Here is a 59,729-nt window from a genome sequence, read left to right on the forward strand (position 1 = left end):
AAAGGCAGTTAGCCTACCAACAGTCCGACTGCTTTATTAGCTATTCGAGTTCGCATTCATGCCGACGCACAGAACTTTCATTAACTAACTGGGCTGCAGCTATAGCAATGGCAACGGCAATGGCAACGGCAACGGCAACGTCAATAGAAACAGAAATGGCAGAGGCGACTGCAGGTAAGAGTGCTAATTGTTGAGATGAAAATGGAAAATTTAATAAGTTTCCACTAGTCGCTTGAGTTGCTGTTTCCCAACAAGGCACATTCAAGCAGACGGCTTAGTTTGAAGTATTTAATGAAAGTGGCAGGCAAATGCTTTATAGTAAAGTAGCATATTACTTTTGCATTTGCATTTCAATGTGTGTATGTGTATGTATTTGTGCGAATTAAATTCAGAATAATACATAGAAGCAAAACTGTGGTTTAATATATGTATATTTTCAGTTTAAATGAGCATCGAGTGCCTAATGAGATTTATTGTTGCTATTGCAAATTAGTATTTGTATGGAAATGTATTCAAAGCAATTGCGTTTGCTCCAACAAAAAATAAATACAACCAATTAATAATTTTTACAAATAATACTCATAGACTTAAATAAATTAACAGTGCGCACAAATTGAAACCGTGCATAATTTATACGGATAATTAATTATGTAGCAACACGTTTGAAATTTCATTAAATGAGCGTTTATTAATGTCAACAACAACAAATACCCAGCAACCAGCAACGGGTGGAGCAGCAGCGGCCCCAAAGCGCGTATAATTAATGCCATGAAATGAACATAATTTCCAAAAACATATAGAAAAAGTTATGCAAACAGGCGACGTGTTCGGAGGCCAGGTGAAGTGATAAATACTGACTGCCATGTGTGCGAAAGGATTAAAGTTTTAAGCCTGCCGCTTTATTAATTTTCACGTTGCATACTTCGGGGCGCGCACATAAATTATGCATATTAATAATCTTAATGTTGCAACGAGAAGCGAAATAATGGAATTTAATATAAACATTGCCAATTACAATAAAAGCTACAGCTTACTTAACATTAAACAGTTCAACTTACTGATTACCGCGAACGTATGTATGTACTTCTGATATGCACTGTAAAGACATGTCAAATAAATATTTAATCATTGCCAAGTCCTGATGTAACGCCGCAAATCAAGGGAATAAACAAAACGTTTTACTGCCAACATTCGAAAGAAAAAAAATTTCGTTTTCCATCTCATGCTGCTCAATTCGCTGTTTAAAGTAGCAGGCTTTAATGAAGAACACATACAGAAATGCTTTTGTACATCCTTTCCAAAAAATAAAACATACCTTTTAAGGCCCCACATTAAAAATGAAATCGAAATCAGTTTATTTCTTAATTCTTCATTAAGCCAAATGTCATTTGTTAGGTGTTTCATTAAAAGCTTTAAGCCAAATTGTTTCAATAATCTTAAGTTATGTATTTAACACATCGGCTTAGTCACAATATAAGAATTTTTTTATATAGACTGCAAAATTGCAAACAACCTTTTAAGCTGTCGTTTCTACTTTAAAAATCAATGTTTTCCAAATGATAGTTATTGATTAATTCCGTGCTTATATCTATTTATTTAATGCATAATGCAAAGTCTATGTTTGTGTTCCACAATTCATTATTGAGGCGCCATCAAATACCTTGAATATTATTTTAATTAATAATTTTATATAAGCTTTATTAATTGGCTTAAATATGTACATAGTTGGAGGAACAATTTTGTGGCTTATTTTAGTCAATAATTATTAAAGGAAGAAGCTTATTTTGGCAACCACAAATTTAAGACGAATTTGTTAACAACACATTTCGGCAGACTATCGCCACGCCTGCATTTTACGATATTTGTGTGCGCAGACACCAATTTGCTTTCATTAGCTGGACGGCACAAAAGACAACACAAACGGGCCGTGTTGTGGTTTTTTCGTTCAAGGCATTAAATTAGTATACCCAGAAGTACACCTCAGAAGTAATAGAGATTTACAGCGAACAATAAAGCGCAGACAATGTGCTCATGACATCAAAAGAAATTGTTCCCAAGATACATATTCGAAAGAAGTCCACTGGTTTTGTGTGCTTTCAGATTTTAGGCTTTAAGTAAGATTTTAGTACTTAACACTGCTTCAGCCTAATATCTGCTTGCCTGCGAATCATTGTATTTGGTTCATCAAAATTGGAGGTCGTTATTTTGATATGGTGGTTATATCTTTCTCGTGCCCAGGCTAATTAATTTCGTGCTTTGTAAAAATGTGAGACTGGAAACTCTTTGCGAATTCAGGCGTGTCTCATTTGCTTTTGCATGCGTGCTGAAAGTTTTTAATTAAATATAGTCTCAGCCATGCCGCCTTTGTTTCTGCAACTAAAAATGTTGAGCAACTAACTTTAAGTCAAGGAACTTGGAAGTAGCTCACTTTGTTTCTTGCACTCGTATTGTTGTTCTTTTAAAGTCCGCATACGGTTTCAGAAATTTAAATTCTTTACAGAAATGAGACTTGAAAGAAATTTGAATATTTGAGCTGTTTTGCGCTTAAAGCCACCACGAGTAGATTAACTTCATTTTGCATTTACACAACAAGCACAATAAGAGAAAATGAAAAATGCAAAAAGCTTAATAAACACAAAACTAATAACAAAATACAAACAATTTGTGGTATATGCTGAGTCTGGGTAGAGGAGCTCTTCTCTTGTTTGAGCATGCTGTTGGGCTTGAAAAGATAGGTAAACAAAATCACGTTGGGTAAATATTATTCCATGAGCCGTGCACCAAAAGCGGACAACCGGCGCCCGGTGCGTTGGCCGACTGGGAATTCTGATTGCGGGTGCTACTCGTACACATCGTTCCGGTTGTTATTGTTGGTCTTTGCGTTTTTCATATACAAATTTAAATTTTAATAAATATTCCGTTGTTGGTGCCCGCTTCGCCAAAAAGTCGACAGTTGATGGGGGCAACGGGAAAATAACATATTTTGCATATCACTATATATTGATGAAAATTATTGACATGTTAACTGAAAAAAACAATCAAACAAGAAATCGTCGACTCTCTTTTAACATTCAAAAACAAAAAACATATTCATAAAAATATACCAAATACTAAAATTAAGTAGATTCTCTCAAAAAATTAAGCTGAATTTTTAAACAGCGCCATGTGATTTTAACTGATGAAATGGAAAGTTTTTTTCGACTGATCATGCTTGTTTGAAATTTATAACTATTTAATTAGGATTTTGAGCCATTTGAAATGTAGTGTGTCTTATTGTCGGCAAGATCTTGCAAATGTCCTCATATATTGAATTAATTTAAAAAATATTTATTTTTCATTCCGACATAAATATTATATTTTTCCAAAAGATATGTGTACACCAAAATGATGGCTTTAGTTTTATATTTAGTATGCCATAAGATTGCTATCCGTTTATATAATAATTTGCTAGTAACCTTGATTGTTTTACTTCAGTCCTTTTTTTATTACAAAATTATACCGCACGTATAAATATGAATTATTATTATTAGTATTAGTTTAATATATTCAAAAGGGAGAGAGAGAGAGAGAGAGAGAGAGGGAGAGAGAGATGTGTCTCAATTGATAAAAACTAAATAAAGAAATTGACATAAAAGCTGGCAAATTGATCTTATTATTGAATTATCTTAAATCGCATCGAGCTCACATAAATCAAAGCAAAATATGTACCCAAAATTGTGTACATACGAACAAATATAAATTTTTCATGTCAATAACTTGGTCGAGCACGTCTCCTTACAAAACGTACAATGTGTTGTGTCGTATTGTCAATTTTGCACAACTTCGTGCTACTTCTGCTGCTCACTCTGCTGCCAAATCTAAATCCAAATCCGAATCCAACTTCAAATTGCACGTGAATGTGTGCACTCTGACGACATCGTGCTGTCCGTTCATAAGTAAAAATTTTAGTATGCCAACTTGAAAAGCTGTCAAGCAAGCTGCCTTTTGCATTCAATTGTCAGTGGGATTTTCCTCTCACGTGTGTGCATTGTGTGTGTGTGTGTGTGTGTGTGTGTGTGTGTGTGTGTGTGCAGTGTGCGTTATCTGCATTTTTACGAGGCAGCAGACTGTGCACACAAATATGTCCTGTCAAAATGTATAAAGCGGGCACTTGCTGCTTTTGACTTTAAAGGCCAAGTCAAGGCAATTCAAGTTGGCCTCTCGCATTATTTTTGAGCCAATTGCGCAGATTATTGTCAATATATTATATCATGGCGATTTGTGTCGCTTTGCCAATGAATCCAAAAAGAATATTGCGTATACGCACTCTAAGCCGCAATGTCGTGTCAGTAACACGCATTTCTTGGCATGACATTCACTTAAATGGCTTAGTCGTAAAGTAGACTCATACAAAACTAATGCCATGTAAAATGCTTTCAAATAGCAACTACAACAGCAGCAACAACAACATTAAAAGGAGCAACATAAGCTGCGTTCTTTCCGCTACTCTTCACACTGCCACTGCAGCAGTGAAAGAAAGGGACGAAAAGGAGCAATGAGTAAGCAAAATGCTTAACGGTTTACTTTTATTTTGATTGCCCTGGCATGTGCTGCACTCAGTGCCAGCGAATGAAGTGCCAAAGTGTGAAATTGTAACTGAAAATACTCGTAGCTGTGGCCTCGAAAGTCGCTTCAAGTCGCTACAATTAAGCTCAACAGCTTTGGCTTTCAAGATACAAGTATACATAGAGGGTGGGGCTTTATCATTCGTATTTGCTGTCTGGCTGAATAGCTGGCTGACTGGCTGCCTGGCTTGTTAAGGAATTTAAAACCAAATGCTGTTTGACTGTTTGCTGTCAGTTTGAGTTTCTTGCTAAAATTAGTAGCAAAAATTTTACCCCAAATTGCCGTCACCTCTAATGGGTATGAGATATGCAAGCGAGAGCATCTTTCTACTCGTACAGCTGCCGCAATAAATCAACGTGTCTGGCAACAAACAAGCAACAAATTGTCGGTCTGCGGGTATTTGATAAATATCTTGGCCAAGAACCAAGCTGGTTTGCTTATTTTCATGCCAAAAGCCGACTTAATTATAAGCGACATCAATTTCGGTTAGACATTACTCGTAAACACAAAATTTGTCAAGCAGCATAGTTGCTGCCTTGCAGGCAATATTCCATTCTATCAGCAACGATGCAGTTGTGGTCGCACAAACAAATACTTCCGACTCCCTGTGCGCTGGCAATGTTTCCTGTAATTTAATGTCCGCATATTGTAGAGCCATAATAAGTAACTTGCAGGACAAACTACGCAACACTAACGAACTGAGTAGGTGGGACTGCGTTGGACTATAAGCACACAGGTCCAGTTTTGAATTGCAAGTCACTGTATTGGTTTGCTCTGCACTCAGAGAAGCTAAACAGCTCTGAAATATAAATATAGCCTTAACTAGCTCAAAGATTATGTGTCTCAATTCAGATATTGCTATTATTTTCCAATATGAGGATTAATTTTAAATTTTAAAGCAAGTGTTCAAATAATTTCGAATCACTTTTAAACAAAATATATTTATGTTGTTAGCCGAATAAACAAAATTGACACATATAACAAGCCCCCAAAGCTTTAAAAGTATAGCTTGTTAAGAAGGGCTAAAAGGGCTTAAAAGGGTTGTCTTCGGGAAAACGTATCTTTGCAGTTTTTGTGCTTCTTATCGACGAATAGAATTTCCTCTCAGTGCAATTGGTACGCGAGGTGATGCTTAAAACAAAAATGTACCCAGCTTCGTTTGCAGACAACAGACGTGACGACTGTGTGTCACAAAGCTCTGAATGCCACCGGAAATGTTGGCTCAAAACTTTAAATTAGTATGAAATTCTATCGTTTTGCTAACGAGTCAAGTGGTTGCCTGGCGGGTTGGCTAATAAATAATAAAAAAGCAGAGAACTTGCATTATACTTTTAAATCAGCGTCCCATACAATGCCAACTAAATGGATTTCGGGTCGAGTACACTTCACTTAACGCGTTAAGAGTCCGTTTGCACTCTCGATTCAAGTGCTAATTGCCGGAAATAAAAATGAAAATCACATCCTGTGCTTCAGCTAACGGAAATGACTGCAGCGGCAGCGGCTGTTGCCGGCAACCGGAGTCCCACATCGTTGCAATGAATGCGCTCTTTTATTTCCATATTTTTGTTCGTGCATTTTATTGTGCATCTCCTTGCTATATTCTCTTTGGTCTACTTATAAATAATAATTGCGAATGTGTTTGTATATTATTATAGGTCTGTATACAAGGTTTCCAGCTTATTATATTGCCTAAGGCTTTTATTGTAAATACTGTTGACAATTTGATATTAATTATGTCAATATTATATTTTATGAAATTTTTATTCTTTTCTTACCCCGTATCAGTGTGAATAAAGGGTACACCGCTAAAAAGTCTAAATGTCTACTGCATGTTTGTTGACGCATATATAGTATTCATGATCATAAAGCATGGTGTGACATATCGATATAGACACCAAGAACTTTTAAACCATAACAGGTATGGGCAGCAATTTTGTCTTATTGCAAATATAATTTCACTTTAAAATTACTTGTAATTTAATTATGAACTATAGCATTCGTCAAGGGATTTTAAAATAAATTCGTTTCAGGGTCGTACAAGTCGAATTCTTTGAGGTCGTTGGATGGTTAATTCTTATAATTTATCAAATGAATTAAATTAAGTGTTTTAAGGAATTAATCAAGCGTTGTGTTGCTCTGCTCCTTCCTCGACTGCAAAAACTAATTTAATTTGATTTATTGCAGTAAACTCTCTCTTATAATAATATTTAAGTTAGGAGGATAGATTTGTTTGCTTTGTTTGCACTATTCAAAGTCTAATTGTGCACGCTGAGTTTTTGAATAAAGTTGTTGTTGTTGTTTATACCGTGATACCCAAAGTCCGCATTTCATTGTGCTATATGAAGCGCATACTTTCATTGTCAGTCCAGTTAAAACAATAGAGGTAGCGTGACAATTATTTGACTGTGCGTGAAATGTTCAATTAAATTACAGCGCATGCATAAATGAATGCAAAACAATGGGTGGGAGCTCTTTATGTTTACATTACGTATACGCCTTGCTGTCACTGCTGACAGCGCTTTCATTCGTCCTTGCTGTCAATGTGTTGTTTATGGGCGTGTTGTTGTTTGTTTACTTATTGTTTAATTGCATGAATATTTTTGCATGAGCGCGATTTATTTATTGTTTCTGTTTTTGGTGCTGTTGATTTCGGTCTTTCTTCGGTTTAAAAACAAATTTAGTGAAATGTTTACACTTCATTACGTGCCATCAACTGAACAACTCCAAGCTTGGGTTAATTGCATGCCCGAACTTAACTGATTTTGGTAGTGGAAAAAGAGTTGCGCGTCTTAAATTTATAAATGTAAGTAAAAATGATAAAGTAAGGCACTTTTTTTTGTCAAGTGAAACATTTAAAGGGGTTTAGGAAATCAGCAGTGAATTAATGAATATAATTATGAAAGTCCACTTTATTTATTTATAGACGGACGATGAATGTAATATTTTGGACAGTTGGATTTTCATTGATCTTGACTTCTTTGTAATCTACTCAAAAGGCTTGCGGAATGATGTTTTGTTTCTGATGGCAATGGGTTAAGGTAAATTCATCTTTTTCTTCATAATTTACGGAAATTTTCGACTAAATGAAAACACAAAAATGCCCAAAAGGCTGATAGGCATCCTAATTTTTGTGCATGTATTGTAAGTATTCAAGTGTAGGCGTCTATTTATCCTATTTATACTGAACGTTATTCATTTAAATTAGCATCATTAAAATATTAAACCCATTTAGGAGTTCTAGCACGTACGAAAAAATGTGCTGCCGCACATGAAAATGAAATTCCCGAGCTGTGCTCTAGAAAATAATTAGGCGCGCGTCAGTGTTCAGTTGCTAGCATTCCGGTCGGCCCCCTACTCTTGTGTTTTCGTTTTTGGCAAACATTGTAAAGTGTTGGCCATGCGTAAATTGGTATTTCAAAATGTTCTCACGTAGTTCAGGAATTTTATAGCCATGTAACATCATTAGCGTATTGCATGCCAAATGCTAAATTGCCTGGAATCTATTTATGTTAATTTTTATTTAATTATTTTTATTTTTGGTGAGCGCATTTAAAAATGAAATGAATTACAAGAGTGTTTAAACAATTTTAACGCAATATCATCACATTTTTCATACATTTCCCAGCTGCACATTTTCTGTTTCAACGTTTTTGTAACGTTTATGTATTAAGACAGCTTACATACTTAGGTATATATACAAGTAGGAAAGTATATAGGAAGCTTCAGAATTTTGTGCACCACTTCTTTATGTTTGTGTTTGGTGCAGCTGTCGCTCGAAACGTGTCAGTTATTTTTCTATTTCATTGCATACACGCCCACTTCCGAGTGTTATGTACTACCAACACAGTACACACACACACACATACACACACGCAAGTAGGTAGTCGTAAAGCAGAGTCAAATATACATAAACCTACACAGTATAGTCGTGCTTATTTACATGCAATGGCTGAACGTGCGGAAAAATGCGGTCGAATGTATATATTTCATTACCAACGTATTTTGTCTGCAATTTAGCTGACATGGTGACTGCTTATATCCCTCTATACGTATGCTCGTGTTGGCTTATCTGTGTTAGACAGCGTAGGGGGATCATAGCTTCGATCCACCCATCGAACTAACTTAATGACCGTTTGGTGTAAGGAACAAAATCGTATTCCATTTGATATTCTTCCTGATTAAGAAGGAAGAGTTCATTAGGGTCGGGTTTTGAACATTTTTTGTATGAAATCTTTTTGCAGAAAGAAATGGTCTCAAAATACTATAAACTGGAAATAATTTAAAGACAAGAGCGGAGGATTTTTTTTTCCAAATCAGCTGTACATGAAACTCTAATTCGCACTTAAAATGGCTCCTTTTTTAAAGCCTCTTCTATTTGATTAATCATGCTCCGAGTACGTAGTAGGTCTGCCCATTACAAAATAAATCAAAATTTCAACAATCGCCAGTTGAAATAAAATAAAACAATTTGTTGGCGAAACCTAATTAGAGGGCTTTCTCGTAGTCATGGCGTCCGCTAAATTAGTGGGAAATAGATTTTGGCAGCTGACAACATTTAATTGCCCAGATTTGCTTTTCTGCTTGTCGGCTTAATTATATTTTGTGTGCTAATTATTTTGTTATTTTCACTGCCAAAGACTTGTGCGGCCCACGCTTATTTAGGATCGATTAACTTCAACCGGCCAACAAAGCAACGCCAAGGCTTAAGAGTCAATCGAGAAACAATTGAATTCAATCCACCTTAGGCCGCAATCACTGTGAATAGGAAGCAAGTTAACTCATTTCGATTTATTTGAGGCAGGCCCACGCCAATTGCCCTTCAAGCACCCTTTACCGAAAACATGGCCTAGAGCTGGTGAAATTTGAATCGTTTTGTACATAATCGAAATATGAGAAACATTTAGAGTGCTTTGGTGAAAAGTTTTCCCGCACATTTTCTATAACAATTTATGGGGTATCATTTGTGAAACTATACTCGTAGTTGTCGACTTGCAAAGCCTAAAGTGCGCTTCGTGAGAGATTGCAAAATTTTCAACAATGGAATAAACTTTTATTTACTGTAATGGCAGCGTGCCCGCATATACAGTATGTGCATACATACATGTATATATAGTTATATAGTCGGCGAATGCGCCGTGCAAGTTGCGCAATATTTGATTGTATTATTTCTTCAATTTATTTGCATACTTGTTGAAACATAAGTAGCTCATGATAAGTACTCCTCAAACGTTTTCAGGTGTAGTTTCTGCAAAGGACTGCCTTCAAAGTAAAGCCAAATATTGTTTTTTTTTTAATATAAATAATCCGCTTACATTCTGAAAAGATTCGTTTTTTAAATTCCAGAAAACTATTATGTTTGTTAAATATGACTACAAATATTTAAGCCAAAGGATTTCATTTTAAAACTTGTTGACTAGAACAGGACAGGCGGCGGGACCTTTATTATTTGTTCATGCTTCTGATTCAAGATAAAGAAAAGTAAATTTAACATGCAATAAATTGATGAAATCATGAACGAATCAAAGAAATATTTACATTTGAAATGAGTGAATGATTTAAAATGTATTCATCAGAACGAATCAAAATCAATAAAAATCGCTTGTCATTACACTCAGTATGAGTTCGATTTTCAGGTTCGTCCGATTACTGTTAGGGGTTAAGGTTTAATGGGATCAAAACTGACTTTCATTTAAATATATTATTTGAATATTAATTTTTAAACATATTTCTCTTCGCTCTGCAATTTTTTCGATTTTATGTCCGTTTTCAATCAATCAATCAATTAATACATCAGCTTAAGTAAAATAGAAATAAAAATGTTCTAAACGCGAACTGCACAATTTCTGGGCAATAACATTTTTGCTCGGAAATCCCATCAACCACAAAACCACAAAACAATGTGCCTGGGTGTGAGAAGTGGTAGCTGTGTGTGTCTGTCTCTGTGCTTGTGTGTGAGTGATTGTGGTTTTCTGTTGAATTTTTCGTAGAAGTGAACAATTCGAATATACTATATTTACGGGTCGCTTGAAGAATGTGAATTCATTGTGTGCCATTTTTCCCGAAGAGAAAAAAGAGGAAAAGTTAATCTACTCGTACTTCATTTTATATTCATGCACTTTACATTTCTTGTTTCCGGTGCAGACATATGCATTGAACATTGCATGCTGACCGTTGAGCAATTCGAGCTTGAGTGCCTTTTAATTTTGTTGCCACGGCGTTAAGGGCCTATGTGCGGGCTATGAGCGTAGAATAAGATATGTATAAGCCGAAATATTTCCCACATGCACCATTCATGAAGGGAAGCAATATGCAAAAATCAAATTTGTGCCGCACGTACGTCTGCTAAATTGCGCTTAATCCATTAACATGTAAAAAGGACACAATGTACATAAGTACAACAGAAATACAGAAATATCGAAAACGGAAGCACGTGCACAGGCGACAATCATTACGAGTTACGAGTACGCTCAACATAAACAACAACCAACAGCTTGACACACGGAAATGCAAACAGACGCAAATGAATGCACACATACACACACACTCACACACTTGTAAACAGTGTTCGCAGTTACATTATACATTCGAGTTTGTGCATGTATATGCATGCATATGTATTAAAATGCGACAGCACGTGTTGCTGTATTTTCATCACCATTAAATGAAAAGGGAAGAAGAGAGAAGCAACAGCAAAATCTGACTGAATATTGCACATGTCAAATGTTTTGTTTGTCTTTTGACGCATGTCAACGCCTCTCCCATGTGTGGGGTCTATTTATTTCAGAATGTTCCACTTTTGAAGTTACACATTTTTGTGGCAATTTAAGCCAAATGAAAAAAAAAACCTTACTCAAAAGCTGAAATAAACACTTGGCAGTATTTTGCTGAATCCTATTTCCTTGCTAGCTAAGTATGTGTTGAAAAAGGGTTTAGCGTTACACTACACATGGATGGCTTCCTTTTATTCCCCTACGCAGACGCATACAAAACATGCACAAAGGAATGCGAAAAACCCTTTTCGTCAGCACTTCGCAACTGCGGAAATTCCAATGTTAAAGCTTAAGTTTCTTGACCAAAGTTTGCTAAGTTTTGCAAAAGTTTTGGCTCTAAGTACGTGTTTGTGCCTGTACGCAAAAGCAGAAGCATCCGTAAGCCCTATTTGCTGAACCAGTGTGGAAAATTGGTGAAGGTCACTACAGACATTTATAACTATTTATAACTCTTCAATACACCTAACCAGTTAAGCTCTAGCAGTTATAAGCCCATTAGCTGAAGTATTTAATTCCGGATAAATGTGAGATCCGATTTTGCAATCTGAATTAATTGTTGTTTTTGTGTAATCGCGACAGATTGCTTGCTTTAAAGTTGTGAGAACAATGGGCGGAAGAACCTTGAAATATTGGCATGCAAATTTGTTTTTCTTGAATTACTTTATAGTCAAAATTCTTCATGGTATTTTTTGAGTAAAACAAGTAAAGCTGGCTTAGTTTTTTAATGTAATATATACTACTTATTGGTTTACTCATTTAATTGTGTTACATTCCTGTTTATTTGGGTGCCAGGCAGTACATTGAAAGTTAATTTCATTGTTGGTGCACTTTGTAATTAGATACCTCATTATTTTATTTAATTGGCAGTTGCAATTGGATAAATCACAAGTGCACGAACGAAAGAATTTCAATCAATTAAATAGATTTGCTTGTACTTAAACCCACTTCAGCATGCCATATATCATGCATTATCGACATACTTGTATATGAACATGTCTATACATATATACGAATATATCCTATTATCTGCATTGCTCAATTATACCACAGCTGTTAACTCGCAACTACTTATAGTATATGCTGCATATGCAAATGTGCCACTAAAGCCCATAAAGTGCCATGCTCAATCTCAATTATCATAATACCCGCCAACAAGCAAATGACTGTCTGCTACTATAATTTGCAGATATACTTGTACGTAGGTTGTATGTAACGTATGGCTGGGGAATACGAATTCGAGTGTCTGTTCGTGCGAGATTTGGCATAAAAACGCACTGAGCTGCCATCGAAGTGCCAAAGAGTTTATCACTCAAACATTATTATGCACGCGTGATTCAATTTGGTTTAATTTTCACGTAATACGTCCAATAATAAACAGACTAAAAGAATAATTATGCTAAAATTGGCGTTGTTGTCATTATGAGTTGTTGTGATATAACAAAGTGTGAATATAATTGGGTATTGACCGAAAAAGTATGCTATAATTACTCAGTCAATTAAAAAACTTACATTGTCTCGCAATTGGATGTGGTATGCAATATTTGTTGGTCCTTTCCAATACACCTTAAAGCCACCCATAAAGTCAAATAAAAACCGCTGTCACCTGCCAGCCACTTTTGCCATGACAATAAATCCCAACAAAATTTAGAAGTTAATTTATTTTTCACCTGCTGTGCCCATACATTTATCAACGTGCCAGCCCAGCTCCTGAAAACCATATACTCTTCACTTCCACCGTCATGCAAGTTAAACAAACTTTGTTGTGCCAAAAATTCCTATGACATCTATATAACAGCTGTTGAGTTCACCAATTTGGATAAAACTTTAAAATATCATGAGACATTATACACAAGTACCATAAAACTCATAAATATAAAATTTTTAAATAAATCTATACATCATACGAACAGACTGTCATGCTTATTTATATACTCATATATGTACCTATACCATTTTCTTCTTCTGCACATTCATATGATGTGTAAGGTATGAACAGCATCAAGCTCAATATAAAAACTCGGTCTTCTATTGATTAAAATAAAGCTAGGCAAAAAAAAAAAAAATATACATGAGAACTAATTAAAATGAGAACTAAATTAAATGTAACATTTAATAAGGCCTTGAAGTCTGATAAATATCATTAAAACAGGCCATGCATATTGTTGTTAAGTTCGAATACATTTGAATAAAATGTATTATGATAAAATAAAATATTGTGTGTAGTAGGATGATAATCATATCAGCTGTTTCCTTGATCTCGCCCGAGCTCGTGACTTGAGCAATGCGGTCGCCAGCGGTCTGTATCTAAAAATGTTTTGTTTTATTTATCATTACATTTGGCTGCCACAATATTGAGTAGTGTGTATATATTTAGAAACAACAAAGTGCTCACATGGTTCATTTTTCGTCCAGCCCTCGAACTTGCTTGTATTTTCTTTAGAATTTATCGATCGTCTGTCAACTTGAAGCATTTATTATTTGCAATTGTTGCCCACATACGCCAACGGCATAAGCGTATGACCTTGCTGTTTATACGCTCTGGCTCATTATATGAACTAGCGGGCAGCCATTTAGTACGTCAAATATGCAAGGCAAGGATAACTACATAGATAAATAGTGTGGATTGTGGAACTTTTGCCAGTCTGCGGACATGAAATCACACAGAGCAACAATTATGCGGCGACCGCCATGAAAATACCATACACATATATTTTTTATATACGAGAAACTAGTACATATGTGTCTATGCAGTTGGTGTTTGCATCCAAACTTTTGCCCACATCTGACCTTTTGTGTGTTTTTTCAAAGAATATTGTGTGTTGTTTTACTGCACATGTTCTATGTTGTTCTCTGCCATAATAAACAGACAGAAAATAAGTTATGCATATGACATTCTCGGTCGATAGATAAGGGTAACAAATTGTTATACAGTTGGGTAGAAATTTTTGATTATATCAAACAGGACTTCCTTCCACATTCCAAGTCAATTAAAAATTCAAATTTATTCATATACCCATACCTCCTATGTGAGCTGTTGAGAAGGTCAATATACTAGTAAAACAGAGCGTTTTGCAATAAATTTCAAAAACAGCAATTTCATCAATGTCCATAGAGTGTGAACCAATAAAGTTGACTGCATTATAATATACGTGAAACGACACCTGCTAGATCACAAAAATCACATTGAAATTATTATTGCATTTTATTGATGCAGCTGAAAATATAAATTATAAACACATCTAACTGTGTCCGAGTGTTTCAGTTATTTCATCATTCACAGAAATGATGGTAATATATATCGACATCCAAAACTACACAAAATGGCACTAACATAATGGATAAGCTAAGGAAACGATATTGTTCGGGAAACTTACGAATCTGCCTATTTTTTTTATTTGAAACCCTTTCGAAAACAAATTTTTGTTGTTTCTTATAATTTTTGGCTCCCACAAACGGTATACAAATTGTTAAAAATATATATTATTTAGTTAAAAAAAGTGCTTGTAGACAAGGAGCTGTTAAATTTTAGCTTTGATTGTCGACTCATGATAAATCAAAGGAAGGTAAAACTTTAAACAGAATCTTATATTTTAGAACTAAGCTGATTTTTCAAATTGTTTGGCCTATAGATTTATAAATGTCGTCAAACCTAAGAGAAACAACTATCAAGCTAATACAATATGTTAACAATGAGCATTTCATATTACTCATACGCCAGGTTGTCTGAAATGTGGGCGCGTATTTCAAGTTAATCCCGATTGAGCAAATAAATGCTTTCGTCTTTGTTTGCATGTGTGTGTTTGCCTTGCCAGTTAATTATGTGCGCGCACACACACACGCGCACACAACGAAGGAAATGAGCAATTATGGGTACACATGAATGTATTTGCTGTGCTGGGGCTTTGCAAAAGTCCTCCTAATTGTAAGTAAACAAATGCTCGGAAGAGTGTTTTATTTTCTGCAAGGCTTCTAACTTAAAGGAATTCAACATTTATTGTGATAAGATGGATAATCAGCTAAGAGCTCTCAGGGTGGGGGCTTTTGTGCAGTATTAATCGGCATTATCCAAACTAGAACCATTGCAGCTGTGAAGACATAAGTAAATAAAAACAAATGTACTGGTGAATTTGTAGCCTTACCGTATATTGTTGATCGTCTTTGTCTTTAAACAGATAGAGTATATACTTGATCATTATGCAGAAATAGACAAACAGTATGATTGTTAAAACTATAATAAATATGGCCAGGTGTCGCTGATCCTCTTTGTGCCGCTCCAAACTGATTTGTCGCTTCGGATACATTAAACATACCTTTTGCCTGCTTGCACGCTGTCGTCTTTAGTGGCAGGTAACTTCGTATTTGACACACTCGTTTGGTTCTCTTCCCGCAATCAGAAACAGCAAATATATAATTAGTAATAGTATCCAGAATACAGCAAACCAGTACAAGTATCGCTTTTGGTTTAATTTTGATTTATATTCTGCTTCGTCCATTGTTATTAAAAATAAATGAGTATTGTATATAAATGTATATTTTTCTGATCGCGTGTATATGTCGATGTTGATTTTTTGACTTGAAATAAAGTGAATTTTCAACGTTTACTGAGTTCAGTTTTTTTCTTGACACTTCAGTCACAGCGCATATCAAAATCCGAGCACTGACCAAAGTCCGCCTTCAGAGCATGCACCAGTCCGAACATAATGAGACCCACAACTAGAAGTACAACAAACCAGTAGACAAAACGCCAAAACTGGCTACTGCCTACTGAGCGTTGTCTGGAAAGTGAGTTTCCCATTTTTTTTAGTTTTGTATGGTAACCGATAGATCAGCTGAACTAAAACTGAAGAAACAAAATTAGTCTGTATTGATTTTTTGGCTAGCAGGGAGGATAAGTGTTCATAGATGTTTTTGATTGTTGTTAAATGAAAATTATACTTTACCTTAAAGACTTAACGTAATAAAAAGAAGTGTATAAGGAATAGAAAAATTCGCTCTTCACGCAGAGGTAAAATAGAAGCTTCCTTTGGTTTTAACAAATTTGATAATTGATGTCGATTTGTTGATATGTTTACAGATTTTCTATGAAGATAAAAGCAGCAGCTACTTGTCCTCAAAACTCAAACCAAATCTCGCACAAGAAGCCGAACAATATTTAAATTTGATTGAATATCTAACATAGTTATATATAGGAAAAGCCACGTTACCCTTAAAATTTCGAACAACTTTATTATATGAAAGACAATTTAGCTAATTATTTAAGTTAATTGGCCTTTGCCTGCCTGGGGTCAAAAGCCAGGCAAGTTGACGGGCCAGTTCGACTGAAATATTTGCACAAAAGCCACAAATGTCTCGCAAATTTGTTAAATTACTTACAAACTAAAGTTACACAATTTCGACATCTTTCTTTCAAGACCACAAACACAAACAACATGCCCAGGACCCTTCAAAACATAAATAAAGTTTTACTGGCCCCAAATAAAGGCGTCTACGCTACCGTGCGATGAAATTCGTTTCTACACAAAGGTTTTTGTACTGCTGCTGTTATTATTATTGTTGCTGCCAAGCTTTCATTCTGTCTGTCTATCCGTCTGCCTGTTTGTCTGCCCCTCTGCCTATTTATATGGCTTTGTCTGCGGCTGCCATTGTGCGTGTTAGATAAAACAGAGTTCTGGCCATTATTTGCCAACTAATTGGTTGGGCTTGTGCATATCTTTGAAAATTGTTGAAATGTTTGCATTTAAATAGTAGCAAGCTCGAATGCTTTCAAATGTTTACTCATCAATTTTTGACACCATTGTGATTGCGCAATCTAGTCGGATTTGCATTTGAATGCCAATCGAGGGCTTGATATTCAATGCAATTCGAACAACAAGCCGCAAACCTAGGAATTCTAATTGCAGATAATTAATCAATTTCACGTAATTATTGGACTAAAGCCAAAGAGTGGCGCACAAAGAATTAATAACTGAATTTAAATGTCATTCGTTAAGAATTGAAGCTCACTCCGAGCCATTTGTTGGCTTAATATGAATGTAATATGCAAAACTAGTCGAACTATTCCATAGAAGAGAATAAGGCACCATTTTTCAATTGCGTTACCATTAATATTTTTTTATATAATCGTTAATTACCTGTAATTAAATAATACAAGTATATTTCATGGAAAATACGCAGAAAGGGCCTAATTTTATGAAATCTTTTGTAAAAACGTGTGCCATTAGTGTATTACATACATTACAAGGGAAAAAATGCGACGTACAAAATCATTACATTCATTGGAAAACTTTAAGGGTTTAAGTCTTGTAGTAAAGGCCATCATAGATTAAGGAAAGTGTAACTCTACAGATTGCTAGTAGAACCCATATTCAACAAAAATAGATGATCAGAATGCGGAGATGAATCGTCATATACCCAAGTTTGAAATGCATCATATATGTAGCTCTCATATATAGTATAGTCTACCTGATCTATAAGATCCAATTGGATAGTAAAAATGTATTGTACTTGAAATAATCTGCCTATTTTTTATTAAAATGCGAATACAAGTACATACATTTAGAAGATACGGGACTCGAAGCTAAGAAACGTATTTCTTAATATTATACTGCACATTATGTATGCATGTGACATTCTTTTATGTCCACACCCGTAGAGTGTGACATCGATACCCTACTGGTTTATGTGCTCCTTTTGTATCCTTGTGACTCAACTGACTTTGGTTTTGTGTGTCTGTCTGTTTGTCGGTGGGTCGTTCTGTCTGACTGCCTCGCCTTTTGATGTTAATGAAAGTTTCCGCCGTGCGAATAAGGCCAAAAGCAGGGAGTTCTGGAAAACAAATTGCAAGCAGCTTTTTATCTGCGGTTGCATGACAACCACAAGGCATGACTGGTTGAGAAAAACGCATCGATTGCCTGTTGACTGCTGCCTTCTGCCACGCCGTGAGCACAGCATGTGGGTGCGGGTGCTGGTGTGGTTGTTGCTCTTGCTTTTGCTGTTGACTTGCTCATTATGATGTTGTTGGCTGCTCATTGCCTCACTGCCTCACAACTGCCAACATTCTACTGTTTGGCACTGTAAATTGAATGCTCGAGCAAAGCGTTGCTGCTGGTGCTGGTGTTGGTCTTGGTGTCGTTTTTGTCTCGTCTCGTTTCATTGCGATTCGTTTTCAATTTGGAGTGTGGCACAAAGCGCAGTACTTTCATTTCGTATCGTGGCTTGCAATCAGTGTTCATTTCACCATAAATTGATAATTTTCCAACGGATATTCAATTTCCTGAAACTAATAACAGCAGCTCTGTGAAGTTGGCCAATGCAGCAAAGCTGTTGTCTTATGGCAAAACGCATTAAATTCTCCAAAACTTAAGCAGCTTTTGCTAAGCCAGCTAGTCAGCAAGTCAGCCAGTTATCCAGCTGCTTAAAATGCAGGCCAAGATAGAACATTTTTCAACTTAAACAGTGTAATATTAAAAATTCAAAGTCATCATAGAAGAGCTAAGTTTTGCGCAACTTTCGCGAAGGCCACAGGCCAGCCAGGCCAGTTGCCGAGACTCTTTGCAACTGTTTATTTTCACTGCAGCTCTCTGCCTCCTCGACAACTCATTGTCTGACTGAGCGATGGCAAACTTCTTTGGCCGGCACAAGTCAACTAACTGTCATAGTCAGAGAAATAAAATATCAGCTGGCAGATAAGGAAACCCGAAAACAATCAGACATTTCGCTGCATTTTCTATTTAGTCTTTCTCTTTTTGGTTTTCTTGCTTTTATCAAGCAAGAAGAGGGCATTCCATGCTCAGTGTTTGCACAGAGGTCAGAGAGTCGGGCAAAATGAAGTAAATGAAAGCAGAAGGGCACAGAAAAAATGGAGTTGCATAAATGCATTGAGTAGCTGATGGGTAGCTAAGCAAGGAAGCAGAGCCACGGAGTAGGTGCCTTAAGTAATAATCCTATTCAAAATAGAGCAGAGAATGAAATACTGCATTTGTCAGTCCGCTTCAGCCTGATTTGTGCCAATTAAATATCTTACTATAAATTACGCAGCCGGGCTTTTGTCATTTCAAAACAAAGCTCTAAGTATAATTGGCTTAATTACTAAGACAACGCCCGGGGGGCACCATTTAAATGGCAGCACACGCCCAATTTTCTCATATCATTGCCTATACACCCACTCTGGTTATGTCAAAAGCAGACTAAGGTATGCGAAGTGGTTCCCATGTCTGTGGAATCAACTTGTATGTGTATGTGTGTGCTTGGGTTTGTGCGCTAGCATATGTAAATTCCATGCTAATTAAAATTTGCATATTCCCTTTCCTAGCAGCAGTAACAAGGTTGCCAACCACATTAGCAAGAAGACAACTCTCGCTGAGCTGATTAAAAGAGAAAGCTTACAAGCATTTTCTCTTTGTTCAACAGAGTGATTCCTTTTTTGTCCCCAATACCACATTAGTGCCGTAAAAATTTATTTTAACATTTGTTTTCATTCTTTTCTGTACCTCTTTTTAACCTACATACATACAAATAGCACATTTGTGAGCTTAAGGCATTATGCTTTTTAATTAAAGTGCCAGAGGCTTTATGTGGCATCTGTGAATTGTTTACCAGAATTTACAATTTAGGCTATTTTTAAATATAATTTCAGACTATGTATATATAACCAGTTTAATAAACGTTCTTTAAAAATGTTGATATATTTCTCATAAAATGTGGAAAAGATCGTAAAAATAAAACCTGGAAAGACTTGAGCATAAATTTGTAGTGAAACACAACACGAAGGACAGTCCTGCGATTAACTTGCGACGGAAGATTAATAAACAGGAGCCAGGTTCAAGCCACAAAGATCAAAAAGGAGGAATTGTTTCTGAACCGACTCAATCTAATCCTGATGCATTTTACACTGCGGTCAGCAAAGGTATGGCAGTATTAAGCGAATTCATAAATCTCAGAATATGAATAATGAAAAAGTTCTTAGGGGAAATTTTTTCACACAAAAGAAATTAAAATTGATTACAAAAAGTTGTTGTAAGTTCTAATTTATAGCGAAGCAATTATAATACATTAATCCTAAATATATATTTGGAAACTTTATTAAAGATTTTAAATTTTAAATTTTCAAATTTTAATTAACAACTTCCAAAAAAGTATGCAACAATTCATTAACTTTGGCCTGTTTTTATCCTCACTCCATCCGCGGTTTTAAAGCCGCCGATCTCAGCCACCAATGCATCAAGTAAGAGTATATGCTTTTGTAGGAACTTATATGTATATATATAAAAGTAGATGCGATGCAGCCAATATTGAGTTCTTAGCTGGTATATACTGGTTAATTTTTAATTTGTGTTGAAATATTTGCATCAAAAAAGAAGAAGTGCAGACAAACGTTAATCCATAGGTTACATTAAGCCAATTACTTAACTTATTAAATGCCATAGACTAGGAGAAACTGTGAAATAAAAGCTTTCAATTTTTATTTACATACCACAGCAATTTTTTGCTTCCGCATTGGCGTTTCACTTCAATAATTTGTTTACATTGCAGGCACTTAACATTATTGCAAATGCCATAATCATTTAATACGCAATGGAATTTCGGGCAGCAACAATTATCACCTCAATGCACTTGACTGCCCCGACTTTGATGGTCGGTCATCGACTGTTTTGGGTAATCGTCGACGCGTGCACACATCCGCATCAGTGTCCGCATCCGCATCAGCATCTGCATACCATGCCGCCCGTTGTTAATTGCCGGAAGTAAGAACCCAAATGGCCGCCGTCGACTTGTACCAAAGAATAAAAAAAGACAAAAAAAAAACCACGCAACCATGAATGATTTCCATTTTAAATGTGCAGCTTTTCTCTTGTATTTCATTTTCGGTTTTGTTCTTTGTGTTTTTCTATTCAAGTGCTGCACAGACGTTCTATATGGTTGTGTATTTTATGCGTATTTTTCATCTGTACGTAAACTTGGTGTTGGGGCTTTTTTTTTTGACACACCAAAACCTTTTATATACGAGTATTTTATTTTTAGGGCTTTCGCCTTGGGTGCTTTACACTAAATTTGACTTTTTCGCAAGATGTTCTTAAGTTAAATGGTGCAGAAACATTGTTGACTGACCTAAGTAAAGCCGAAATGAATTTAAATGCGATTCCTTGAGTAGACTGCACTCACACCGTCTTTAGCTTTGCAAATGGAAATGCGGCGGCCTCAAGTGGCGACCTTTTATTCAGTGCTACATTGAGTGGGCAGCCTTTCAAATTACATTATACTTGGCATGATAACTCCAAGGTAGCAAGGAAATTAGGGTTAGAAATTGGCACATTTCAATAAATTGGTAGTGCCATGCATTTTTCAAAAGCCTATTTTTTAGTTTGCTTGCGATCAACGACAGCTTGCGTTATTACCTTGATGTTTTGGTTGCACAAAATGTCAGCAGAAAAATGTATAAATAAAGATAAGCTCAGCACAAAGTCGGCAGCTATTCAATATAGCCGCGTAGTGAAAGAAAAATATGCACTAGTGCATTATTAAATTTTCTATGCTTGCGATATTGAGAAAATGTGGTGGTACTTTGTGTGGCTGCCTGATATATTGCAGCTTGAGTATCTGAATGCTATTGTATATATATACTATATACACGTACTCGTATGCTTTATATTCTATAGAAATGTGCATGCATATTTACTCGTTTTGTATTCTTACGATTTTCCTCTTATTGAACCAATTAGCAACGTAAATATCTTCTATATAGCTAACATTCAGATACCATTTAGATATAGGAGTCATTATTGAAATAAATACTCATCTGCAGCCCCAACCAAATACTTCAGCATTTTTCAGAAAGCCAGATGCCAGAACAAGTCAATCGTACTTCACAGCATGCTCTGATGTTTTTGTCTGTTGCTACTAAAGGCAAATTTTTTACATATTCGTCTTAGCGTCTGTTGGTAGGGTTGTGTGGTCTGTATGTCGGGATAAATGTTTTCGCTGCAAGAAAAAAACCACTGGCAGCTGCATTTGAGTTTGTTTTTTGCTATGTTTGCCCGGCAACGGATTTCAGATTTAGGTTTCTGTGTGCAACCATAAATCAGTGCATTTGTTCTTGTTATTGTTGTTGTTACTGCTGGCACTGATGCTGCTGGCTAGCAAATTGGCTCGTTCATATAGATGCATGCAGTGAAAATATTAGTGAGCATTTCTCCCCTCCGTTGAGCGCGCACTTTTCACAACTCGTCTTCGAACTTTTTGCACCCGATATTGAAATCTTTTGGCTTCATCTGACATTGATCAATTTCCCACGCTAGCTATTGGCAAAGAAGCGTAGATGTCGAATAAGCTAAGACATGTACACACAGAGTTTTCACATCAATTTATTTATTGTAAAATATGCCGGCTATTATGACCAGTTGTTTTTCATTTTCATTTTTATTTAAGTATTCATTTTCTGTTACTTAATATGTAACGTACATAAAATTAAAGTATACATGTATGTACTTGTATAATTTATTTGTATGCCACTTATATGTTTAGCTGCTTCTTAGCTCATACTTTTGCAATACTAACGCTAGCTTTTATGTATAACTACATATATATTTGGTATATGCAAAACGGCAGAAAATAGTTGTTTTTTTATTCATGTATTTATTTCTGTATAAATTTGCATACTGTACTCGCATACTGTACTAGAATTTTTGTTTTTATTTTCAATCCGCTGCATGGAATTCTGTATTTATCTTTGGCATTGGAATCGGTTGGTATTTGAAGAAATGAGCGTTTAACTTACAGTTTGAACAAAAGGTAGGGCAACAACAAATATTATTCGGCCTTCTTTGTTTTGTTTTATTACTAATATTTTTTTGATATGAAAATGAACTTATAGCGCACATTTATGCCACAACAGTTACAAATACAAACTTGCTAATCAACATTAAATTACCCCTACACTAAATATCGTATTTTATGACTGGTTTTTAATCAAGCTTATGCAACTACATACTTGATATGGACGCCTAATTTTATTTCCGCACACACCGCGCGGATCTCTTTAATGTTTAATCTGATATAGTTCAATGAATTATTCAATGTGTGCACTGACATATAATTATTATTTGTCTGAGATGCCTAAACTAGACTGGATTGACTTAATAGCTATGCTTTTTAGAAATATTTGCAGAACTAGTAGACGGCTAGTGTACTTTATCGGTCGTGATATGCCCAATTATGTGTTGATATTGATTCGTTTGGAATTTGCAGTTGCGAACGGAAAGAGAGAAGGTTGTCAATTTAATGAACTTAAGCCTCTATGAGATCTGCTGAAAGACAAAACACATGTATACGTATTGGGCGCATTTGATAAATGTACTGCATTCTAAATAATTAAACTATTTGCTTATCACTACGCACATACTATTGGCAAAAACCGTGAGCTGCAGTAATTGAAATATATAAACCAGCATCCATTATAATGCATTTCATTGATAATTGTACATACATAATGAAAATAAATACAAGAAACGCTCACGATTTCTGTACTCTCATTAAACGTAGCTTAGATTACGCATACGCCTGGTGTGTCATGCCAGTATTGTAGCTATCGCTAGACTTGCTACTTGGCATGCTGACGAGGCCAATAAGCTCCCTTGGAATGTGTATTAACTAAAGTATAAGCAAGTTGCTCGTCTAACTATGTACAAAACCTAATACAGTAATAATTAAAAAATAAATGCTCTATTTCTTAGAGCTCATATTTTTACAATAAACATATAGTAGTTTTAGAACGCACCGATTGCGTTCCACACACACACACGCACACATACAATTGTACTCATACGCACATACAGACATACCTACGATCTCTCACACACAATCACCGCACTCCAAACTATAGTAGGCATGGCTCTGGTGGTTCTAGCTCTGGCCCGCGTCTGTGCTCAACGGAGTGCCTGTAACTGCTTACGCCTGAGCAGCAGCAACAAATTGTACCACAGTGGTGCTAGTGGTTGCCAGACCGGGTGATGTCACACTTGTCGCTGTCTCTGTCGTGGTGGACGTGTCTTGGCCAGACAGTATTGTCAACGACGCCGCGCATTCGGCACTCGGCCGTCGCTTGACCAGCATTTGACTTGACTTGACCGCAATCCATTCGTTGCGTCCCGCATCAAACCAAGTCAGGCCAAGGTTGTAGCGCCCATTTAGATTGGCGTGTTGACAATGCGAGAACCACCAGCCACCCTCATAGTTAGCAGCACAATGCGTCTGTGAGATGTCGCGATCGTCGTCAATGGCCGAGAACTGCATGCCCTGCTGATAGTTGAGCGCGTCAGACGCATTACCACTATAGTCGCCAATGTGCAGGCGATACCCATCAGCACGTGACGATATATAGAAGTTGGCATAGTCCGCCACCCAGATGTTGTCGTAAATGTCCTGCATGTGTACGCGCAGTTGCGTGCAGTTGTTCAGTGTGAGATGATGAAGCTGTTCGTTGCCAATCCAGAACTCGCCACCGGGCATGCCAAAGCCGTGCGCATAGTCCGCCCAGGAGCGATTGAAGTCGGCGCTGCCATCAAAGCGCTGCTGCACAGTCGTCCAGCCGTCGGCTGTGCAGTGAGTCATCAGTGGATGATGCTGGCCGGCGGGTGCAATCAGATGCAGGCCATCGGCCGGCGTACTCACGTCGCTGCAATCATGTGGCAATTTGTTAATTATGGCCTCATACTGTGCCTCCACATTCTCCAGTTCTGCGACCAGCGTCTCCGCCAACGCACTATCAACATTATCATCCAGGCTGAGATCTGACGTATGCGGTTCATGCTGCTGTTGCTGCATCTGATGATGGGCACGCTTGTGTGGCTTATTGGCATGGGAAAGCTGTGGATAGAATAATGCAAAATTAATTAATTATATTAATTATTATTGGGTTAGATATGCATAACTAATAAATATATCGTGGAATTTATTTAAATAAATAAATATTACTGGTAAAGCGGATGTTAATATAGTGTAGATTAACATATTACTGACTGGCAATCACTTTGAATCGAGTTTCAAGTACATTCAATATTAGAAAATCATTCCGCCAATATTTATTTTGAGAATGGTTGGCCTTAAATGCGATGCATATTCTTTTATTATTGTGTTCGGAATGCTTCATTTTTTGTTTATTTCGACTTATCAATAGTATTATAGTTTTTATCGATTATGGCACTTACCTTATTGCTCAGCTCGGCGTTTACTAGCGACTGGACGCGATCGACACTGGTTTGTAGTTGCTCGACTGTACCCATCAGCTTTTTCACGCCCTCGCGCTCATCCTGCAATGCGCTCACACTTACAGCCATGGCCTGAAGGGAGCGAGCCGCATTCTTGACCTCTTCGCGCACCATGTTCTGCTCAGAGCTGATTTGTGCGTTGGCGAACTCCAGTTTTGAAATTTCATGACGCAGCTCGGGAATATTTTTGTCCATTTTGGTTTGCAGCCCCTCTACATCCTCTAGAAGTTCCAGCATCGATGTGTGCAGTTTGTCGAGCGAGGCGATTTGCCGGCTCAAATTGAAATTGGCATTGGCAATGCGATGCTGCTCGAGCTCGAGGCTCCGCACACGCTCATCAATGCGATGATACTTTAGTTCGTTCACCTGTCGCCTCAGGCTACGTTGGGAAAGTTGCAGCTCGTGGATTTGTTGATGCTGGAATCGGCAATGGCGGCGCTTGTGATCTGCCATCATATCGCTGCTTGACTGTAAGCAAAGAGTGAGCCAAAATAAAGGGGGGATTTAGTATGAAGTGCGCTGGAAATTATGTTAGAGTTTTGCCACATTTTGCAAGATTTGTTGCCACACGCCACCTTACTTAAGCATCTTTCCCAGAGTGCCGTGGTTTACTTTGTTCTAACAAAAGCAACAACATACGCATACATGGGCTTGGATTATGAGCTGGGAATTGAATACAAAATCCATTTATAATAAATGCATTTCATAACCCACGACAACGATGACGCTAACAACACTAACAGCTTTGTCAGATGACATGCTACGCCAACAATAATGTCAGTACCAGAGACTGCGACAACAAGAACAACAGCAATGTCGCCTGCAAATCCTTGGCGTCTATGCCACACTGGAGACGGGAACTTGCAAGAAGGCAGCTGCACGCTGTGACCCATCATTTACATACACACACACACACTTGGATGTACACGCACTCACATTCACATGCAAATGCAAATATGGGTACTAGGGACACATTGAGCTATGCAAGTGACGCTAAAGTCTGCAGAGGTGTGAGTCGAGAACGGAAGGGAGTGTGTCTCCGAGGGCTAAAAACTGCATAAATTTATATTTATAATTTCACTGAGTAACAACGCAAACCAAGGTAATGCCATTTGGGTCACAGTTATGTGAATGTAATGAATGTAATGCTGGCAGATATTTGTTTGCCACTCATTAAAAATGCGATAGTTTCAATGCTTTTGTCGCATTGCTGAATGGAAATGAATTTACGTGTTTTCATAATTAACCAAAGGAAAATAGAAGAAGGTAGAACAAAAAGTGTCATTACAAGTGTCTACAGAAGTGGCTTAATTAAATACATTTCATTGCATGTGGGTTCAAGTACATGAAAACATATATCTGGTTGACATTGGCTACATTTTATGTGTACGATTTAAAAAACTACGTGTATATTAAAGATACATTAAATTTATTTATATTTCAGTTTGTTTTAGCTATCATTTTTCGGTTGATCTACTGGGAATTAAAGCACTTTTAGAATATATAACTTTGCAAAAAAGTAACAAAATACAATGTTCTTTAGGTTCGCAGAAAATATTTTGTTTATTAAATCATTCTCATATTTTCTTGCAAGGTGGAAGAACAAAGCAGCATAAATTAAATTGAATTAATTTCTGTGCCAATAATTTTAATTAATGCCACCCACACCAGAAACGCCATAAATATACCAACCATCCAATCGATAAGGTTCCTAACGTGCACCAAAAGATATCTGGCGATATGCTCGTATGCGTTGCTACCATGACAAAGACGCTCGTGCCTGGGCGAGTGCTGACAGAGCTTCGTTTGCAGCAACAACTAAAGGCATTGAATAAACACAAACACATACACACACAGAAACACATATATGAGCGCGTTGTTTTATGTGAAAGGTCACGAACAACGCTAATGCCGCACGTGCATGCTGGCGGTGTCTACAAAAACAGAGAAACACAAGGCACCAGAGCTCTAGCTTAAAGATTGCCTTTGACTGGAATTTGATGTTTTTGAACAATATGCCAACAAGCATAAAAATATTTAAAATACATACATGAATCAAGGTAATAGATGTAATTAAATAGCTATTTAAACAACACTCAGAAAGCCAAATTGCGTCATGGATATGTGACAAGCAGCACGTGAAATTATGTTTGGCAAGCTGGTAATTCAAAATTCTAAAGTCCCTCAACATAAGCGTAAATTATGCAGCTTTTAAATATTTGATAGCGCATAATGGGAAAGCGTAGTCATAATTAAGCAGCACTAATCAGACACCCATTGTCACGTTAGAGAGCAGACGCGCTAATTAATTTTCGGCCACGTACAGGCACAGACACACACGTACTCATCCAGATATTACCACAACGGCGTCAATGACTCGTGCAAGGATTAAAGCAAATTTTTACATGTTGTACTTAAGTGAAAGCTAACAAGGATTTGCTATTAGCACGTTAGCTGAACGCACACCATGTGAACAGGGAGTCCGAATAGATGTGTACACGTGTGGGTGTGCGTCCGTATGTACGCATGTGTTTGTGTAAAGAAAAAAGTGCGCTCCGGTTGCTGCTGCCATTTTTAGAAGCGCTCTAAAGCGAACTGTCGTTAAAATTTAATACGACTTGTGTGCGCTTCTGAAAGTGGCAAGCTCCGCCGAATATGGTATGCCAACCCATATATATTTTATGAAATAGTGGTGGGTATGCGTCGTTCTTTTAATCCTTAAAATAAGTAGCATTATCAAACACGAAAATAGCACGCACTAAAAATCAGGCTCAATTCTTTGAACTAAGCTTCAATTAAAATATTTCGATAGACAACAAACTATTGCTATTAAACGGATTGTTATGGATTGATAGCAAATTGTAGGCAGTCCACTATCAACAATCTAACAAGGTTCTACACTTTTAAGCATATATACACTTTTTACCTGCTTCTTTAATTTTTTGCTTCTCTTGAAACACTTTTCTTTTCGGGCCGCAGTATCGATTAATAAATATACAAAATTCCCTCAAAATAAAAGGCATTAGTCACCATACATTTATTGAAAGGCGCATATGGTAGCGCATACGATGGAAATAAATAATATAGCACGAAATAATGTAAGGAAAAGAATAGATTCTTTCTTTAGTCTCGTGACCGTGTTTGTCCAATTTTGGACGCTTTGAAAGTCATGCGCACCTCTAGTATATATATATATATATTTAATATGTATGTGTGTGAGAGAGTGTAGCACAAAGTGGCACAAAATGCTATTAACTTAATGCTCATTTGGGGGCCACAGCAACAGTAGCTGGCAAAATTGCAGACGTATGCATAATGGGAAACTAAAAATACGTATACGCCGTCGCACCACCGCGCATTGAAAAACTTAATATGAGCACTTCAAATATAAATTATCACAAATAATGCACAACAATTTCAATTTAAACACTTTTCATATGAAAAACGGGCTCATACAAAAGACGAGACTGAACATTTTCTCGACTGAGCAAATAATGGCAACTCGTGCCGAAACACAGACACACAAAAATATATATACTCGAGTATGTATGTATGTATATAGGTATACCAGTGTATTGTATGGCAACCATCAAGACTATTCCTAGAGTATATTATAATTCAGAAGCGGTGCAGGCAAACGGCTTTATTTTCGCCATTTGGGAATTTGCATGGAAACCATGGAAATTTCGCGGAAAATAAAAACACTTTTGACTAAAGTTGAAAAAGGGGAGAGTATATATAAAAACATGTATACAGTTTATACATGGTATATATAATACATAAACATGAATCTCAAGTGTATGCCGAGTTTCAATAAAGATAATTTGAGTCATAAAATAAATATCAAGTATACGCATGTACGTGTGTAGACGAAAGGCACGGCGACAGGCAAACAAACGGCTTACATAGCATACAAAACTCTCAAACAATCAAACAAATTGTGCTGCCGTTATTCCATAACAACAGCAATAACAACAACGAGAACCAGCAAAAATAAAAAAAGAAGCGGCGAAAATAATGCTATGTACAAGACAAAGTATCACTGAGAATGAACACAGACTCGTATCAGCATGGAAATATGGAAAGTGCATGGCAGAATGAGAGCTCATAACAAAATGTAGGCGGATAGCAACCTGCCGAGTCAAGGAATAAAACGAAATGGAACGAAATAAGACAAAAGCTATCGAAAATATCCAGCAATATTCCAAACTGCCTACCTCTGCTTAGTTATTTGCTTCCCTAATTTAACAACAACTTCTTCTGTATATGCTAACGTCTGTGTAGGTGTAGAAATTTATATACAAGTCTATATATGTATGTGTGTATGTATGTATGTGTATCTGGCATGTGTGCTTCTGTCCGAGCCCAAAGCATCAATAACCAATGATAAACATTTGCGTATTACTTGATGTTTATACAACAACTGTTGCAAGTGACAGGCTCCATCGGGCGATATTTGTTATGCAGGCACATGTGTGCGTGCTTGTATCTCCATCAGGCATTCATATCTTTCGTTTTCATTAATATCTTTGTATATTCAGTATTTTTCTTGCTGTTTATCAACATATTTATCAATTAGACGCTTCGTAGCTTGTCAGAAGCAGCTGTCGTTGTATGACAGCAAACACAATTAAAACTTCATTAGTGGGTGCACAAAAATTAGTTGTCTAGGGGAAAATTGGTTGAGCTCTACTAATGCTGGACATAAATTATTCACAACAGCATTCTTTTCTTAAAGTCAAATCAGACAAACGCCATTACAACCACTAGATCAGTCGTTAATGGTGTTTTTATATTAAAAGCGTATACTAGTTTAGTGCGAATGTATGTAACACACAAAAGGAGGCATGACAGACCTCACAAAGTATATATATTGTTGATCAGTATGACGAGACGAGCCGATATTGTCAAGTATGAGGAGAGGGGAGTATCGTTTGAGTCGTCGAAGAGAGCAGACGTGTGCATAGACAAGAGCACAGCATTGCGGAAGTTATTCTTATTTAATTTTATTTATTTGTATGTAAATAAACTGAAGAAATGCATACAATTAAAGAACCTGACAATATAGACATGTATCTCTGTTTGAACAAAAGGATATCTGAAGGTAGAAGAGCTAGAATTACCAAACTTGGTGTCCAGGTTCCCCGCATTCACTTGGTTATTCTCAGAATTTTCAACTATTTGTAAAATATCTCCAGTTACCAGTGGTTACCAGTCTGTATGCCAACTTTTATCAAGAGAATTAAGTAAATTAGGAAGGAATTTATAGCCATAATTGTAATATCTGCCCAAAAATGTCTTGATTGAAATTAAGAAAACTGTTTTAAAATGGACAAATTCACTTAATAAAAGATTTAAGGGCAACAACATTTATTACAAAACCTCAAAGGAATTGTTGGAAAATAAAGCAATTCAAAGAAATGTTGGAACATGAAGTCAATTAACAATTGTATAAAATGAAAATGTTAGACGAAAGTTTGTAAATAATTTTAATACAATACGGAATGCTTGAAGTAGATGCAAGAATATTTTGAAGCACGTGGTAGACAATTCAGTTGGGTAGACAATAAAATATTGAGCAAAATGAAAAGGTTAGAGCGAAATTTGTAAATAATTTTGATCAGTTAGTAACTTCATGTATCCGTTCATATCCTTAAATATTACAAGTCAATACTGGTTGGTTATTATGTCTACAACTCACATAACAACCATTTTGATATCCAACTTAGTACAAGCAATAATCAATTATGGACTTTTCTGTCTATTGATGAAAAGCGCAGTAACAAGGGAAAAAGTTAATTAAATTTGTTTAAAAAATAAATGTGTGAGTAAGGTCTGCAACACAAGGAATGTGCTTTATTCCAAAAGAGCCACCTGTGCAATTTTATTTTGTTATGTCGGGTTTCGTTTCACTCTGGTTGGCTTGCTGTTTTTGCTTTTTGGCTTTGTTCTAATTCAACCTAATTTCTTTGCAGCAAAGTTCTTGTAATAAAAGTTGAAAATATAAAATCGCAATTTTTTGTTCGCCATTTCGTAGAAGGAATACCTACAGGTACTGTGGTTGTTGTTTTCACTCTCCAACTCGAGTGCACATTGGGCTGTCAGTGAGTTTGGTGGCCCTTTTCAACTTTTACATGGCGTTCGCCTGTTGGTTGGCGTGTGGGAAGCAAAAATAATGAAAAGGCTCAAATTGTGTTGAAGAAGCGCGCGCATCATAAAAGGAGACCCAGACACACGCACTCTACAGATTATCAAGGCACTCTGAAGCATCTGCTCCTTCTTTTGCTGCTGCTGCTTTTGGTTGGCTCGTTGGCTGGCTGGCTGGCTGGCTGGCTGGCTGGCTGGCTGGCTGGCTGGCTGCTTTTTGGGAAGACAAAAGACAGGCTGCCATTATCAACATTCGCCCTCCAAGTCGACGACTCGACGACTCGCCGACTTGGCCAACGCAGCTGGCACTGCACCGAAAGCGATTAAAAGGTGATTTCCTGCTCTTTGTTTGCAATTTTCAGCAATTTCATGTTATATTGTATTATCGGGCTATGGTCGAGCTTAATGCCATTGTTGGTTGTTGCTGTTGCTGTTATTGTTGTTGGTTAGCAAAGGCGTGGCTGTAAACGTTACATAAACACACAAAACCCATGTGTGTGTGTGTGGAAGTATTTGTGTGTGTTAGCCGCACTTATGCACGCATTCAAGCGAAAGCCGCTTAAACGCCGCTTTGTACATTTTATTGGTTTTCGTTTTCATTTTCATTTTTTTATGTTTTTTTAAAGCAATTTGCGGCAATTTTTTAGTGGGCCCCTAGCCAAGTAATCGCTTTGAACCCAATAAAATTTTGGTTTTCAATCAGCAAAATAAGACGCACGCATCTTCCTCATCTGAAAACCAACCTAGTTAAGCAGTTTAGTGGTGAAAAAAATATTTCAAAGAAATTTCCAGCAGCTTAGCATGTATTGAATGCCAAACAAATACAAATACTTGTAGAACGCTCTTTGAAGACTATTTTATGAAACGCAATAAGTTTTTAATTCTCGTACCCGCACAACAATAAAAGAAATACTCGTAATAATAAACAGGTGGCTGTCCCAAAAAATCTACATATGAAATAATACACTCATCCATAAACATGTACATGGGATAAAAAACCAGTTTGAAGTCTCACTGACATATTTTGCCAACGATTACAGCAGCCACAGCAACAACAACAAAGTGGACTCCATATGCCAGCATATCGAGAGCATACCGCATAATCCTTTTAATGAAGCACACTGTTCCACTTTTTTGCTTTATTTATTCATGTTCGCTTGCAGCAGGACCATGGGGAGAAAAAACCACAACCCATTTGAACTCTTTTTTCTTACCTGTTGTTATCTGCCAGCAACAATAATAACAACAACAACAACAGCGTCATCACCAGCAGCTGCATGAAGCTGCTTTGCTTGCTTTTAATTTTAGTAAGGTGCTTTGTTTCCTTTTAAGCTAAAATTATAATTAAAAATCGTTAGAGCTGATTTCTTTTGTTACCTTTTCCTTTATTAGGAAAGTTGAAGGAAAGAAATTGGCGCTACTGCCTCTATTATAATTAATTAAATTTTCAATTTAAATCCCTTTTAAAGTGCAATTAAATTGCTGCCATATTATCATATTTTATTATTTATGGCCCTGCGGAAAAACTACTTGTATTTGAATTTCTTGCAAGTATATTCCACCCACTTCCACTTTGAAGCTACTTTTCAAGTAAAAGTTAAATGTTTTCCAATAGAGATGGATATTGCTATTCAAAATGTTTTTCTGCTTACAAAAATCTGCATTTGAAAAAGCAGCTCAACTTGCTCAGAAAGGAATTAATTGGATCACCAATTTGTGAGAACTAGTCAGTATAGAGAGCCTTCGGTTTATATTTAACTGTCCCTCTGAAATATATAAATATTTTCCAAGGTGAACTTGAGGAATTCCATTCCATTCCAATTATTTCAAATATTCGATCATACAACAACTATTAAGGAGAAATTGATGACCAAATGCTTAATTTTGATGATTACTTTTGCTCTTTGTAGCTGTAGCTATAAAATTGCGGCTTTATTTTAATCATTTAAAGGTTAAATGGTAATAAAATTGTTGAAGTACCATTTCAAGTCTTGCCACATTTAATTCGTTGAGGACTTGGGCATGGTGCCAGTTGATGTCTACGGATTAGTCTCATTGGTTAATTTACGTTCAAGCTCCTTTCAGTTTACCAAATCACATGTGCAAAGAACCAAGAGGTCCTGCTGGACTGGATCTGAGTGGCTAAGAGCAACGCGCAATGAAGGAAACATTAAATATTAAATGCGACAACGTCATGCGGTGTGTATGAGTAATTTAAGCATTCATATGAATATATATGTACATATGTATGTGCGAAGCCGCATGTGAAGCACATTAAAAGTCAGTCAGACACTCGTATTTATACAAACATATATGGATTTCCATATATTCATGTGTACATCCATACGTGCTCCGGAGTACGTCAGTTGCCCGCTCGTTAGCACATCGTGCCGCAGATGGCCCCCAACAATGGGTACCCTGTGGGGGCAGACTAGGGTATGGGATAGGGGGTGTGGGGGAAATACTGCCAAAAAGTGAGGCATAAAATGCGCAGATAATGTGCAGGGTTGCCAAGGTGAGGCAATAGCCGGGCAGGGCAATACTGCGCGTGCTGTGGCTGCCGTGTTGGCCTCTTTATGCGAGCACTTAAACAAAAATTTTTTAAACCATAAAAGACCGAACATAAAACATGTCCTTATGTATTCTACACACAAAGAAAACAATGGGACATAGGGAGCTGAAGATAATCGAATTGCTAACCGTTCCGGTATTAGTAACGCAAAAAATTAGTAAGACTTTTCTTTACGTATATTACAAGTATGTGGTTTCTTCTCTCTGTTAAGTTTCCTTTTTTTATATCAGTAGAACTATTGACGCCTCTGACTACACTTGGCTGTAAAACGGTGCACAGCTAGCCGAAGGGCAATTAATACTCCCCCACCGGGTCGGGGGCGTTAATTATTGTAATTTGATTAGATTTCTTTTTCTTAGGCTTTTCTTTTATATACAAGTATATTTTCCTCCTATGTCGACAGTCAATGTTTTTGACATAAATAAATAAATAAATAACCGTACTACACACAAGTGCTTTAAGAGTAAGATCTAGACATAACTTAATGAAATAGTAGCCTGTTAACTAACCTGAAACATTACGCTGAAATTGCATAACAGTCCAGCAACAACAACTATAAAGCGAGCATCAGTTTAAATGTTCATTCAATTGTTTTCTCTTTGTCTCGCTTGCCAACGTCTCTCACAATAAATCATAGTTTCTACTCTAGTGTAGTGTCCTAAGTCTGGATACAAGCCGAATGAGAGAATGATGCTTAGAATTATGTATACAATGTGGAAAGTATTTCTAAAACTGAGCTGAACTAGTCTCCTGTCAGCTACTGCAAAACATAAACGATATGGAGAGAAGCAGTGGATTTCTTGCCGGTTAAATGAAGTAAAAGTTGAAAATGAATAACCACAACAATAAATTAAGCATTCAATCTATTAATCCAATCGATGTCAAACTATTGTTGATTGCGTTCGTTATATGACTCTAAAAATAGCTTTTTGAACCTTTTTCTGAGTGTAATTTTGGGTGTGTGTAGTGGAGTGTATGTGTGGCAGGCTTATTTGCGTGCTTATCTGATCATTAGCATAAAGCTGCCGCACTCAAACATATTGACTACGCACCTCAACTTCCTGACTCGCGCTGTCCTCCTCAACACTGGCCGAATGATTATGCTTTTCCTGTTTCTGTTGCTCCTGCTTGTTCAGCAATCGTCTGTAATCCTCCTCCTGCTGCAGCAACTCCTCGCGCAGTTCCTGAACGAGTACCTCATTCTGTTGTTGTCGCTCACGTTGCGCTGCCAACTCCAATTTGATTTGCTGGAAGTCATTGCGTATAGTGGCCAAGTCCTCGTAGCCTGTGCTCCGCACTTGCATGTCCTTGGCCACAGTGCCCGCAGTGCGCTGCAGTTCCACCAGCTGCTTTCGTATCTCCGAAATCGACTGTTGCAGCCACTCGACCGTGAGGCGTTCCTTGTTGGCCGAGCTCTGCGCATCCCGCAGAGCTTGCACCTCGCGCCTGTAATTTAAACATTTTGGCGTGACTGTAATTAGTGGACTGGTGGCATGCATATTAAAGCTGCACAATTTTAGTTTACTTTGGAAAGCGATCTTAATTTAATGGAAAGTCTAACATTTTAAGACTCTTTGACAAGCTGAACTTATTAGTACTTGTGTTTTAAGAGTCTAATCAGTGTGCTTGTGCGTTAATAAAGAGAATGATTGTGAATAATAAAATAAATAAATTGCAGAAAATATCCATTGAGGATATGCTAACACAGTATTATTAATATTATTATTAGTTTAGTAGCCATTTGTGCTACATATCAACAACGTTATTCATAAAAGCGATAAAACCAAAACTATTAAAACTACCCAATTGCCCCCAGGTTGTTTCAAAATACCATTTTGAACATTTCTTTTTTAAAATACTTGTATGCTGAGCAGTGGGTCGGCAGTGTTAATTACAGGCTTTTAATCGAATGTCTGTAGTTGACCGCATTGCTGGCAAAGGCTCAGTAATAATTTTGCACACAACTTTTCAGTTTACTGAATATTTACTCACCGTGCATTGAAATTTTGTGGCAGTTGTAAATACAGAGCAAACATTTGCGTATGGATGGACAGCTGTCTAACTTTTTTTGTTCCCAAAACAATAACAGCAAATGCAAAAGTGCCGCAAGCGGTACCAGCAAGACAGACACACTCAAAACACACAGGCAGACACACACTCGAGCTAACATACAATCGCATTTGTTTTTGTACGTCAGAAATTACAGTGAACTTTACTTTGCCCTAAAATGAAAAATAATGTAGAGTTGGGAAATAAAATAAAAAAGTTTTGCTCAAACAGAGAAGAGGGGAAAGTAGGAGTACGCGTGTTGTGTGTTTGGAGTGTAGGAAAATATATTTTTTGGTCTCGAAAAGCGGAAGCGGAAATGAAAATGTTGTGTAGCAACACTTGTGGCAGTTGGCAGGAGCTGCCGCCAACTTCTCGAATTGTGGTTTCAACGCATTTTTGTGGCATTTTGGACAATTAAAGTTGTCAGTGGGAAAATTTTACTCTGTTGCTGCTTGTGTAGGTGGAAACTTTTTTGACAAGGTTGCGGCGGCTGCTACTGTACTACCTCTACTGCTACAGTTGTTTTATTTTTCACTGTCAAAAGAGCAAAACTACATGAAATTTTCATAAAACTTTTCTTGTATATTTTTGGTACTAGTGGGGCGCATGCTTTTGTTTTCCAACGCCGCTTATGCGCAATATTTCAATTTGTTATATTTTGTGCAAGGGAGTTGCGTCACTTCGTTAAAGAGTGTATGAGCTTTTAAGTGTATGAGTGTGTGTGTGTTTTTTGTGAGTTTTACGACTTGAAAAAGTTGCCCACGACCGCTGGTTACCATGGATATGTAAAAAGTTCCTTCAGTACTCGTTTAATTCCTTTTCAAATATTAAATTAAAAAGCCCATACCATACCTCCGAATATATATGCTTATGTATATAAGTAAGCAGAGAAATATTTTTAAGTGAGTGTTTGTGCATCTGACCTTTAACTTGGGACAAACGATACGAGCTCATAAAGTTTACTGCATTCTTGCAAAAAGGTATTGCATTTACTCTGATGTCTAGACCGCCCAGAAAGAGATTCATAAAATTTATTATGTACCCACGACTACCAATGTAAGCATTTCTATGCAACCTTGTTGCTTTATTTCAAGCTATTAAGGTTAAATTTTCAAAGAGACAAATACCTACATCATTTTTAACAGCTATCCGACCTAAGCATTCACATCACAAGTAAAGTAAATTTTGTTTTTCAAAATATATGTGAACATAAATGATGAAAAGCATGATCTCTCAATTTATTCGTAAAAAGTCATGCATGATCTTTTTTTTAATTTATTGAATTACAAATAAGAAAATTCAATACAATAATTTATCATACTTCAACTCAACAATTTACACACGAGACTGTACAAGATTGGTTTTAATCAAATAATAAAGTAAAACGTTTCTAAAGATCATTAACGGGCATACCTGTCGAGCATCACATTTTACATGACTCGTTTAAAAATTATAATTGCAAAGAGTATAAAATTGAATAATATTAATTAGATTCGGATCAAAGTCCAGTATTAGAAAGTCAGCTGGTATAGCCATGGTTTGAATTAGTTTGAGATATAATAAAGATAAGAAAAACATTCTAATGTTGTTCTTATAATCTTTCGTTTTTGCACAAGAAGAACATTTTTTAGATTAATTAAGAACGGAAAAGTACATTTGAAAGGCTTTATAAGCTTTAGCGTTTCGAAACTTAAGTACTTGCTTGTTTTCTTTTATAAAACTTTTCTCATGCCGCGCAACTGCACTTTGATATAATCAGGTTATATTGCAAGGATTCAGCATTAAACAAACTTTTTTTTAATATAATTTGGCTCAGCATCTGACTTATAAGCTAAATAGGAATAGTTTTCGGAAGCGGATTGCACGAAACTAGTCCTTTACTAATCACCGCAATGCATAAAAATATCCCGTCTCTGTTAATAGAACTATTGTTCGGGGCCATTAAAGAAGCGACTAAACTATTAGCAAGGTGCAATACCTGGCAGCAACAGCGTTCCGCATTTTTAGCGAGATTTTTGGTGTTTGGTTTATTTGTGTTTTTTGTGAGTTCAATTTTGTCATTGCCTTTACAGCGACACAACAACAGCCACGTATAGAAAAATAGAGCGGGACATGTCAGGCAAGAGCATGAGAAATTGAAAATTGAATATGCTGCCAATGACATCGAACGAATTGAAAACGCAACATTGGCATGCGATTTGATTTGCCCTTCTGCCATACACGAGTATATATGTCAACGAGCATATGTATTGTATATACATACACACTCTATATACCTAGATTTAATTTATAAATGGAAGCTGCACTGCCAGAGCAAAGTTCGCGAGGGAGCTGTCAAGAGCAAAGTGAAAAGCACCTCCCCGCGCAATGTTATCGCTCGTTTCTCCAAATCCGAAGCAGTGGCGCATAATAAGAGCCCGTTTAATGTTAGCCTTAGTATGTGAATGAGCTCGAGTTCCACTGTGCAATCAGATAATGTCACCCGACATAAACCACACACACACACACATACACACTTGATATCGCTGCACACTGTCCTCGGCCATATTTATGGGCGCTCATATATTTTGTGGTGTCAGGACGCGTGTTGAATTATTTACTGTGTCACGCTGACAAAGTTTACGACGACGGCAAAACAAAATACATAAGAGCAATGCAAACAAAGGACTGCCCCAAATGCCCGCAATCTAACGGAATCTAAAGCCAACCTATGTGTATATGTACAGTAAATTAAGAGTGCGCGCCACGTTAGACAAACAACGCGGCCGCTTTGTCATTCATTCGTCGCTCATTCATTTCTTGCTGGTCGCTCGTTCGCTTTCTCACTCGCCCTTCGTGTTTTTTTTTGCCTGCTTGTGTATTTGGCTATGTGTGTGTGTGTCGTGCTCGATGAGACAATCATTATTAGTCAGCAAGCAAAACAACAAACAAATCACTAACAGGAGCCTACATGGACACGACTATACACATGAGTGTGCTTAGGCTTGGCCTTTGCACAAATCTACGTGTTTCCGCTCGCACAAACACATAAACACACACATACACACACACACAAACACAGACAGGCTCGCGCGCGTATATAAACACATAATGCCAACGATTTCTTATCTGTTGACTTGCTCTCTTGCCTTATGCCCTGAGTCTTCTGAATTGCGCCTTGATGTCATGTATTCGCATTCGCATTCACATTCGCCTTTGCTGTTTTATTTGTTTAAATTAACTTTGGCAAACAAGCGGAGAGCACAAAAAGAAGAAAAGACGAAAAAAATAAAAGGCACTCAAGCAAATGTTGCCTACTTTCCTGCGCGTTTAATTGGATTAGTTAGGACCGCCTTTCAATTTCGTGCAAGTTTATAGCGCTTTTACTTGTGGTCCCAAAAACTTGAGCACATGTGCGCGCCAATAAAAAATTAGTGGCAACTAATTTGCTGTTGTGTGCTTGACAGCATTACGAGTGCGAGTCCAGAAGTTCCAATTCGCAACTTGCCTCAAAAGCGCAGCTTAACTTTACCCATGCCTTACCACAAATTTACGTGCACAAACTTTTGTAGAAGTGACACGCTAAATGGTGCACAAAGTTGCACTTTCGAATTGTTCGATGGCAAGTACACCAGCTAGCATGTCTAATAGGAATTGGCCGATTGGGGCAACCAAAACAGGCCACATATCGAATGTGCCGCACCGTTGCCAACAGCAACATTAATTAACAATTCAATTTGCTGGCAAGAGCCGTGTCAAGCCATTTCATTGGGTAAGTTCCAAATGCTCAACATAAGAGCCATGCTCTAGTTTATGAAAGTAGAAAAAGAAACAAAATTTCGATATCTTACGAATATAGACATTAAATTACTACGAGCCTTTCTATGTGCATAAGCATTATTTTAAATCCGAGCTTATGACATGTGTTCCGTTCAACTTTTCTTATCAGCTCTTCTCAAACAAATAAGTTGATTAAGAAAGATTTGAAAAGGTAATTGTAAAAAATGTGCTTAAGGTATAAGGTAGAAAGTCTTGTGGTATCTAGAATATTGGACAGTGAAGTGCTGTGACACAATCATACTCATTTACTTTGAAATCTTTATATGAAAGTTGTCTGAAATTCAAACAAACAAAATGTTCAGTGATGTAAAATTAAAGTCTCATAACAGAAACTGGCACAAAGCACAAATTTGTAAAAATAATAGACTCTAAGCCTATTCCTTGTATCTCTAATTTATGAACAATTGTTTTTCAAAACGCCTAATCATGAACAACTGTTTTCTATAAACAGCACAGTTTTGTAATTTTGTTGTATTTATTCGACTGAGCAAGTAACACTTAATGAATGCCCAATAGTAGACATTCATTTGCTGCTCGACATGCACTCCTGCAAGCCTCTAATAGACTCGTTGACATACACACCTCAACTGTTCCAATTCGCTGCGCATATCCGCATCAACATTAGCCGCATCTGTGGTCAGCCGCAAGGATTTTCGCAAATTATGCTCCAACATTTCGTAATCCTCACGACGACGTGTCATTAAAGCGTTCAATTGCTTGCTCAAGAGACGCACTTGATCGTTCAGTGTCAAGGTGTCAAGTGTTTGCTTCTCCCTTCCTCGTTCACCATCGCCATCGCCCTCGTCCTTGGTCAGTTCCAGTTCCAGCTCATTGTCATTGTCGCCCTCATTATCATCATCCACAAAGCGAAGTAATTCGACGCTCGAAGTTTGTGATTCGTTCTCATCTGTTTGTTGCAGGCTATGACGCGTTTGCTTCGGCATTGCAACAACATGGCTGCCCTTCTGGTCGGACGCCGTCTTGGCGTCGCGCAACATGTTGTTCACATCGGTGATGATGCCCGACGGCGTCGCCTGCGTGCCCCACACAAACACCAAAATTAGACACAAAATGCCACAAGTCGGCATTGTTTATTATTTCTTGAATATTTCTTGTTTGTTGTGCCTCTATGGCAATTCCAAAAATTTTACTTATGCGAATTATTTAAAAACTTTTGCCTAAATGTTTCCAATTTTTCATTCGTACTGTGTGCTTATCTACAGCTGCTTTTTTCTTACACTTGCCACACACAAAAATAAGCAAATGGCGTTGGCAAAATAAAGCACAACTCGAAGTTAAAATGGGAATTTATGCAAATGACACCCATACATGGCGCGCACTGAAGACCACAACGACCAACACGACCAACAGACGTGGGGCGTGAAAGTTAAACACCTTATAAAAGGAACGAAAACAATGTTACAATTATTTTGACGCTCTGCACTTGTTTTCAGCTTTTTCGTTTTCGTTTTTATTTCCTTTCTATTGCTGTTGCTGTTGCTGTTTCTTTTGAGTTTGTTTTTGTTTTTGTTGTGCCTAACCGCGAGCCACTTAGTGGCTGCCCTTTTCACGATGGCGCTTAACTCAAGCTCCACCCACACACGCGCAAGCACTCTCGACTTTGCTTTGACATCCGGCGAGCTTGTCTGGCCACTTTGTGACTTTCACTTTGGCGTTGGCCTTAGATTTGTTTATGGCTTCCGAAGCAGACGAAGCATTCAACGCGGCATATATCGTAGGACTAAAGCGGCGCGCAGCGAGTTCGTCCTTTTATACACGAGCGACTCGGGTTGAAACACCGCTCGTGCGATGAGAGCGCATTCGACTTGAATTGTTGCTTGCGAAGAGAGCAAAGCAACAAGCAGCAGATGCGAACTAAACAGGTTGTTAGTCGTGAGCAGAGAGCGTAACTGGGCTAATAAGAGCACAGCTAAGAGCACAATAAGTCTGTCATTTCTCAAAAATGCAACTGCAGAGCATCGTATCACAGATTAAAAGCAACCGTTTGCATTACAAATGATTGCCGTAAGTACAACAATTCTGAACAAATATGTATTCCTCTATAAATAAATATCTAAATTTATGCCAAGGCGGCCGAACTCAGGGAGATCTTTGCAACATGGCGCTGTCAGCAGTGAGTCGAAAAACATGCCTGGGCATGTCCTGGCACATGACACGATTGCGGTAAGCCAACTGTCAGACAGAAAAACATGCAGGAAACCGGCAGATGTTAGATCTCCTTTGCGATTACAAAAGATTACTAAAGACTGCAGCTGTAGCTTAGTGGTAGTAAAAGGTTCTCTGCTAAACAGAAAAGTATTATTTGTACTTTTTAAGAAAAACTCGGCTACGCTATCCCATGCCTGTTCAAGTATACACTTATAACTCACTACACATACGTGTATGGTACATACTCGCTTGTTTAACAACTTATTTATTTGTATCTTTGACATGAAGAAAAAAGTTCAAAGGTATCCTTAAAATGCTGGAAAACTATTTATTTTAGTTATATCAGACAGCGTGATTTGAACTCAGTATCAGAAAAAAATAGTATTATATAACTACAGAGATGTTGGCGTTCATGCATTTGCAGAGATAAAATGAACTGTAAGCGAAAGGGCTTAACTGGTCTTCAGCTACCAACAGTGTTAAAGGAAATCAGCAGACGCACTTCCCCAATCCCCCAGCATAGAACCTCACTATTAACACCACACATGGTCGACTTAAAAGACTGCCCCCACTTCATTTGCACCGTATGCGTTAATAATTCACGTATCTTATATTTATATTACCAAGCTACCCATGTCAATGTGTCTATAATATGTCCAATAATCTGCATAACATTTGATTGGCATAAAAAATGTTCACAAAAAAGAACAGAAAAAAGAAAAAAGAATATTCAATTTTCGCTCTAGTGGGCTGTTGTCAAGACTGACTCTTGAATTTGGCATTTTAGTTCAATTAAGTCAGATCCTTTTTTGACCTCCAAATATCATTTTGTTCTAAAAATATAGCTATTTCTCCCAGATTTAACTATCTTGAAGTTTGAACGAATCATATAATTACAGACCTTTTAATGAGCTTTAAGAGTATGCAAGTTCAAACATTTGCTCATTATATTTACTTTTGATATACTTTTCATTAAACATTCGTCGCGCTCACTCTGTTTGTCATTTGACTTACTTTTACAATTCCCTGTTCTACTTGTACGCCAACAAATAGAAACAAGTGAACAAAAAGACGGAGCTGAATAAAAAGGAACACAAATTGGTTCAATAGTTCAGTTCAACATTGTTTCAAGTATATGGCATGTATATTGAAAAGCCTCGTAAAGCAATTATATTAATTGCAAATATTGAAGATACCAAGAACTTACAACCAATAACGTTTTACGCAAAGCATACTACAGTACATCATAAATCTGATTTGCTACAGGCTGTTTAATTCAAGTTTCGGATATACAAGTATGTACATATGTATAGAAGTATATATATACAAGCATGTTGCTGCAGGCACTTTATGTAAATTTCTATGACCAAGTTTGGCAAATCGGCACTTCGCAGACGTCATGTGTGCAACATCAAAGGGCTTAGGCTTCCATTACCCGTTGGCACCATTGATGGTGGCTGTATAGGCATTTTAGCCTTCAGTCGGATCTGCTTTTATTTTGCGGCAACCGGAAGCTTTAAAGCTCAACGTTTAATGCATTGGCCAATCGATCGTCGAGCAAAAGCAACCAACAAAAGTATATTAACAAGAAGTGGCTTGTTGGGTTTTTTATTTTTCATTTTCCAGTGTGCAACCGCAGCAGCAGTAAAATTCTCGTTCATTTTGTATTGACATCACTTTCCTTTTGATTCTTTTTTAGCTGCGTATCGGGAAATACGCCAACATGCCGCCTTTAACACACACAACAACACAAGCCAACACACACAAGCCAACACACACACACACCAACTTATGGAACTTTGCATTTTGTTTTCATTTGCGCGCACCTTCTACGGGTCTCGAGCTCTCGGGATGTCGGGGTCTATTTGTGTTGCGTGCAACTGAATGCCATTTTCAGCCGGTCAGCATTGAATAGAGGGTGGGGTCATACACTAACCGAATTGATGTGCGCTTCGCTGAACACACACAACACACAGCCACATGCAACATTGCAACATTCCGGCATTGGCTGTTATATGCGTGGCATTGTCGACGCGGCAGCAAGGGCTGCGTCCATGTGGGCTCAACATCGATGGTGCATACAAGGGAGCCTCGCTTGGTTGTGTTTGCATATATTTAGTGCAATTTTTAGCCTTTAATTTGATGCTTTTGTTTGTCGTTATTATGCTAACGTGACCGCCATTGACTGGACAGCCAACAGTGTTCTAGCTTGTTGCACATTTTAAATGCATACTCGCCATCGTGTGGACAGCAACAACAGATATCAGTTATGAACTCTACTAAAATTTGCTCTTTCGTGGACATTGTCTGTTGTTGGTAGTGGCCGGTGGTGGCTTTGCAAAACTGCAGCCATTTGCATTTTACAAAACTCGATTTTTATACCACACATATTCATACGAGGATGGGACGATGGGAAATGGAACTAACAATTTGCTAGACCTTCAAGCAATATCTAAAATAACTATCATGTAATAATTAGAAAAACTATCAAGTAATAGCTAGAAGAATTTTTACAAAGTAAATAAAATCAGAATTTAATTTCTTCTTATTCACAAAAAATAAAAACGCAAGCTCATAGTTCATTAAAATAAAACATCTTTTGTTTCTTGGTTTTAATAAATCACACATACATATTTTAAGAATTAAGTTTATTTAAGAAGCTGCTTAATATTTAAATGCAGACGAAAGAGACTAAACTCTAATGACTCTACATCTAGATCCTGTAGGTACTGTCAAATATAATAAATGAGTTGGTTTTATAAGGAACCCTATACAAGTAGTTTATATGTTTCTTTTACGAATTGGACCTCTAGGCTTCTAGTCTATAAAGCTGAACAATAATGAACATTTTTGGTCACTTGGTCAATAAAAAATTATTTTTTTCAAATACTTAATCTTTTGAGAACGTTAACCATTTAAATAATAAATAAGCATTCTGTCAGACAAAAATAAAAAATAAATTTTTGACTCCCACCAGACAAGTATAGAGTTATCTGATTCGCACAAATCTTTTCGAACTTATTTGAAAAAACTTTTCAGCAATGCACTTTATTTAAATAATGGAGTCTCAATTGAATTGTTAAGATTTAAAATAGTTGAATCAACGATTTAAATTGGTTTATTCTAGTCTATGTTACTCTTATTTTCGAGCTACAGAATGCCTCTTCTTAGAACAAATACGAGCTCATCGCCATTTAGTATGGTAAAATAGGGATTTGTCATACTAGCCACGTTTGGAATACCTACTGGCTACGTTCATTGTTGCAATATTTTCATTGTTTTATTATTGCAGTTGTTTGTGCAACTTTTATGTTGCAGGATATAAGCCTCGCGCTATGGTCAGCATATTAAGGTAATGACCTGGAACAAGCGTCCTTTTTGTAAGTACATACATATGTATATACATACAAGTGTTCAGCTAAGAAGCATGTGAAGAGGTGCAGTTTTAAAATTCATGCTTAAAGATTTGGTACGCCGTCGGATATTTCGTTAATCAGTCATAACGAAGAAGTACAATGCATTTGAAGTCTGCGAGAGCCGGTCGATCAATTGAGATTGATAGAGCAGCTGCATTGAGTGCCAGAGGACTTGCATACACGTGCAGATGGCCAAAAAACAGTTCCTTTTCAGAGCACGACACTAGCCTCGTTCTCAATGCCATCTTTCGGGCTGTCTATTACCATTAATAGCAGCGCTGCTATTGCTGTTGTTGTTCTTAAATCCGATGCTGGTGACTCGGCAGCTGACTGAGTTTTGTTGATCTATAGGGGCTGCGGCAGAGGCATATCCTTTTGATTGTGCGTATACGCAGCTGTCTATTTTTTGCCTTCGTCGGTGTCCGTTGCTCAATTGAAAAGTTTTTGCTGCTGCTCCCTTTTTGCATTAGTCATCGGAAATCGGACATCATGGCGGCAGCTGCTGTCGCAAAATTCAAAAGCGGCAACCGCACTAGTCACTAGTCATATGATTGCCTATAAAAAAGGATTTTTATATGGTTTTTCAATTGGTTCTATGCCTCGGTTTTCTCTCTTTTCATTCTCATTTATCGAGTCGCAACAGCTGCCAGACGTCTCTGTGCGTTCTATCCGAGACATTCATTAGGGAATCGCACAAAGCAGAACCGGCTGCCAGGCACTGGCAGCAGAGTCAGTCGTGCGGGAATAGCCTTGAGTGATAACATCGCGCTATTCTTTCCAATATTTCTATGTGTGTGTGTTGAGTGTGTGTTGCCCGCACGCTTCATTGCTTCCGTCGACAAACTGAAAGTAGTCGGATAGTCACAACGCAACCGAGAAAAAGCAAGTGTGAATGCTACGAACAATTACAATCGACTCGGGAATACTCTCTCGCAGGTGTCAGAGAATGTCCTGAAAAGCGAGCAACTCATAAAAGTTGGTAGGCATGTTATTATGTGTGAAGGCAATATACAATTTGAATAGTAACTAGTTGGGCCAATTTCTGAATATATAAAAGTTATTATTTAATTTATATTATCAATACGTAATAATTATGCATTAACTATTTTTTGTATCAATAAATGAAGAGTTATATAGTAGCTATAAGGACCTTAGAATAATATGCTAACTATAATACAATTTTAATTCTATTCTATGCTTATTTTTGTGAATATTTTATGCTAAGTATTTCATTTGAGGTGACTTATATAAATGAATTAATATTTGAATTCCCCCAAAAATTTCTTAAGATATTAAGTTTCCTGAGACAGAAGTCTCCGGAAACACCGCATATTTAAAAATGTTTGGCTGGCAGAGTCTGTGAAGTATCTTTAATTGAAAGAAAATATTATTGATCTCAGATCAGCATTGAATTATCAAATTACAGATTGGGCTACAATCTAAAACTACATTAAATCAATATTGACTAATCACATGATGCATGTTAATAATTTGTTTACGCCTACTTCCATAGAACCTTATAAATGTGTAGAGTATTTAAAAACTGCAGCAGCTACAGGGACAACACCAAACCTTGGCAACGAACCGTGTTCACTCTGAATAGGCCGAAACAAGAATGAAAGCAAGTTGCTATATACTTGTACAATAACAACGACAACAATGGCAGCAACAACAATAGCAGCCGAAAACAACGGCCACAGCCGAGGCAGCGAAGCAGCAGCAGATTAAATCAGGTAAAATTTTCGTTCGAGTGGTAAAATTTTTGCACCTGCCGTTACTTGTCTTATGTCTGATGTCTGATGCTTACCCGCCACTCCTCCCGCCAGCGACTGTTGCCTGCTGCTTCCCAACTGTAGTTTGCAGCCGGTTTTTGCTGCCTGCCTTCGCCTTCGCCTTTACCTTTGCCTCTGCCCTTGCCTGCATCATCGATCTACTTCTCAGCTGTTGTTGTTGTTGTTGTTGTTGTTTTAGCTGCTGCTGTCATTCAGATGATTAGTGCTCAGTCCGAGCTACGTCTGCGCAACGTTCTTTCAATTTAGTTTGTTCCAAAAATTGTGCACTGTCTCTGTTTTTTATTTATCTTATTTTTTTGCCACATTGCGTGCATCTCCTGCATAACCTGTCCACAATCTTCAAGATGGCTCAGTCAGTTGCAGCTTGTTGTGGCATTGCAACTGCCCTTTTGTATGTACTTCACATCAAACATCTGCAATAGTTAACACGCATGTATCTACAAATGTTTGTACGTGATGTATATGTATCTTTGAGTACCGCATTGATTGCTATTTTAATTGGACTCATGCTTCCAGTCAGCATACATATAAGTAGTATTGTTATTGTCAGTATTTTATAAAATAAATTTGTAGAAGCATTAGAAAGGCATACACAAAAATATATTTATATTTTTTCGAGTATGTTAAAGGGAAAAAATTAACTGCAGTTTTAAACATCAATATAAGTAATTTACTTTTCTGTTCATGAAGAAATCGTATTCAAAAATTTGGCATTTTGATGAGCTCTATTTGCGATTCCAGCTATTTATAACTTATATTAGCGCTTGGAATATATAGTACAACAGAACTTAATTTAGCTAAATGGCTGTAGCCGTGAGAAGGAAGGGCGTAGGGAATAGGAGTCGGGCTGGCACAGCTTTAAAGTTCTATCCGTTTTTCTATGAAATTCTCGATTGTTTGTGAAATACAGTGCCTACAAACATTGCAACACCACACTACTTTTTAAATAAATTCTGCAGTATGACTTTCATTCGCCTATACTCATTTCAAGATATACTCTAATAGCTTTCAAGATAATTCTTCTATTCAAATTGCTCATTTTATTTTTTTTAAGCAACTATGTATGCATATGGAAAATAACTGGTCTAAGCGTTACTTTTAAAATATAATTGTGTAATATTTAAGCATTTGCTATTTCTTCCAGATCTTACCTAGGCAGCAACACACGCTTTAAATATATGTACATACTTTTCAAAGTACGAGTTCTTATCATACAAGTATTTGTTTAATGATTCAAGTTTTAGTAAATCCCGTATTTATTTTCGAGATTAATATCTGCAAAAGATTATTTAAGGACAAAATATATTGCTACTAAAACTACACACTGAGAAACTATGTAGAATTATTTAATTAAATAGATACAAAACAGAGAAAACAGTATCAACACGAAAGATCTTATTTTAATAATGTTTTTTCCATCTTTAATCAAATTTTGTCGTGGTTTCAAATTCTTTTTGAAAAATTGACATAGGTAGGAGTTTGATCACAAAATTAATGTGGGAACATTTTATTCACAGTCCGGCATTTTAAAAGTTTTTTTCATTATATTCAATTCGTATTCATGCGGTAAGCATATAACAAATTTCAATAGATTTTAAGCCTAGCGGATTTTACAGCTTCGGAATGAAATTTAAATCAGATCTCTTCTGGAGCTCTGCAAGAATAAATGGTGCAAATTGTGTGCTGACTGCATTAATCGAGGCTGTCAGTTTCGTTTCAGCTGGTGTTAAAGCTATTAGCGCTTTTCCAGCCTGCCATTTCAATCACAAGCGTCACCAAAACTAAAATATCCCTGTCGAAAAAACCTATTCGCATCGAAAGAGTTAATAACAAGCTGTAAACAATCCTGCCCACAAACACCCCCCACTTGCCTGAACTGGCCGGCTTGTGGCAAACTAAAAAAAAAGGGAGAGCACATAAGCGCGATACTATCCAATTGCACACGAAATATTGAAAACTACGCAAAAAGTTTACAGCCAACAAAAAAATAGCGGTGGTCCAACAGATGTCGCATAGATTTTGAACTTAATTGCCCTCGTGCAGGAAATGAAGTCACCATGCAGGACCGAAAAAGGCCAACACAACACAAAATGTTGCTGGCTGCACTCGAAGGCCAACAACGACCATTGTAAAAAATGGAAAATTTTATTCAGTGCCAAAAATATCTGTAGGCGCTTGGAATTCGAATCCAGTGTGAGACTTTACAGGGAAAATAATGCATTTTTTATGCTGGATAAAAACTATAAATGCCTGCAATTGAGAGATATTTTACTGATAGTTTACGCTTTATAAAGCACATTTGTAGCGGGACTGCAGAATATTTTCTCTTCTTATCTTATTGGCAACTTTGAATAAAAATTATCTTATCTTATTAGTTTCTTTTTGTTACATTTTAAATGTAAGTCTTAATACCACCTAAACAAAATATTATCACTCGTATTTTATTATACTCTATTGTTTTGTTTTTGTCGAACAGTTAGTCCAATTTCTAGTCCTAGATTTATTTTCAAAATATATTGTTATACACAAATAGAGAAAACAAAAACAAGGATTTCTGGTAGCTGACCTTAGTACAAATATATAAACACGACAATTATTATGATTTAATACTTTAAAGCATTTTACTACCTTCGCTACAATTAAGTTAACCAGCATCGAAAAGGTTAGCGTGCAGATGAAACTTCCAGAATTTTTGGGATTTGTAAAAAAGAGAATCTGGGCTTAAATAATATTGTTTGAGCATTAATTTCTAAGACAAAAACGATTTAGAAATAATGCAAATTGAAGCGCCTTCTGAAAATCCACAAATGGCTTTAGGATGTAGAATTCTTGAAGTATGTAGCTGTAGGCTTTTCACAGTTTTCGTAATGGCTTCTATTTAACGAAAGGTAATAACCCGCACTCTAAGTAGCAACCACTTCCCATTATGTCCACACAATCCTTTTCAAGTACGCACTCAGGCGTCCTGTTATTGCTTTACCATTCAATCTGCGACCACTAGGCGAGCAAACGAACTGGAAGCATACTACATAGTACGAGTAAGTGCGTCCATTGTAAATCTTTTCAATTTAAATCAAGTTAAACGTTTATCATTTTGACTAATGGCATATCAAACAAACCAAAGCAAGGCCGGCCACCAAAAGAAATTCTTCACAACTCGAACTGTTTGACAAAATTTATTGTTCTGTAAATTTCGCCCTTCCGAAATCAAAGAAACAAAAAGAAAAGATTCCAAACAATGCCACAAAGTCGTAAATTTAAGTAAATTTATGTAAACTTTTGTTGAAAATTCATGATTCAAAATTAGGGCGCATTTTTTTCTCCGTCTTGACGGTGGAAGGTGATTTTGGAATGCTCTCAAGTGTGCACTTTAATGAGCAGAACGCGCACAAGTGGTTCGAAATGCAACAACAAATACAACAATGCTGACAATAGGAGCAGCAACAACAACAATTGCAGGCGTTGCTTTGTCCTTTGCGAGAAAATTGTATTAAAAACCTTTTTCACAGCAAGTTATAAATTAAGAATGGGCCAGTGTAAATATTTCCCCAATACCTATACGTTAACGTAGGTCCTATGCCCTTTGACCGGCCATACACTTCGCTAACAATAACAACAATAACAACAATTGCAACAATGGCTATAATGCTAGAGCGTTTAGTGCTCTGCCGACCTCAAGAACAATAAAAACAGGAAATGTTTAACAGCGTGACAAACGGCAAAGACGACGACGACGACTTCCAGACATAACGGCAGCAACAACAATCTAACAATGACAAAGTTTCCGTTTTCGACTAAAAGTAGACTGCCCATGTCCGTATACCCTTCCCCTCCGAAGGGAGAACAGAACGCCCACCTTGCGCCTTGCATTGCGTCAACTGGCTCACAATAAATGGCAAGGCGATGGCAAGAGCGAGCACTGAGCATATGAAACGCTTTGAAAAATATGAATCGCGTGCTAAGACAACGGCAAGAGAATGGCGAATGCCGAAATGGGGGTGGATAAAGAGAGGGGGAGGGGAGGATATGGGTAGAACAAAAGCGCACGGCAAGCGCAAAGTTTTTGGTCCCTTTCGGTTGGGCTGCCAGCGCTGTGCGTGTTATTTTTGTGTTTAGCTCTTCTTGTTATTATTGTTGCCGTTGTTTTTCTTGTTGTTCAGTGCCTTTTGTCATGATTTATTTATTTTGTTGTTTGCCGCTTTGTTGTCACTTTATGCTTTTATTGTGCTCTTATATATGTGACACCCAGCAGAAAACCATCGCACATACGCCCCGTGGTACGCGCTACGCTTAGCTTCTTATTTGGTTGTGTGTGTGTGTGTATTTTTTTGCACTCTCCGCCTTTTGTTTTGCGCTGAAACAAGAAATCATAAAGTTAAACTTTTCCTATTACCTTTATAAGTTAGGCAGATCGGCTTGACTCAAGTGCCATTAGAGTTATTACGCAGTCAGCGCCAACTTGTGGCTTGCGTTGCGGCAAAGGGCAAATTGGCGCTGCTAACGCATTCGCTCATAAATAAAATGAAGATATAAAACTGTAACTAAACCCGAAGTGGGTGCTGCTAATTAATTGTTGTTGTTAGCGATGGTGGTAACAGTTTGTGGCTCAATAAAGGCAAACAAGGCCATCAGCTGCCTTCTATGGGTAGCAGCAGTTTCATCCGCAATATTGACTATTCAAGTCTACCGCAAACTATGCGATTTCAATAGAAATACGGGCATATGCACATGCATCGAGGACGTGTAAAGACTAACTGGGTGCCTGTTCTGCCGCATTTCAAAAGCACTTCAGCCAGCAAAGCGAAAACAACTAATTGCCATCGATACGATGAAAAAGTTGTGCTCCATATCCGTAATAGCAGCATAGGTAGATCGATCGCAACTCCAACAAATTAATATGAAATTTATATTTTTCGAGCGCGTTGCTTACCAATTAAAATTAACTCATTGAGTGGCACACGCAGGTTCACATATTAAAGTTTTAGTATTGCACATCAAAAACAGATGCAGACTCAAATTATTTGCTCCAATTTTATTTTTATAAATGGATGAATAAATCAGAAGATCTTGATCATCAATGACCAGCAGACCTTTCTTTTTCTTACCTACAATTTATGTCAAATTTTAAAGAATTAATGGATACTATTTCATAAAATACTCTTCTATTTTCTGCTCAAATCAGAAGACGCATTGACATTTAAGTCTAAATTAAATATTTGCAGTGGTTCGCCAATGACGTTCCTAAATTTTCATTATTTTTCTTCCTTTCGTGTGGAGTCCTGTTAACGAAGGCATACAGTGGAAATCCGTCATAACTGATGGCATTTGGAGCACAAGCTACGCAGCTGTTAAGGGAATGAAAAACTGTCGATGTCACTTGAAAGTAAGCATTGAAAATAAAGTCAAATCATAAGCCGGAAATCGTTAGGTATAGATATCACCTGCTGCTCACGCCGCTTAGTTATAGCTAAAGGAAACAAATTCCAGGTCCAGGATGTATTCAGTGCAAACGTAATGCCAAATGCCAAATGTCAGATATAAATGTGTGTGCGTGTATGTGTGTGTGTGTCTGTATTTGTGCTGTTGGTCCTGGGCTTGGGCTTAGTCTTGTGGCTTGAGGTTTACTACGCATCCGTTCGATTTGTTAAAAAGAAATGTTGAATGCCAACGATGCTAGCAGCAGGGACTGTCAGCTGCCAACAAGCCTACATTTACACTCGCACATCCATTCACACACACGGGGTAAGCTATTTCCGTTGCAAATAACATATGCGCTGCTACCCCTGAGTCGTTCTTTCTTTTATATGTGGGATACGTATACATACCTTCATACAAGCGTTGTATAGAGTATATGCTTCGTGCGTGTGTCGCTCGATATTATCTTCTGCATTTATTTGAGACTTAACAGCAGCAGGCAAAGAGCAAATGTTGAAACCAGCAGACAGAGTCAGAGCTCCAGGCACTTTCTGTTGCATGATATACGAGATGGCTGGCTTTTTATTTATTTTTAATTATGAAAGATTGTTGCTGTTGCATTTGGGGAAGGTGAGGAAAACAGAAGGAATCACGTCATGTTGACAGTGAATTTTTGATTTATGTATGCCAGCTTAAAGCACTCAAAAAAAGGCACAAGAATGTAAATAATTACTTGCAAATATTTTCACAATAGTTGTTTCAATTGAGCTAAAATATACAAAAAATAGCTCGCAGTATTCAAATTAGTACGTTTATCTGCCGAGCCAGCCGGTGCTTGTTTTCCAAAAAAAAAAAAAAAAATATTATTCCTATAATAATAAGTTGTTTACGATATAACTTTGTATGTAACACAGTACATTTAAGCTATAAACAACTTACTATAGTGTTATTTAACAAAATAATAACATATATTCAGATAAACAAAAATATTGAAAACTATTATACCCTTTCCTCCATTGGGTACAGGGTATAAAAATGTTAGAGATGGCTTGCATCTGAGTGTGTTGTAAGTAGAATACAGAAAATATACGTATTTACTCACGATATTAAATCAAATATAACGATGTGTGCAAATTTAAAGCAGAACTGTCTGATTCTGGATTAATTATACTAAGTATGAAAGCAATTAAGTATTACGAAAATATAGTCTAAACAGCACAACCTCTAACGAACGCCCGAATCAAATGCTCTCAGCCACTAGTAAAAATTGTTTTAAGCTTTTATATCGAAGCTCATTTCTGCAGTTAAGAAAGAATATGACTAATATCTGTTTTTTTAATGTCAGAACCTTACCACGCTATCTATTGTACAAGCTAACATCATTGCTAAAACAAATTGTACAAAAGCGGTTTCTTATATATATATATTTTTTTTTTGAGCTCGTGTGATGACACTGGATGGCTATTTCGGAGAAAAGTAATGGAATAAAAGGGTATTTTGAAAGCGTTCTAGTACATAGCACAACAATAATTGAACAAGTCTGTCTGTCTAGCCACCCCTTTGTAAATCTCAGAAATTTAAATCACAATCAACAGTGAACCAAACTCTTCTTGTTCCATGGCAGAGCAGCAATATAGTGGAGCTTTTTATTTTATATCGAAGTGGTGTGGGGAGGGGGTTCTTCTTACCAATAAGCAATTATTTGCATAACAAGAGAATGCTAGAGTATCCTTTTTTTAGCTTAATGTTGATTTGAAGAAGAGTTATTAGCATAACAATTTCACTCCAGTACTACGCCCACAAACTGCAGGAGGGGGGTTCTTCTTCTTCTGTTTGCTTCAGCTATAGGCGCATATAACTCAGTGGACTTGAGGTGGTTTGTTTGGGTACAGGGTATTTCGCTGTCGGGTTTCACTGTTTCACTGTGTAAAACTCCGATTAATATATATATATTTAACAATTCAATTCAAGTACTACTAACTATTATTACTAATAATAGATTTTACTGCTGATTTTTTTCGGGGCAGTTGCGTTTTTCCTCCAGTGTAGTAGCAGTTGCAAGATCGGCAACAATTGTTGCTGTTTCTGTTGTTGTTTTTGCTCCTCAGTCACATGTCCAAGGATAAACAATTCCTGATGTCAGCAGAGTGGCAACCGCACATAAAACGCCAACTTCATCAGCTTGAATTGGTGTAAGCAGCCGCGACAGACACCAACGCCATCGCCATCGCCATGACTATCACCATCACCATCTCCATCACCAACGCCTACGCTGAATGTAAACGACACGCACACACACAGACACACACACACGTACGTATACCCTCATATGCACATTTGGTATATTGGACACGTACATGTAGCCTGCTCCTGCTCCTGCTCCGTTCACCGCATTGTCCTGTCTGCGTCATTGAGAATGAAATATGAACAGCAGAAATGTGAAAAGTGTGGACATTGAGCAGCAGACTGTGTTCATTTTTGGGATTTGTGCATTGTGTGCAATGGTGGCAAATTGCATCTGTGTGTGCGTGTGTCTGTGTGTCTGTGTGTGTCAGTGTGTGTGAGGACAACATGGAAATCATTTAAAATATTGCCACACTCCCACATAAGCATGAAGCACGCATTTTGTTGTTGCAACCGCAATTTAAACGTTGACAGCACAGACTTATGCACTACACGCTCTCGCTCCACTCCGACTTACCACAAGCCACGCCCACAAACACACACAGACACAGACACACACTCATACAAACAAACGCCCCGGCTAACGGTTAAATTATGGTCTGTGTCGAGCACGTTTTGTGGGTGCGCAAATCTGTTTCCCAGCCCTGGTCACCGTCGATTTATCATTTTAAATGAGTTAATTACTGCAATTGCTGAATACGCTCTGAGCCGCTCGGAGTGCGTTTCATTACCAAAGTGGAACAACGACAGAGCTGCCATTAGTTAATAGATCCCGTCCACAACTAGCAGCTGGACGGACGGACAGTGGCTTCCTTGAAATGTTTCAACTTTAAAGTACGCCAGCACGCCTCCTTCGTTTGTTTCACAACAGCAAAAAATTAATGTAATTTTTGTTCCACTGCCGGCTGCACGCAAGTTACAGTTCGTTAAGCAAAAATATCAAGCCAAGCGAAAATATTATTGGGGTGCAAAGGACTTTAATGTCATGTTAATGGAAAATGGAAGGGGACCGCAAAAATAAAAAACACACAAAAGTCAAACGCGGCACAGTCTGTTGAGCGAAACCACACAATAAATGCTGGCTGCCACAGGCCATTTCAACGAATAAAATCTGATTGAACAAGCCGTCCGTAGATTGTTATATTGGATAATTTGGAATAAAATACCACTGGCTTGATTCTGAACCTGTTGACCAACCCACGCATGCTTGAATTAATGTGCCACAGTTCACACAATCGGCAGTAATATCGTGAAAGCGGGCTCTGTTATCAGAGGCTGTTATATTCATATTATACTATATGTTTTAATGTCTACTCATTGCCATTAAAGATAACATCTATCTTACTAGAAGAACAAGACAATTTTTTTCCTCATTTTACCCATTCTTAGCAGCTCATTCAATTAGCGCCAATTAAAATTGTCCACGTTTCAAATTTCAGAGCAGAGAGTCGGTCCGGCACTTTCCAAAAAAGAGAATGCCCAAAAAAATATACATAATTAAACGGTGGCAAGAACTAGCGTGCAACTGAAAATATATGGACAAAGTCAACAGTTTCAAACCGCAGACAAATAGCCGACACCTACATACATTCGTATGAGGATAGCTGCAGGCCCTTACCATACCCTTTACACACACACACACACTCACATAGCATACTCCTGCAATTGCCGACCGGTCAAAGTTACCTGCCATTGAACAATGAAACGACAAGACCAGCCATCGCTCAGGCCACGCAGAGGGTTGATCAAGAAAACACCCAAAGGCTCAGTACTTTAGAAATGAATTCAGAATGAACACAAAATGTTCCAAGCAAATATGAAAGAATATTCAGGGCACTTTACCTTTGTGTTCTCTATTTTTGTTTGTGTCTGCCAACTAGCTTGGCGTTCTAAAAAGAAAAAAATCTGAGAAGCCCTTTATAAAAATCGTATACAATTAGAAGAGTATCTAATAATGAGTAATTGAATAAGTGCCACTAATCCTGTTTAGACACTTATCAGGAACTCTTTGGGACCTACTATAATCACGCTTCAAATTAAGTCCAAATATTGAGCTGTTGCACCTAATGGGTCTTCACCAGAATCTAACTAATTAGTCGTCCTATTTTCCTGCATATAATAATATAATAATAATAATATATTATATATATAATAATATATTAATTAAGATTATTTGTACTACTTATGTTTATATAAAAAACTGTTTATCATACTCAAAATTTTAGCAGCACCATCATAACCGTTTTAAATGAATGTATGACACACAAATTAGTTAAAGAAATGACACACAAAGACAGTAAAGTAGGGCGCTGTACTTAATCAAATCAATATAACAATCGAGAAACTGCTGAACAACCATTATCAACATTTTTTATTTGCCAATATTTCAATGCTATGTCATATAAGTTCCCCTAATTGCACGACATTATCGTGGATATCTGTACTTGTTGTGATTCTTTGGATGGAGGAGCGAATAAAGGGGCAGAGGAACAAATAAATGATATGCATATGTATGGATGGAGGGATGGGAGGGACTGTGTTAATAATTGGAACAATTGAGTTATTAACTTTGTTATTCCAAATGAAAAGATGTCTCTATGGTAAAATTTAAAAATATTGGTTTGTGATATACATACAAGTATATGTAGAGAGAGGGGTGGGAGGGACTGTTTTAGCAATTGGAACAATTGAGTTATTAAATTTGCTATGGGAGGGACTGTTTTAACAATTGAGTTATTAAACTTGTTATTCAAAATGTACCTTAAATGTATGTTAAAATAAAAAAAATTTGGTTTTATCTATAAATTTCGTATATACAAGTATCAATTAAACCGGCAGAGGAACAAATAAATGATATGCATATATATGGATGGAGGGATGGGAGGGACTGTTTTAACAATTGGAACAATTGAGTTATTAAATTTGCTATGGGAGGGACTGTTTTAACAATTGAGTTGTTAAACTTGTTATTCAAAATGTGCCCATGTTAAAATTGAAAAATATTGTTTTATCTATGAATTTCGTATATATCAATTGCAGTTTTTATTCAATTTCTCATGACCTTTTTCTGCACGCTTTGGAAAGCGTATGTCAACTCTCTGATCAAACCTCGCCCATTGTTGCCTCATGGATCAGCAGGGACAGTTGTGTCCACTAGAGTTGCTGGCCAACTGCGCGACCGACAACAACAAAAAGTGCAGCTCACATGTTTGCGAATGCAACGGGTTAAATACGAGTGTGAGTTCGAGGACTCGTCGGTACGAATATACTTGTATTACTTGCTTATGCAAAAAAGGGTGGAAGCTATTTGATTTGCAGCAGCAACAAGGGGGCAAATGGGGGGGCAAGCGACATAGACTGCAGGTGTTCCGCAGAGGTAAAAATGAGCAGGGCACAAATACTTAAATATTTATTTTGCATTTGCATTTCATGGCTGAGCGCAATTGCAACGTACTGCGCAATTTAATTAAGGTTTGCTGCCACAACCAAATAGTAAGCGACACACAAGCGTACTCGTTGTGCATATGAAATGCTCTTTAATGATTGATGTCGTTTAATCGCATTTAATTGCTCCATACGTTGATGTGATTGATGACAGAGTGTGCTGTGTGGGCTGCAAAATATGTAGCAGTCCACATAGTATCTATGTATGTGAGTTTGTGAAGAGCTTTGATTATCTATGCCCAGTGCTAGAACATAGTTATCTGCCCCTTTAGATGCGGGCTTCCCAGCTATAGCTGCTTTGGGCCAGTGCCTGTAAAAGCAATTATGGCAAATGCAAAAACGAGTACACCTTTCACGGCAATGGCTTGCTATTATTATATATTCTAGAGTCTATTCCAAACGCAGTCCGTACGCTCTAAGCCATTGCTGGGCCACTGATGGCTAGCAAGTGGTAGCTACAGCAACGTTTGTGGTACTTAAAAGCGGTCTCAGAGCGCGTAGTCCTTGACCAACACGGCTGCCTGCTGCAGGCTGCAGGATACAGGCTGCTATGTGTCCTCTGTGCCCTCTGCCTTCTGTGTTTGGCAGCGGAAATAACGTTAAAATGCAGCTGCTGCTACTGCTCTGGATAGTCGACCGCGTCCGCGTCCGCGTAGGCAGCGAGCCATGAGCAGTCATTGGACATCACATGGGGCGTATGAGTTATCTTCGTTTTATCTGCTTGTTTGACTTTCGCATTAAAATGCGCGTGCTCGAGCGTAAAATGCTGGCTGTTTTTATTTAAATTGACGGCATTAATGTGTGCATTATTTAAGGACTCTGCATCGGCAACGGCATCGGCATTGGCATCAGCATTGGCTTGTAATCGTCATGCACATGAATGGCTTTTTAAAAACGCCCCTTCATTGGAGGTAACCACAAACTTTTGTTTTGAAAACCGATCCCAGGCAACAGCAGCCACAGCACGACACTCATTTTGTGGGCACACTTCGAACAGCTGGCGGCACCAACTGACGTCGATATGGACGACCCAATATAGAATATGATATCGATATCCATGCCAAAGTCGCAGACCACACACAGCT

The 59,729-nt window shown here is 37.4% G+C and overlaps 2 protein-coding genes across 2 annotated transcripts; both read right to left on the bottom strand.

Annotated features, from left to right (window-relative positions):
* Positions 1-15,830: 15,830 nt before the first annotated feature.
* LOC115634359 lies at positions 15,831-16,209 on the bottom strand. The gene has a single exon (XM_030532020.1). It carries the CDS (start codon positions 16,168-16,170, stop codon positions 16,003-16,005), a length of 168 nt encoding a protein of 55 aa, XP_030387880.1. The 5' UTR covers positions 16,171-16,209; the 3' UTR covers positions 15,831-16,002.
* A 7,611-nt stretch (positions 16,210-23,820) lies between these two features.
* Positions 23,821-41,234, bottom strand: LOC115634018 (protein scabrous). Its single transcript, XM_030531544.1, has 4 exons — positions 40,806-41,234; positions 35,408-35,801; positions 25,577-26,104; positions 23,821-25,235 (listed from the first exon to the last, which is right to left on the bottom strand). The coding sequence occupies exons 1-4, from the start codon at positions 41,219-41,221 to the stop codon at positions 24,318-24,320; spliced, it is 2,256 nt and encodes a 751-aa protein (XP_030387404.1). The 5' UTR covers positions 41,222-41,234; the 3' UTR covers positions 23,821-24,317.
* Positions 41,235-59,729: the final 18,495 nt, after the last annotated feature.

This window comes from Scaptodrosophila lebanonensis, unplaced genomic scaffold (assembly GCF_003285725.1).
Source record: "Scaptodrosophila lebanonensis strain 11010-0011.00,11010-0021.00 unplaced genomic scaffold, SlebRS2 tig00000001-arrow-pilon, whole genome shotgun sequence".
Lineage (NCBI taxonomy): Eukaryota > Metazoa > Arthropoda > Insecta > Diptera > Drosophilidae > Scaptodrosophila > Scaptodrosophila lebanonensis.

Bases quoted from the DNA above. Each gene is read 5' to 3' on its own strand.
- LOC115634018 (XM_030531544.1), bottom strand. From the start codon at position 41,221: ATGTTGCGCGACGCCAAGACGGCGTCCGACCAGAAGGGCAGCCATGTT. The intron at 35,802-40,805 runs GTGTGTATGTCA...TTTAAATTACAG, and splicing joins AGCGAATTGGAACAGTTGAG to GCGCGAGGTGCAAGCTCTGC. The intron at 25,236-25,576 runs GTAAGTGCCATA...TTCTATCCACAG, and splicing joins ACGCCGAGCTGAGCAATAAG to CTTTCCCATGCCAATAAGCC.
- LOC115634359 (XM_030532020.1), bottom strand. From the start codon at position 16,170: ATGGGAAACTCACTTTCCAGACAACGCTCAGTAGGCAGTAGCCAGTTT.